Source organism: Pistacia vera, unplaced genomic scaffold (assembly GCF_008641045.1).
Source record: "Pistacia vera cultivar Batoury unplaced genomic scaffold, PisVer_v2 Contig360, whole genome shotgun sequence".
Classification (NCBI taxonomy): Eukaryota; Viridiplantae; Streptophyta; class Magnoliopsida; order Sapindales; family Anacardiaceae; genus Pistacia; species Pistacia vera.
In genome coordinates this window covers 640,070-712,158 of record NW_022196180.1, presented here as the reverse complement: position 1 = coordinate 712,158, position 72,089 = coordinate 640,070, and the positions used below count along the sequence as shown (strand labels likewise).

Below are 72,089 nucleotides of genomic sequence, written 5' to 3'. Positions count from 1 at the left end.
AGTTTGCAATGCCGCTTAGCTACATAGTAATATTTGCCGAGAGCGAAACGAATCATTGTCCTCATATTTAACGAGGTTTCAGAACAAGCAGGCAAAATTCTTTGAGCCCGCAAAGAATCCATTCGAACTCTACTGATTGCAGGGATCAGACCTAACACAAAGCTGTGGAAAGAGCTCCGAGTGAAGATTATGTAGCCTGGCTAAATTCTACCAAATGGCCATGAAATACCAGCGAGCAGAGAGCTCTTTGGCAGTGCTAGCTAGAAGCTTAACGCAGGGGCCCCCGGCAGGAGACAAGATCCCCCCTCAGATAGCGTGGGGGTCAAGATCGCAACAACAGGGATCGCAATAGGTCCCAAAGAAACAGAGAATAGATAACTGACGATTGACATGCACTTTCCCGTGGTATGCAAAATACACCCCCCTCACTTAAGACATCGCCGACATCTATGAATTGTCCCGAGAGGTGAAGAGACTGCCCACTCCGGAAAGGATGAAGGGGGCTCCAAGCAGAAGAGATCAACAAAAATATTGTCGGTACCCCAGGGAGTTTACACAACACGAATGTGTTGTCGAGCCTTGAAGGACGCCATCGAAACCTGATAGGAAGAGTCCATCGAAGACCTGATAGGAAGAGGCCACCGAAAAGAATTTGTTAAGGGATGTCGGTACAAACGATAATTGTCAAGCCCTGAAGACGTCATCGAAACCCTAATAAGAACAGGCCACCTAAAGAATTTGTTAAGGCAAAACCGGCTCGCGAAAATCCTGCGAGCAAAGTAGCTACCCTAGGTAGGTTCAGTTCTAGCTCAACCAAACCCTAACAAAGTCTTCGTGATTATGATCTACGGAGGAGCCACATAGCGGGAGCTCGAGACAGGCTCACGAGCAATATGCTCGGGAAGCAGGACGGACTCGGTCCCCCGAATAATGAGCTGTAAGAGGAAGCCACCCAATTGGCCCAAACAAGAAATGAGGTAGTGGGTTCACAATTGATGATTGTGAAACATCCCCATGTCATAATCATGATGCGATGTTATCACGGCCAGGATCGGCAATACAAGAGTGTTAAGGGTTATGGTCGACAACGGGAGCACACAAACATCTTTTCTTAGAAGCCTTCCAAGGAATAGGATTCACAGAAAGGAACCTGCGAGTGTGCCTTTCACCGTTTTATGGGTTCACCTGGATAGTCTAGTTCCCGAAGTACTATTGACCTTCCCGTAACTCTGGGGACAAACCGAAGGTCAAAACAGTGATGGCCGAATTCTTAGTAGTAAACTGCCCGACCCACGTAAAACGTCATCCTTAGAAGGCCAATCTTGGATGATTTAAGTGCAGTCACTTTGATGCGCTACCAACGATGAAATTTTCAACTTTCGGGGAGTCACGACGAGGACTGCACCAAGGAACTTGAGAATGCTATGATCGGGCTATAACGCCACTAGAAATGTCGCACCCAAAGACAATAATCATCGCAGAAGCCGAACCCCGGACCGCTAGAGACACTATAGATCCTTGTATCCACAAAGAAAAGCTTGCATTGGAACTAACCAAAGAGCTGCTAGAAATAACTGTTAGCGAGAGAATCCAACTCGCGTGCTGAAATTCGGCAGCAGCTTAACCAGAGAAATGACTGATAATCTGATCGTGTTCCTAAAGGGGAACCTAGACGTATTCGTGTGGTGCATGCGATATGGTTAGGATCAGCCTCGAGGTGATGTGCCACAGGTTGAACTCGACCCACAGGCTCAGCCCATAAGGTAGAAAAGAAAGGCTTTGGATGCAAAGCGCTCTCAAGCGCTCAAAGATGAAGTCGACAAATCTTGGAATCAACTTCATCAGGGAAATCAAGTACCCAGACTGGTTCGCCAACCCAGTCCTAGTCAAGAAGTCGATGGAAATAGCGGACTTGCGTCACTTCACGGATCTGAACAAAGCTTACCCGAAAGATACTTTTCGCTACCAAGGATCGACTAGCTAGTAGATGGACAGCGGAAAACACACTACTTACTTTATGATGCATACTCGAGATATACCAGATCCCGATGAAGAACATACTTTTTTTACTGACCGTGGAATTTATTGTTATAAGGTTATGCCGTTTGGCCTCAAGAACACTAGGGCGACTTACCAACGCTTGGTGAATAGAATGTTTTGCCAACCAAATCGACCGTTCCATGGAAGTATACTCGATGACATGCTCGTTATCGAAGGTCGACGAAAGCCACATTGAGCACCTGAGGGAAATGTTCGACATCCTCATAAAGTACAAATGCAGCTCAATTTGTGGAAATGTGCTTTCAGGGTGAGCTTCGAAAATTCCTAGGCTTCCTTGTGAACCAACGGGTATAGAAGCTAACCGGAGAAGATTCAGCCCTGCTTGACATGAAAACCCGACTGGCATAAAACAAGTATAAGCCTGACTAAACGTGTAGCCGTACTCAGCAAGTTTGTTTCCTGAGCCACAAATAGGTGTTTACAATTATTTGAGACCTTGAAGGGGAAAATGGGTTTCAAATAGATAGAGGAGTGCGAAAGAGCCTTCCAGGATCTAAAGAAACACCTCGGATAGCCTCCCCTACTATCAACCCTATCCAGGTGAGTCGTTACTACTATATTTGTCGTTCAAAATCTGCTGTCAGCACGGCGTTGGTACTCGAATAGGGAGGAATACAATGGCCAGTGTACATGTGAGCAAGAGACTGCTCGACGAGGAGACGAGGTACCCGAAAATTGTAACGCCCCACTTGAGGACGCAGTTAAGATTCGCTGTATTGCTTAAATGTTCATTGTTTCAGCTTCGATTATGTTTATATATGTTATTTTAGGTTTGTTGGCCCTTGGTTGAATGGATGTACTGGCATATCTATCCGTAAAGCGACGGTGGCTTTTTTCCCATGAGATAGAGAGAGGATCAGATTGCCAGTTTCCTATTTGGGGAGATGCCCAAATTTGGTGGGAACTAATGGAAGAGACTCATGATTTGGCCCCGATGACTGGGAAGAATTTAAGAGACTTTGGAGGCCGAGTATCGAACAAAAGATCGAGTGCATGAGAAAATTCAAGAGTTTATTAATTTGAAACAGGGGACTGTTACGGTGAGGAATATTCAGTAAGATTTAACTCCCTTGCTCGCTTTGCACCCAGAATAGTGTACACTCCAGTGTAAGAAGGGACAAGTTTGTGCAAGGGTTGAGATCAGATATAGCCCGAGATGTGATGACAGGAGCCGAGCCTCCTCATACCTACATGAGGCTTTGACAAGGCTTTAAGGGCAGGATTTGTAAACCAACACATTGCAGAAAGGTATCTTCACGATATGTGGTGAACCCATCCCTACCTTACAGAGAGAGATGTTTGGGTACAACAGGAACAGAGAAGTAAGGGCAAGAGAAGTTTAAACTCAGAAGAATAGAAAATTGGCAGAACAGCGGCCTAGGTCAGAAGGGTTTCCCCCTTGTGTTAAATGGGAAGGGATCATTCGGGGAGTGTTTGAGAGATAGGAATATGTGTTACAGGTGCCGACAGCCAGGGCATCTAGAGGGATTGTAAAGCCCTCTCCCACCTGCAACTCAGACTTCGAGAGGTACTAATGCCAGGTTTTTATAGCGGCACAGGTGAAGTTGAGGCCAGTCCATCAGCCGTAACTGGTCAGTTTGTTATTCCATGCTGTTTCTTTATATGCTTTAGTTGATTCTGGGGCTACCCATTCTTTTATATCGCATGGGATGATAGAGAGATTAGGTTTGAAACCTACTAGAGTGAGTCAACCCATCAGATAGGTTACCTGATGAGTGAGTGTGTTGACTCAAGGAAATGTTGTTAGAAGATTCTGTAGTGATCCATGGCTGAGAGTTACAGTTGAGTTAATAGTCTTTGATATGCCCGATTTTGATGTGATTTTGGGCATGGATTTCCTAGGGAGGTATGGAGTAGAGATCGATATCGAAGAAGAAAGCGAGATTTAATCTCGATATGTGGTGTAAATTTAGTTTTGGAGAGGGCTATCAGTTGAGTAGGTTGATTAGTAGTGTGAAGGCTAGAAAGATTTTGAGGAAGGGTGTTTTGGATATTTTGCCCATGTAGTGCAAAGTGGTGATGTTCCACAGTCAATATTCAGAGGGTGCCGATAGTTTGAGAGTTCTTAGATTTTTTTCTGGAAGATTTACCAGGTTTGCCACCGGAAAGAGAGGTTAAGTTTAGTATCGAACTAGCACAAGAACAACACCAATATCTGAAGCCCTTATCGAATGGCCCCACAAGTTTCAGGAATTGAAGAAGTAACTCCAAGAGCTTTTAGATAAAGGTTTTATCTGACCGAGTCATTCTCCCTGGGAGCTCCAATTCTATTGGTAAAGAAGAAAGACGGGTCACTATGATGTGCATTGATTATAGAGAGTTGAATAAAGTGACAGTGAAGAACAAGTACCCGCTATCTCGGATCGATATTGTTTGATCGTTGAAGGAACATCGGTTTTCTCCAAAATGATTTGAGGTCAGGGTACATCATGCAGAGTGCGAGAAGGATATAGTTAAGACGGTTTTCCATACAAGGTATGGGCATTACGAGTTTGTAGGTGATGCCGTTTGGCTTAACTAATGCCCTGGTTATTTTTATGGATTTGATGAACGGGTATTCCATGATTATTTGGATCAGTTTATAGTGTTTTCATAGACGACATCCTGGTTTATTTGAAGTCAAGAGAAGAGCATGAGAACACTTGAGAATTGTGTTACAATGGTTGAGAGAAAGACAGTTGTATGCTAAGTTTACCAAGTGTGAGTTTTGGCTCGATCAATATATATTTGGGTCATGTGTCTTAAGGAGGGATTTCCATAGATCCGAGTAAAGTGCAGCAATCCTTGAGTAGAGGTCAAGGAGTAAAAAGAGGTCAGAAGTTTCTTAGGCCTAGCATTTACTACAGACGATTTGTTGAAGGGTTCGCCCAGTTGGCTAAACCATTAACAGCTCTTACTAAACTAAGACTCCTTTTGTATGGTCAAAAGCCTGTGAGGAATGTTTCCAAAAGTTAAAGAAAGGTTAACGATAGCTCCTGTTTTAGGTTTACCTCGGGAAGGTGTAGATTTTGTTATTTATATAGATGCCTCTTTGCAAGGACTTAGCACTGTGTTAATGCATTAGGTAGGGTGATAGCTTATGCCTCTCGATAATGAAAAGTATGAGACGAGATACCCTACGCATGACATAGAGTTGGCAGCCGTGTTCTTCGCATTAAAGATTTGGAGGCATTACCTCTATGGTGCAAAGAGTAATATCTACACTGACCATAAGTTTAATATTTCTTCACTCAGAAGAGCTGAATATGAGACAGAGAATTGGTTAGAGCTGGTTAAGGTTATGAGTAGATCAAGTATCAACCGGGAGAGCCAATGTAGTACCGATACCTTAAGTAGAAAAGTTTATTATCCCAGTTCACGAAGCAGAAAGAACTAATAGAAGAGTGTGCAGAAACAGATTAAAGTGCTTCCGGGAAGGATTGCCATTTTAAGATTCAGTCTATGTTACTGGAGGAAGTGAAAGAAAAGCAAGTGGCCGATGAGTGTGTCAGAGAACAATTCAGCAAGTGCTGGGGGCAAGCCATCAGAGTTCTGTGTGAGGGATGGTGTCCTCTATTTCAGAATCATTTTGGTTTCCTCCGAGCAATGGTTAAGACAGAGAATTCTTATGAGGCTTATGACACACCGTACACGCTCATCCTGGAGCAACTAAAATGTACTAAACGTAAAGAAAGGCTACTGGTGGTCAGGTATAAAGAGAGTATGGCAAAGTTTGTAGCGAAATGTCTGACTTGTCAGCGGTGAAAGCAGAACACCAGCACCATCGGGGTTGCTTCAGCCACTTAGTATTCCAAATGGAAATGGGAAGCATTTCGATGGATTTCATCACAGGTCTCTCTAGATTCAGAGAGGTTATAATGCTATATGGGTGATTATGGATAGGTTAACAAACACCCATTTCCTTCTAGTAAAGGAAAGCACCACTATAGATCAGTTGGCTCAGATCTATTAAGGACATAGTCGGTTGCATGGTTTGCCCAAGACAAAAGTGTCGATAGAGACTCTAGATTTGTTTTAGCTTTCTGGACTTTTGCAGAGGAATTGGGTACTCGATTGGCATTTAGCATTGCCTATATCCTCAGACGATGGCCAAACCGAGAGAACAAATCAAGTGGTGGAGGATATGTTAGATTTTTTGTTTATGATTATAGTGTATCCTGGCATGAAATGTTACCCTTGGTGGAGTTTGCCTACAATAATAGTTCAGTCTACAATTAGAATGGCACTACAGGCTTTGTATGGTAGACGTGGGGTCTCCACTACTTGGATGAGGTAGGTGAAAAAGAGACAAGTTAAGTACCGCTTTTGGGCCAGAGGTGACTCAGAAACTGATAGAAGATGTAAATTGATCAGAAACGAATGAAGCAAGCCCAAGATCGACAAAGAGTTATGTCGATTTGAAAAGAAAGAAGTGGAATTCCAAGTGGGTGATAAAGTGTTTCTAAGAGTTCCCCTTACAAGCGAGTGTTGCATTTCGGGAACAAAGGGAAGTGCACCGAGATTCATAGGTCCATTTGAGATTCGCAACGAGTGGGAAGTTTGCCTACCGAGTGGCACTATCGCCTAATATGGACAAGGTGCATGATGTTTTCCATGTCTCGATGCTACGTAAGTATGTACGTGACCCCTCCCATATCCTAAGTGTTGAGAACATTGAGTTAGCAAGAACCTAGTATATGAGAAACGTCCATTACGATTCTAGATCGAAGGATGAAGAACTTCGGAACAAGAGTATCCCGTTAGTGAAGGTTCTTTGGAGAAATCACAAGGTAGAAGAGGCCACATGAAGTAAACAAGACATGTAGAATCGCTTCCCAGAGTGTTTATGTGAATTTGGGACGAAATTCTTTTAAGAGGGGAGAATTGTAACGTCCCACTTGAGGTACGCAGTAAGATTTGATGTATTGCTTAAATGTTCATGTTTCAGCTTGGATTACGTTTATATGTTGTTATTTTAGGTTTGTTGACCAACCATAAAATTATTAAAAAAAAAAAATTTGTGTGTCATAATTATACACTAATTTTTAAAATTGTTTATAAAATTTTAAAAAATTGATATATTTACGAAGATATTATTGAAAAAATTTATAAAGAAAATGTTGTGTGTGGTTTTTCCGCCAAGCTCGGGCCAACTCGAGGATATAGCTCGACCCAACATAAGTTAATCGCGAACAATTCGAAAAATCGTTCAATCAATCCTCAGATTACTTCAGATCACAGATATTGCGGGAATGATTGGATCAACAGTTATTACAGCACCCAATTGTGATGATATCAGAATTATGATTCGAATCAATTGTAATCCCCTTAATTTCATTTCTTCCTTTGTACAAATCAAGTATATAAACCCCCTCAGACAATGAGGAGGGGGTCACGAATTTCAGATAAGAATTGCATTATAAGCTCTCACAGTAAATACAAAAACATAGTGGACGTAGGCTATTAACCTCGCCGAACCACTTTAAAAATCTATTTGTTTTTAGTTCATTTCATTCATATTCATCGCTAATTATCACTAATCACGCATACATCGGTTCTGATCTCGACAAGGTCAATCAGATCTTGCTAGTTGATGCAGAATTCTGTACCAATATTTTGGCGCTAGAAGGAGGGCCTCTGCCAATATTTCAAAGATTTCGACAACCGCAATTTACCTGTTCCAAGACCAAAATAGTGTACACCAGATCAAAAACTACCATAAAAAATCACGAGAATGTGGAAACCACCCACCAGGAGGTGCAACAGGAGAACGTTGGACGCCGACCACCTGTGTCGCCAGCTCAGCACACCGCGAACAACCAAGGGGCAGGGATGTCAAACCATGAGAACGGCTGGTAGCGTGCCGAATGCTCCAAATTAATAACCTTACTAACCTAACTACTAAATTGCATATAGGGTAAGCAAGGGTCGATCTCACAGGGAATGATTCGATTAATTCCTATATTCTAACCAAAAACCACAACGAAAACAACAAAAAAATAAAATAAAATAAAATCCGAAACAGCAAACATGACAATGGTAATGAAAGGGGTTGTAGACAATGCAATCTAAAGTGAAACGAATAAATCTCCAATGGTAGAAAATATCATATTAAAAACAACCAGTTCTTGGTTCAAGATCCACCTAAATACACATTGGACATGAACTAACCGTAACATTATTCTATCTCGTTATTCTAGAATTATTGACCCTAGAAAACAACAAGCTCTATTACCGAATTTTCCCTTAATTGTCACTACTAAAGTAAGTTCTTCAATTAGATCCTAACCCTTGAACAAACTAGAATAAGCTCTCTAAGTTTAATTCAATGACAGCCTTAAGAATTAGGAAAATAGATCAATCCAAGCAACAATCACGCAAGATCGGATCATTAAACTTCGGTTATGTTATTCAAGGTGATAGACTGAAAACTTGTCCGTAATCATCTATCATCATGTGTTACTCATTGAATAGAAAGAGGACAATTACGTATCACAATTCCTAATTCTAACAGATAAAATTCCAATTAAACAATTTAGCAGGCCATTACTAAATCACCCAAACAAGAATCATAAACAATTAAAACAAAATAACATAAACAATTCCAACAAGAACGAGATTAAGAACAATGTTACTGAAGTTAAGTTACACCAATGACATGAATTCAAGCTTCAAAATCCCCTTGAACTGAAGAAGAAAGATCAGCCACACATATTGACGTAGAAAGTAAAAAAACTAAAAACAAAACTCCACTGCTGTTCTCTCCCCTGTTTAACCTAACAACTCCTAAATAAATAATGTGTTTTTTCCTTAATTCTACCCCATGAAAAACGAAAATTACTTTCCTAGACCTTTCCTAAACGATAGACTTCCAAAACTGTCAAAATCTTATCAGATATGGAAAATAGAATTCGTAATCCATATTGCACCAGGATTCTCACAATGTAAAAGAACTTTTCTGGGCTTGGTCACTTCATAAACGTTGTAGTCCTGGATGTGTAGATGAATTTGGGCTTTTGAATTACCTGCTTTCGATATCTGAAGCTCCAGTTAGGCCCATTCGAAGACTCAATACTCAGCCAGGAAATCCTTCCACGAATAGTATTCCAGGTCCGGTTTTGCAACAACTAATGAGGGCCCAAACGAACTCGGATTCTCACCCATAATACCTTCCTGGAAGGCTTGATTCGTCTACTTTACTTTTCTTGAAGAACACTTTTGCAATCGAGAAATCTGACTCCATGAAAAACCTAAAAAACACAGCACTAGTCAGAATAACAAAAAATCTGGAATTTCCTAATCTTTCCTCAATTATTTCATAAAGTCTATCCGAATATGCCAAACTTACAAAATAAACTCTAATAAACTCAACTAGGCATAAAACATAACAAAAAACATAATATGAAAGGAATAAAAAATATATAAATTACACTCTTATCAACGGCCAACTGATGGAGATGATCAGGACAATGGTTGCACAGGCAGTGCAACAGAATGTAGCTGAGCTGAGGAACCAACAACTAGTTGCCCAGAACCTCGACTAGTCGCGTTTCGCCAATGCCACCCCAACAGGTATGAATTTTGCAGGTCGACAGTCCATTTCGTCGCCGCCAAAGGGCGATCAATACCTCTAACCTCACAGGCAACACTCCACACAAGAGCGTGAGTCCCGTGGGTAAACAAACCTCGAGAGCCGACCGAGGAAGTAGCCGTTGAGGGAAAGCAAAGGCTACAGATACCATCGAGAAGCTCGAACAGTATCCCCAGCATCAGCGTGCCAGTTTTAACCCAAGGCAAGATCGATCTTCATAGGCTCGTAAAACGAGTCACGTGCGTCCATCTGGCAATGATCGACATTCTGTTTATGGCCAACATCGCGAGCAACACACTGATGAGCATGATAGCACCTATCAACCCAGCCATCATGACTCGACCTCACGCATCAACATGCACGCCGAAGGAGTTTTGCAAGCAACAGACTTACGAACTCATTTGCTCGAGGTAAAGCTTAACAGAGCCATCCAGGGCAACCAAAATGAAGGCTTAGATCACATGTTGAGGATGTTCAACAATCTAAGAGCTCATTAGAACAACCTGGCGGAGAAAGTAGTAAGTTCCCCCTTTACGAAGGAAGTTCGCCAAGCCCCGCTCCCACAAGGGTTCAAGGCATCGGAAAGCAAGTTCGACGGGAGAGGGGACTCTAGAGACTACCTCAACAACTTCAATGACCTGGTGAAGCTACACCAGGTCAGTGACTTAGCGAAATGTCGATGCTTCACAGTCACATTAGTCGGAGATGCCAAGAGGTGGTACAAAAGGCTTAAGGCAAACTCCATCAACTCTTGGTAACAATTCTCCTCATTGTGCTTACAACAATTTCAGGCGAGGAGACAGTTTGCAATGCCGCTTAGCTACATGAGTAATATTTGCCGAGAGCGAAACGAATCATTGTCCTCATATTTAACGAGGTTTCAGAACAAGCAGGCAAAATTCGTTGAGCCCGCAAAGAATCCATTCGAACTCTACTGATTGCAGGGATCAGACCTAACACAAAGCTGTGGAAAGAGCTCCAGAGTGAAGATTATGTGAGCCTGGCTAAATTCTACCAAATGGCCATGAAATACCAGCGAGCAGAGAGCTCGTTGGCAGTGCTAGCTAGAAGCTTAACGCAGGGGCCCCCGGACAGGAGACAAGATCACCCCTCAGATAAGCGTGGGGGTCAAGATCGCAACAACAGGGATCGCAATAGGTCCCAAAAGAAACAGAGAATAGATAACTGCAGTGACATGCAACATTTCCCGTGGTATGCAAAATACACCCCCCTCACTTAAGACATCGCCGACATCTATGAAGTGTCCCGAGAGGTGAAGAGACTGCCCACTCCGGAAAGGATGAAGGGGGCTCCAAGCAGAAGAGATCAACAAAAATATTGTCGGTACCACAGGGATGTTGAGCACAACACGAATGGTTGTCGAGCCTTGAAGGACGCCATCGAAGACCTGATAGGAAGAGTCCATCGAAGACCTGATAGGAAGAGGCCACCGAAAAGAATTTGTTAAGGGATGTCGGGTACAATACGAATAATTGTCAAGCCCTGAAAGACGTCATCGAAACCCTAATAAGAACAGGCCACCTAAAAGAATTTGTTAAGGCAAAACCGGCTCGCGAAAATCCTGGCGAGCAAAGTAGCTAGGCCCTAGGATAGGTTCAAGTTCTAGCTCAACCAAACCCTAACAAAGTCTTCGTGATTATGATCTACGGAGGAGCCGACATAGCGGGGAGCTCGAGACAGGCTCACGAGCAATATGCTCGGGAAGCGAGGACGGACTCGGTCCCCCGAATAATGAGCTGTAAGAGGAAGCCACCCAAGTGGCCCAAACAAGAAAATGAGGTAGTGGGGTTCACAATTGATGAGTGTGAAACATCCCCATGTCATAATCATGATGCGATTGTAATCACAGCCAGGATCGGCAATACAAGAGTGTTAAGGGTTATGGTCGACAACGGGAGCACGACAAACATCATTTTCTTAGAAGCCTTCCAAGGAATAGGATTCACAGAAAGGAACCTGCGAGTGTGCCTTTCACCGTTTTATGGGTTCACCTGGGATAGTCTAGTTCCCGAAGGTACTATTGACCTTCCCGTAACTCTGGGGACAGAACCGAAGGTCAAAACAGTGATGGCCGAATTCTTAGTAGTAAACTGCCCGACCACGTACAACGTCATCCTTAGAAGGCCAATCTTGGATGATTTAAGTGCAGTCACTTTGATGCGCTACCAAGCGATGAGATTTTCAACTTTCGGGGGAGTCACGACGAGGAGCTGCACCAAGGAATCTTGAGAATGCTATGATCGGGCTATAAACGCCACATAGAAATGGTCGCACCCAAAGACAATAATCATCGCAGAATCCAAGCCGAACCCCGGACCGCTAGAGGACACTATAGATCCTTGTATCCACAAAGAAAAGCTTGCATTGGAACTAACCAAAGAGCTGCTAGAAATAACTGTTAGCGAGGAAGATCCAACTCGCGTGCTGAAAATCGGCAGCAGCTTAACCAGAGAAATGACTGATAATCTGATCGGGTTCCTAAAGGGGAACCTAGACGTATTCGTGTGGGTGCATGCAGATATGGTTAGGATCAGCCTCGAGGTGATGTGCCACAGGTTGAATCTCGACCCACAGGCTCAGCCCATAAGGTAGAAAAGAAAGGCTGTGGATGCAAAGCGCTCTCAAGCGCTCAAAGATGAAGTCGACAAATTCTTGGAAATCAACTTCATCAGGGAAATCAAGTACCCAGACTGGTTCGCCAACCCAGTCCTAGTCAAGAAGTCGAATGGAAAATAGCGGACTTGCGTCGACTTCACGGATCTGAACAAAGCTTACCCGAAAGATAGCTTTTCGCTACCAAGGATCGACTAGCTAGTAGATGTGACAGCGGAAAACACACTACTTAGCTTTATGGATGCATACTCGAGATATAACCAGATCCCGATGAAGAACATACTTTTTTTATTACTGACCGTGGAATTTATTGTTATAAGGTTATGCCGTTTGGCCTCAAGAACACTAGGGCGACTTACCAACGCTTGGTGAATAAGATGTTTGCCAACCAAATCGACCGTTCCATGGAAGTATACATCGATGACATGCTCGTTAAATCGAAGGTCGACGAAAGCCACATTGAGCACCTGAGGGAAATGTTCGACATCCTCATAAAGTATCAAATGCAGCTCAATTTGTGGAAATGTGCTTTCAGGGTGAGCTTCGGAAAATTCCTAGGCTTCCTTGTGAACCAACGGGGTATAGAAGCTAACCCGGAGAAGATTCAGGCCCTGCTTGACATGAAAAACCCGACTGGCATAAAACAAGTATAAAGCCTGACTAAACGTGTAGCCGTACTCAGCAAGTTTGTTTCCTGAGCCACAAATAGGTGTTTACAATTATTTGAGACCTTGAAGGGGAAAATGGGTTTCAAATAGATAGAGGAGTGCGAAAGAGCCTTCCAGGATCTAAAGAAACACCTCGGATAGCCTCCCCTACTATCAAAGCCTATCCAAGGTGAGTCGTTACTACTATATTTGTCGGTATCAAAATCTGCTGTCAGCACGGCGTTGGTACTCGAATAGGGAGGAATACAATGGCCAGTGTACTATGTGAGCAAGAGACTGCTCGACGAGGAGACGAGGTACCCGAAAATTGTAACGCCCCACTTGAGGGACGCAGTTAAGATTCGCTGTATTGCTTAAATGTTCATTGTTTCAGCTTCGATTATGTTTATATATTGTTATTTTAGGTTTGTTGGCCCTTGGTTGAATGGATGTACTGGCATATCTGATCCGTAAAGCGGACGGTGGCATTGTTTCCCATGAATGATAGAGAGAGGATCAGATATGCCAGTTTCCTATTTTGGGGAGATGCCCAAATTTGGTGGGAACTAATGGAAGAGACTCATGATTTGGCCCCGATGACTTGGGAAGAATTTAAGAGACTATTTGAGGCCGAGTATCGAACAAAAGATCGAGTGCATGAGAAAATTCAAGAGTTTATTAATTTGAAACAGGGGACTGGTACGGTGAAGGAATATTCAGTAAGATTTAACTCCCTTGCTCGCTTTGCACCCAGAATAGTGTACACTCCAGTGTTAAGAAGGGACAAGTTTGTGCAAGGGTTGAGATCAGATATAGCCCGAGATGTGATGACAGGAGCCGAGCCTCCTCATACCTACAATGAGGCTTTGACAAGGGCTTTAAGGGCAGAGATTTATGTAAACCAACACATTGCAGAAAGGTTATCTTCACCGATATGTGGTGAACCATCCACTACCTTACAGAGAGAGAGTGTTTGGGTACAACAAGGAACAGAGAAGTAAGGGCCAAGAAGAAGTTTCAACCTCAGAAGAATAGAAAAGATTGGCAGAACAAGCGGCCTAGGTCAGAAGGGTTTCCCCCTTGTGTTAAATGTGGAAGGGATCATTCGGGGGAGTGTTTGAGAGATAGGAATATGTGTTACAGGTGCCGACAGCCAGGGCATCTGAAGAGGGATTGTAAAGCTCCTCTCCCACCTGCAACTCAGACTTCGAGAGGTACTAATGCCAGGGTTTTTATAGCGGCACAGGGTGAAGTTGAGGCCAGTCCATCAGCCGTAACTGGTCAGTTGTTATTCCATGCTGTTTCTTTATATGCTTTAGTTGATTCTGGGGCTACCCATTCTTTTATATCGCATGGGATGATAGAGAGATTAGGTTTGAAACCTACTAGAGTGAGTCAACCCATCAAGATAGAGTTACCTGATGGAGTGAGTGTGTTGACTCAGGAAATGTTGTTAGAAGAGTCTGTAGTGATCCATGGCTGAGAGTTAGCAGTTGAGTTAATAGTCTTTGATATGCCCGATTTTGATGTGATTTTGGGCATGGATTTCCTAGGGAGGTATGGAGTAGAGATCGATTATCGGAAGAAGAAAGCGAGATTTAATCTCGATAGTGGTGATAAATTTAGTTTTGGAGAGGGCTATCAGTTGAGTATGTTGATTAGTAGTGTGAAGGCTAGAAAGATGTTGAGGAAGGGGTGTTTTGGATATATTGCCCATGTAGTGCAAAGTGGTGATGTTCCACAGTCAGATATTCAGAGGGTGCCGATAGTTTGAGAGTTCTTAGATGTGTTTCTGGAAGATTTACCAGGTTTGCCACCGGAAAGAGAGGTTAAGTTTAGTATCGAACTAGCACAAAGAACAACACCAATATCTGAAGCCCATTATCGAATGGCCCCAGCAGAGTTTCAGGAATTGAAGAAGTAACTCCAAGAGCTTTTAGATAAAGGTTTTATCTGACCGAGTCATTCTCCCTGGGGAGCTCCAATTCTATTTGTAAAGAAGAAAGACGGGTCACTATGGATGTGCATTGATTATAGAGAGTTGAATAAAGTGACAGTGAAGAACAAGTACCCGCTATCTCGGATCGATGATTTGTTTGATCAGTTGAAGGGAACATCGGTTTTCTCCAAAATTGATTTGAGGTCAGGGTATCATCAGGTCAGAGTGGCCGAGAAGGATATAGTTAAGACGGTTTTCCATACAAGGTATGGGCATTACGAGTTTGTAGTGATGCCGTTTGGCTTAACTAATGCCCTGGTTATTTTTATGGATTTGATGAACCGGGTATTCCATGAGTATTTGGATCAGTTTATAGTGGTTTTCATAGACGACATCCTGGTTTATTTGAAGTCAAGAGAAGAGCATGAGGAACACTTGAGAATTGTGTTACAATGGTTGAGAGAAAGACAGTTGTATGCTAAGTTTACCAAGTGTGAGTTTTGGCTCGATCAAGTAATATATTTGGGTCATAAGGTGTCTAAGGAGGGGATTTCCATAGATCCGAGTAAAGTGCAGGCAATCCTTGAGTGGTAGAGGTCAAGGATAGTAAAAGAGGTCAGAAGTTTCTTAGGCCTAGCAGGTTACTACAGACGATTTGTTGAAGGGTTCGCCCAGTTGGCTAAACCATTAACAGCTCTTACTAAACATAAGACTCCTTTTGTATGGTCAGAAGCCTGTGAGGAATGTTTCCAAAAGTTAAAGAAGAGGTTAACGATAGCTCCTGTGTTAGTGTTACCTCGGGAAGGTGTAGATTTTGATATTTATATAGATGCCTCTTTGCAAGGACTTAGCACTGTGTTAATGCAATTAGGTAGGGTGATAGCTTATGCCTCTCGATAATTGAAAGAGTATGAGACGAGATACCCTACGCATGACATAGAGTTGGCAGCCGTGGTCTTCGCATTAAAGATTTGGAGGCATTACCTCTATGGTGCAAAGAGTAATATCTACACTGACCATAACAGTTTAAAGTATTTCTTCACTCAGAAGGAGCTGAATATGAGACAGAGAATATGGTTAGAGCTGGTTAAGGATTATGAATGTGAGATCAAGTATCAACCGGGGAGAGCCAATGTAGTAGCCGATACCTTAAGTAGAAAAGTTTATTTATCCCAGTTCACGAAGCAGAAAGAACTAATAGAAGAGTTGTGCAGAGAACAGATTAAAGTGCTTCCGGGAAGGATTGCCAGTTTAGAGATTCAGTCTATGTTACTGGAGGAAGTGAAAGAAAAGCAAGTGGCCGATGAGTGGTGTCAGAGAACAATTCAGCAAGTGCTTGGGGGCAAGACATCAGAGTTCTGTGTGAGGGATGGTGTCCTCTATTTCAGGAATCAGTTGTGTATTCCTCCGAGCAATGAGTTAAGACAGAGAATTCTTATGGAGGCTTATGACACACCGTACACGGCTCATCCTGGAGCAACTAAAATGTACTAAGACGTAAAGAAAGGCTACTGGTGGTCAGGTATAAAGAGAGATATTGCAAAGTTTGTAGCGAAATGTCTGACTTGTCAGCAGGTGAAAGCAGAACACCAGCGACCATCGGGGTTGCTTCAGCCACTTAGTATTCCAGAATGGAAATGGGAGAGCATTTCGATGGATTTCATCACAGGTCTCTCTAGAGTTCAGAGAGGTTATAATGCTATATGGGTGATTATGGATAGGTTAACCAAATCAACCCATTTCCTTCTAGTAAAGGAAAGCACCACTATAGATCAGTTGGCTCAGATCTATATTAAGGACATAGTCAGGTTGCATGGTGTGCCCAAGACAAAAGTGTCAGATAGAGACTCTAGATTTGTTTTAGCTTTCTGGACGAGTTTGCAGAGGAATTTGGGTACTCGATTGGCATTTAGCATTGCCTATATCCTCAGACGGATGGCCAAACCGAGAGAACAAATCAAGTGGTGGAGGATATGTTAAGAGTTTGTTGTATGGATTATAGTGTATCCTGGCATGAAATGTTACCCTTGGTGGAGTTTGCCTACAATAATAGTTATCAGTCTACAATTAGAATGGCACCTTACGAGGCTTTGTATGGTAGACGGTGTAGGTCTCCACTACATTGGGATGAGGTAGGTGAAAAAGACAAGTTAAGTACCGCTTTTGGGCCAGAGGTGACTCAGAAACTGATAGAAGATGTAAGATTGATCAGAAACAGAATGAAGCAAGCCCAAGATCGACAGAAGAGTTATGTCGATTTGAAAAGAAAAGAAGTGGAATTCCAAGTGGGTGATAAAGTGTTTCTAAGAGTTTCCCCTTACAAGCGAGTGTTGCATTTCGGGAACAAAGGGAAGTTAGCACCGAGATTCATAGGTCCATTTGAGATTCTGCAACGAGTGGGAAAGGTTGCCTACCGAGTGGCACTATCGCCTAATATGGACAAGGTGCATGATGTTTTCCATGTCTCGATGCTACGTAAGTATGTACGTGACCCCTCCCATATCCTAAGTGTTGAGAACATTGAGTTAGCAGAGAACCTAGTATATGAGGAACGTCCAGTACAGATTCTAGATCGAAGGATGAAAGAACTTCGGAACAAGAGTATCCCGTTAGTGAAGGTTCTTTGGAGAAATCACAAGGTAGAAGAGGCCACATGGGAAGTAGAACAAGACATGTAGAATCGCTTCCCAGAGTTGTTTATGTGAATTTTGGGGACGAAATTCTTTTAAGAGGGGGAGAATTGTAACGTCCCACTTGAGGTACGCAGTTAAGATTTGATGTATTGCTTAAATGTTCATTGTTTCAGCTTGGATTACGTTTATATGTTGTTATTTTAGGTTTGTTGACCCTTGGTTGAATGGATGTATTGGTTTGATTGAGTAATTGCCTTGAAATTAGAGGAATTTTGGGGTTGCAGGCTTCGCCGAGGCGAAGAAGAATCTTCGCCGCGGTGAAGAGGTGTTAAGCCCACGGTGTAGTTGCTGTAATTCTTCGCCGGGGCGACGGAAAGTTCTTTGTTGCGGCGAAGAGTCGGTTGAGTTTGATATTGAGTTTTAGATATTTTCTTTCCTAGGGGCAATTTGACCATTCTACCCCTAATTAGTAGGAAAAGTGGGGAGTAAATTGTAAGGAAATTTCATGGAGAATACGTTAGTATGGGGGTGTGATTGTAAGGAATCAAAGGATATGGATGAAATTTTCAAGAAAGAGTAAGGGCACTATAGGAATCCTTGTGTATAAGTTGAGCTAAAAAGGGGTTCAGTGTAGAGAACCCTTCATTTCATCCATTTCCACCACCTCTTCCATTCTCTATTTTCTCTCAAATTTCCTTCAATCTTCCAAGGATTTCAAAGGACTTTTTTGGGTAGTTTTTAGTAGAGTTTTAATCTAAAGCATCCTAAGGTAAGGATTCTTGCTTTAGATGAGAGTTTTATTATGTTTTGGTTAAAGTCTTATGTTGTGGTTGTTATTTGAAGTTGTAGAGAGAAATCAAGCTCCCAAAGGAAAGGAGAAGTGTTAAAGAAGCTATTTCTCCACAAGGTAAGTAAATTCAACCAAGTTGAGATTTGAATAAGTTTTTGAGTAGAAATTGAGTAGAGATATATGCATGTATGAGTATGTATTATGCTTGTTGAAAAACTTGAGTTGAGATGAGATTCTATTTTGTGGTGGTTGGATATACTTCATGTATGAGGAGTGTTTGAATGTGTATTGAGAAGTAGAAATTGAGTTGAAGTTTGGGAGATGTTGTGTAAACCTATTTGGAAGTGTTTTCCTTGATAGGGTTTATGGTTGTTTGAGGGAGTTTTCTCCCAATTAGGATGGCTAGAGAATGTAGTAGAGTAGTAATTATAGTGGAGATTTTGTATGCACATGAATTGTTTGATGAAATGCCTAAGAGAAATGTGAGCATGAATTGTGAACTTAATTCTTGTAACATTACATATTGGCATTTCCTAAGTGCATCAATGAGCATAAACCACCCATGTGCATTAGTTGTGCATTGAGTAATAGCTTGAGAGAGAGTAGAGATTTTTGAGTATAAGTTACACTATGAGTGTTAGTTTGAGAAAGAGTAGAGAATGTTGAGAATAAGCTTCTCTATTAGTAAAGAGAAAGAGAAATTGAGCACTAGAGAACAAAGAGAAAGTAGTGCTAATCAAGAGAATAGAGTAGGTTGTGCGATAAGGAACCTGTGAGTAAGGGTAGAGTATTCCCACATGTACGTCGCATTGAGAGAGCGGCATGAGTATAAGAGAGAGAAGTGGTGTAGCCCATGAGAGTGCAAGCGGATGAGGGCTATACCCGAGAGTACCCGAGAGAGAGTTTATACACTCACATGGCCAAAGGTTCCAAATCCATGCATAACCGAGTCCAATCGGCTAGAATGAGTATAAGTCACGTAGAGTGGGAGTGAGTCCCAGCCGTACCTCCAGTCAAATAAGGTCGTGACTTACTAAAGAGAGTTAGTAGAAAAGAGTTATGAGAAAGAGAAAACAGAGAGAGTAAATGAGATTTGTAGGGAAAGAATTAGAGAGAGCTAGGGGGATTTATGAGTAGAGGATTTACTTACTAAGCATTGTTTTGTGCTCACCCCGTTGTTGCCTATGTTTTTGCAGGATCTAGGTGAGGACACAGTCGAATGGACATCATCAAGCGAAGAGAATTGGCTACACTGTCCATCCTGTTTGATGTTTTTGTACATGATACTACTTTTTGTACAAAGAGTATATATGTTTAATAAAAGAAAAATTTTGGCTTAACTTTTATGCTATTTTACATGTATTTTTAATATGCATTTTGTAAAAGAATATCAGTAGAATGGAGACGTTACAGAGATGGAGAAGCTCGCCTACGCCCTTGTTATTGCTGCCAAGAAGCTGCGACCCTATTTTCATGCACACTTCATCCATGTGCTGACGAACTTCCCCTTAAAGAGGATAATGTAGAAGCCCGAAGCATCGGGTAGACTGATCTAGTGGACGATGGAGATGAGTCAACACGATATCAAGTATATACCGAAGACATCGATCAAAGGTTAGGCCGTGGCAAATTTAATATCTGAGTTCTCCTATCAACCAGAGGCCAAGTCAAACCCACTAGAGGCAGATACCTTAGGAGAGATCAAGCAACAGAAACCAAAAAGTGATGACTTATGACTATGGACTATGTATATAGATGGCTCCTCGAATGAAAAAGGAGCATGAGCGGGCCTCTTGCTCGAAAGTCTAGGGGGAGACCCAAACAGAGCCGTAGCCTTCAATAACAAAGTTGAATTTAAGGCATTACTCGCAGGTATCCGTCTCGCCAGGGAAATAGGGGTGGAGTCCATCAAGAACTATAGTGACTCACAGCTCGTGGTCTATCAAATTACTAGGGAATACCAGGCAAAGGAAGATAAGATGGCATCCTACCTCCAGCTAGTAGGGATCGAGCTCAGATAGCTTAGATCCTTTACCATCCACCAGATCCCAAAGGAGAAAAACTCGTAGGCAGATGCATTAGCTCTCCTAACCTCTGCAATTAACAATGAGAAGGCTGATTCAATCCCTGTTAAATTCCTCTCGAAACCAAGCATCGCTGCTCTACAAGATCTAGTGTTAACCACAAGTCAAAGGTATAGCTGGATGGATGCAATCACCACCTACTTGAAGGACGACACACTGCCAGAGGACATAACCAAAGTTAGAGCACTCCACACAAAGGCAGCTTAGTACACGCTCATCAACGAAAGACTATACAAGCATGGATTCAATGTACCGTTGCTACGATGTATTGACTACGAGGATGCAAATTATGTTCTGAGAGAAATACACGAGGGAATTTGCAGAAACCACGTCAGGGGTAGATCTTTAGCTTACAAAGTGCTCAGCCAAGGATATTACTGGCCAACGGTTTATGATGATACAACAGACTATGTCCACATATATGATAGATGTCAGAGATTTACCAATATTTCATGAACTCCACCACAAGAATTGACCACTCTGACAAGCCCATGGCCATTCGCGATCTGGGGCATCGACCTTATCAGCCTCTTGCCTTAGGGAAAATGAGATGTTAAATTCGTCGTAGTTGTCGTGGATTATTTCATCAAGTGGACGAAAGCTGAACCACTGGTAACAATAACGTCGAGCAGGCTGAAGGATTTTGTTTATAAGAACATAATTTGTCGGTTTCGGATTCTCAACACAATAATTACCGACAATAGGAAACAGTTTGACAGCGAAGATTTCAAGACCTTCTGCAAGCGGCTTGGCATCAAGAAGAGTTTCGCTATCATCTATCGGCCTTAAGCTAATAGACAAATAGAGGTTGTGAACAAAGTAATCAAGCATACCATAAAGAAGAAGCTCGATGACCTTAAAGGGAGGTAGGCTGACAAGCTGCCAGAAGCTTTATAATCCTACAAAACGATTGCCAAGAGCTCGACAGGCGAAACCCATTTTCTTTATCTTATGGATGTGAGGCGATGGTCCCGATTGAAATAGGAATTAGTTCCTTCCAAAGAGAAGTCTTTGACGAAGAAGCAAACGAAGACCTTCTTCGCTTGAGGCTAAACCTGATCGAAGAACATCAGGCCAAATCTCAGTTAAGGCTCGCCTCGTACCAACAGCAAGCCAAGCAATACTTCAATACCAAGGTCAAAAATAGGGATTTTGAAGTGGGCGATCTGGTCCTTAAAAAGGTTGTCTAAGGTACTCAAAACCCGAACTTGGGGGCACTTGGGCCCAAATGGAAGAGTCCCTTCAGGATATTCAAAAAACTCGCATCAGGATCCTTTCACCTGAAACGCCTCAGCGGCAAAGCAATAGTGCGAGCTTGGAACACCGAGCACTTACGAAGGTATTACCAATAAGTAACTCGGGTTTCACTTGTTCTTATGTTCTGCATTCACGTTTGTTGTAAGGTCATTCACGGCCAAAATACTTGATCAATAAACGAGGTATTATTCATTATTTTCTTTGATTCATTGTTAACATCTTAAGATCGTTAGCATTTTACTAAATCGTGACCTAAGCGATGATATTCTAAAAAGAAAACTCAGAGTCAAGAGTCCAGGAAAGGCAGCTTATCTCAAACAAGTCACGCCAAAATCCAACTCTTTGAGGGTGAAACATCCCTAAATCAATGAAGTTAAACTTGAAATTAATTTTTTCAAGGAAAAACATGTCGAAGGAAATCGGCCTAAAGTCCGCGCCCAAAAAACTTGAAAAGGGTGATAAAGTCCAAAATCGAAGTTGAACGATGCATAAGATTTCCTGTACGAATCCAAAAAAGCTTATTAAGGAGCGAGATATGCGTAACTTTAAGCAAATTCGGGTTTTAGTGTTACAAGTCCTACTAGGACGACAAATCAACTTCATAGAAGTATAATAAATATAGCTCGACATGGAAACGATAAAACTTTCTTTCATTGATTGAGTTTAATTACAAAGGCAATAACAAAAAAAAATGACTCTTTAGGTGGTTGGGGGAGCAGGAGCTTCGTCCTTGACTTGTCCAGAAAGGTCATTGCCAAGAGGAAGAGATTGCTCGACAATAGGAGGAACGGTGACTTCCTCTCCAAGGGCAGGAACCTCAGTTGATGGAATCATGGTCAAGGGAGTTGGATCCTCGACTTAGAGCTGGGCTCGACCTCCCTCTTGGTCCTCGCCCTCTTTCTCGAACTCATCCAAGTAATCATAGGTCTTCTCCCGAGCTTTGACCCTCATCCTTTCGACTGCCTTCTAATAAGCTTGGGGAAAGAAAGAGAAGTTGATTGAAGGATGGGCTTCCACAATTTTCAGACAAGGAAGACAGATGTTTCCTAGGCCTGAGTAGTAATGCCCTCGTCCAGCTTGTCAATCCGAAGCTTGAGTTGTCTAGCCTTAGCTTCAGCCTCCTAGCAACCTGCCACCTCCTAGGCAAGGTCGAGCAAAGACTGTTTAGACTTGGCCTCCTAGCTCGCGGCAGCCTTCTGAGCTAAGGATAGCTTAGAGTTTAATTTGTTATTGGCACCCTGCTACCGTGCCAAGGTCTCTATGACCTCTACTGCCTAGGCTTCTACCTTAGCCCGAGCAGTCTTGCTTGCATTTAGCTTGTCAAGGAATTCCATTTCCTTGACCTGGAAGGTCGCAACTTCCCCCTTGAGCTGCTCGAGCTCAGCACACCTTGCCTCATTCTCCTTCTCTGCAAGCTAGGCCCCAGCCAGAGCGTCCTCCTTCACTGCCTTCGCAGCCTACCATCCTCGATGATTCTCTTCTAAAGTGTCGTTGCATTCCTCGTACAGAAGTCTGCTCGCCATGGCAACCTGAAAAAAGAAGATGATGAGTCAACAAGAGGCAAGAATAGCATGCAAAAGAAAAGGGGGTGCAAACTACCTATAACTTTGCCGCGTAGCTGTAAGTTAAGGCCAACGTCTAGAAGAAAGACGAGTCCCTGATGACCACGAATGTTCTCGGAGTGATGCAATCCCTGGCCACCGCGGCCCCAACACCAATATGGTCGGGGAGTTGATCACCTGTCGACCACAACTTGGGCCGCTTCTTCTATTTTCTTATTCTCAGGCTGGGCTGAGCCAGGTTTACTCCCCCTAGCAGCATCTACCTTGCCTGTAAGAGCGCATTTCTTCTTGGCCAAGCCTTTGGCTGCTTCTTTTTTAAGGTTGTCAGTTTGCATGGTGACCTCTTTGCCCGAGCCAATTTGCTACTCGGCCACCCTTTGTTTGCCTGAGCCCTCCTGAGGCTCGATTACTTTCTTCTCCCCCAAGCCATCATGTCACTCGGGTGCTTTATTTTTTCTCAAGCCTCCAGTTGGCTTGGACGTTTTCTCCGCTGGCCCTTTTTGGGGCTTCGTATCGCTTTTCTCGCCAACCGCCTTAGTGGCAGTCGCAGGCTTCTTTGCACTTGTGCCTTACCCAAGCTCGCCACTAGCACGCTTTGAGTTGGAAATGCCAGCGAGTTGCTTATCTCCGAAGCAGCCCGAGCCTTCATGGTGGCCATAGAGGCAGCCGATTTCTTCTTCAGTCCTTTTGGTTTTTCGGCCAATATTTCTACAAGGGAAAAGGCAAACGAATGAGCAATATATTTGCGTGGGAAAGCAAACGTGAGCAAGTAACAACTTAACCTTTTCTCTAAAAGTGCTAGAAATTTGGCCTCGTCCCAACAAAAGTTGTATGCTTTCAGGTGACGAAGCGTAAGAAGCTCGTTAACGTTACGCTGATTGTTTGGAAGATCGCTAAAACATTGTAGCCTCTGTAAGCTCACAGCTGGAAGATAATTTTGCTCGACGTTAACTGCAAAAACAAAATAGGTTAATCAGTTAGAACATACAGCTCGAGAATAATCCTCGCATGTACACGAGAAGCCCGAGCCTTACTCGCTTCCTTAGTGAACACACGGGTCTCCTGGGCTTCGTATAAAAAGAACTGTGAATCCCAGTATGGAACTTTCTTTGGGATGTTGACCAGCCCATTGAAACGTACTCTCCTCGCTTTGAAAAGGTAGTATGTCTGGTCTTGCCCTTTTTTGAGCCTGTACAAGTGGATGAGCTTTTCGGCGGATGGTTCGTCCAAGTCAGTGATCATGTACGCGATGTATATCGCGATAATGATCATGTAAGAATTGGTCGTCAGTTGAAGAGGAATAATTTCGAATCGTCTTAACACGTTATCGATGAAGTAGTGCGAGGGAATGGATACCCTGCACCTAAGGAGAGTCTCTGAGATTGCTATCCATCCATGTAGGGGGTTCTTCCAAGAATATGGAACCATCAAGTTAAGCTGCGGTACATAAACTGCTCTTATGCGTTCAAGATCCCAGAGGGTGATCAAGCATTGTGGTTCTTTTTGCATCCTATGGGCTAGAGATGGCGGGGAGTGAGCCAACTGAATTGAAGCATGATCGGACGAGCCCGCAGCGTCGGGGTCTGAGCTTAGAGCGACAAATTCTTCAGAGACCGCAGGGGACACATCTTCAAGAGCTATCGAGCCTATCGACGAATCAAATATTTGGTCTACAATATGACTACTGGAGGAAGACATGACTGTAGCTCGCTTCTAGGTACCTAAAAAAGAAGCGAACATGTGTCAAAGCTCAAACAAATTGGCGACCATTCCACACTCACTTCTATTTTAGGCACTCGAGATAGCTCGCCTAATACAACGAAGGTATGCAACCTACTTGGGATACCTGCGGCCACTGCGTTAAACCCCTTTAAAACTTGAGACCGCTAGAGACGCAACCAAAAACCCTACTAAAACCTTAAAACATCCAATGTGGCCACTACAGTAGCCACCCTTTGACGCAAAAATCAGAAAAATAGAAGAAAATAGGGGAAAGAGCCTTACCGGAATAAGGAAAGTGTTGGGAACTCATGAGAAAGACCACCACAACGACGTAAGAACAACGACAAAAGAGAACTAGAGTTAGAATAACTTTCAGAGTGACAATTCTGAGGCTTTTCACCACCTTTTATAGTGGTTTGCATGGGAGACAAAGAGGCGGGGTTCAATCATGGTTGTCAACTTAGAGTTGATCCTAACCCTTCATTTATCGAGTAATCTCAGCCCGTAGAGACATGGCTATGTGTCGACCATCCGTGAGGAGTGACGAACCGAAAGATTGCTATAATGATAATCGTCGCCGCACGTCACCTCAACTTCACACTTGAACAGTTGTCGTCGCCCACGTACAACAAAACGTAACTGACAAAGGCTGCCGCATTTAATGCGGCACAACCACATAGAAATTACCTTTATGCCCTGACTGTTCATATTCTGAGTTTTGACAAGTACCATGAGGAATAAAGATCCAAGTGTGAGGAAAGTCGGCCAAGCACAAGGTCGTGTTGGAGTAGGTGCCCTAAAGCCAATCAATTATTGTGGAATTGACTCTTTGTAATAATGTTTATTAATCAATAAAGGCAATTTTCTTCTATATTATGTATATCATAATTGTGTGCATTGATATATGTCTTTAGGATGGTGACGAGGGTATCAAGTGTTTCAAATCTTGATAGTGAGAACCCTATGATCACATTGTTAGTGTATGCCCTAGGAACCAATCGTGTCATCGATTTCAATGCATTATGTTTTGTATATAAATGTTAATGTATATATTTTGTATATACATTTTATCTTATCAATAGAAGAAATTGTTCTTATTTCACATGTGGTTTATTGCTTCATTTATATATATGTATCACATGTGAAATGTCTGAATGATACAAATCTTTAGAAGATCAAAATCATCAAAGTATTCCCTACATAGATAATATTAATTGGGCAATAATATTACATAATAGGCATGTTGAATGCCTCTGTAAAATATCATGTGATGGTATTAGTGTGGATGATTATAAAATTTATATCACTAGGGCATTAGCATGGATAAACAGTTAGTGAACTGTTTATCGAATATGGTCATTTATGATGAATCACATGGACATTTAAAATGTAGTCAATGATTTATCATAAGGTCGTACTAGTGCATTATTAATCCTTAGACCTGAGATATCACGGTTGGATTCTGCATAAACGCATATGGTTCATATGGTGTATAAACATGAGGCTAATCATGTCATGTGTTAATAAGCCGATTGGCCGTGTGTTGTTTATGTGTGAGGACAAGTGATAGTCAAGATGGGATCCGTTGACTTGGTATAGATTGATATCAAGTTTCTAGACAAATGTTAAGATACATTAGAAAAGAGAAATCTTCGGCCGGGGTATATAAAATGTTACTTGAAAGGTTGTTTCATGGTGACACGTTCCATATGTATTGATTGTCAATTTGATATAAAATTAAGATAAGGATTTTGACATACCATGAATCCATTCTTAATTGGGATTAGACAACAGAAGGATTTGATTATACAGCGCGTATGATTATAAAAGGGTTCGTTGGAGTATATCTTCATTGTGACCTAAGGGTTATGGAGCATTGCTAGATGCCTACCATAATCAGTGAGAGTTTTGTTCATAAAGATTTATGACAAAACATATCGAAATAGATGATATTGGGCCTACGGCTAGGCCACAATGAAACTAAGAGGTCACACATATGAACTAAGGAGAATGGAGAATGGAGAAATAGCCAAAGAGAGTTAATTATCCAAGGTTGGCTAGCACCTACCAAGGGTAATAAAGTTATTTATATTATTATCATTGAATTAGATTCAATGAATGGTTATATTAGTTATTATGAATAATTTAAGAGTTAAATTGCTAATTGGAATTAAATGGAATTCCAATTCATAATTAATCATTTTCTTTATATTAAATTGGATTTAATAATGGGTTGTAATTGAAAACATATGAACAATTTAAGGGTTAAATTGTTGTGTAAACAATTTAAGAGTTAAATTGTTAATTGTGATTAAATGTTAATCCAGTGTTATTATTTAAAGAAGTTTTACAACTTCATAATAATTATGGAATTATTTACAACTCCAAAACAATTATGGAATTGTTTAAGGAAGTCCAAAACAATTATTGAATTGTTTACAATGCTACATATATAAAGAAAATAACATATCAATTTTAAGGTAGAGATCAAAATTTCTAAGAACCCTAAATGTCTCTCTTGGCCTAATTCTTCTTTTACCTTAGTGTGGATACTCTTTTGTTTAATTTCTCTTGAAATTAAAAGTCTCCAAGGTTGCTAAGGACTTAAGGTAACAAGTTATACCTTACTTGTTTTCAATTTGATTGAAATTTTTTGCAAAATATGAATATACATGTTATAGTATCACATGCATCATTCTCCATGTGTTCCATCTTTCAAACATATGGTGGTCATCCTAGAAATGTCTGTAGCCTCAGTATTATTCTGACTACGGACATAGATAATACGGTAAGGCTATCACAGTGTTGAACGACCTTGTCGAAAGATAGTAACTGATCTCACTTGTCAAAGTTGTTTTCCGAAAACCTGATGCGACACATGGGTGCTTGTTGTAGGCGAGTTCACTGGACATACCCACCAGAGGATTCCATATAGATGGTAACCCTAGTGTCTATGGAATAAATCCTCTAACGAATGGTGGTGCATGTGATCCTTAGACTTGAGATCACCAGAGAGCCTTGTACACCGATTGGTGTAGTTAGACACTAGCCCAACGTAGTTTTACTCAAAGCTATCAATACCGTAGTGATTGGCTATATCAAGGAGTGTATCAAGACTATGGTGGATCGACAAAGGATTTATCACTCCCGGGTACGGGGGAAGTTATCTCACAACGCAATTCAGTGAATGGCAATGAAACTAAAGTTGTGGCCACAGTGGGATTGAGTTGTTGCTTAATCCAATTTATTATTCCGGTCATTGGTCCAGTAACTGAATGCAAAGATATCAAGGATAATTGAGGTTGACACTATTTCTGTACCTCAGCCTCGATGAGATAACAAATGATGAAAGGATTTGATTGCACAGTAACCATATCGCTGACAGGCTGCGATTTTGCTGAATTCGAATCTATCGGTTGGCCATGATGCCTTGCTAGGGGCAAATCTTGGTCTATGTGTAGTGAGACGGTTAATTGGAGTTAATTGTGATACTACTCACTGCCGATATGATAAGGAGCCTACAAGTCACACACTTAGAAGATAATTTAAGAATCGTTTTTGTGAATGGGGTATTTTCGTCTTTTAGGACGAAATAGTATTTTGGTAATCTCACAGTGCAATTAAATTTGCTGAGGTTGTTGCCTGTATTTTATATTAAAATTAAAAATTAGTGAGATTATATTTAAATATATGTGCGCATATATTTAAATGGATTATTATTGTTAATTAAATGTTAATATATTATTATATATATTAATTGATTTTAATTATAATAATCATTAATTAAAATTTAAAATACCAATTAAAGGGGTGTTTGGTTGCAAGGGTGAATTAGGGTTGGAGCCCATAACTATTCCTAAGTGGAATAGGGTTTTTAATTGTTGCATTATATAAGTGCAACTTAAAATTAAAAACATAATTCATTCATTCAATAAAAAAAACTCTAGCCACCCTTTTACTCTCACTCTCACGTTATCACTCTTTGAGTGCAAAAGAAAATTTTCTTTTTCTTTTGATTGTCTTTTGATTCTTGAAGCTGGCAATTGTTATAGCAAAACAATTGTTGGTTCTTCAGATTATCTTCGTGTGGATTTCCGTGAGTGCGATCCTACATTGGATCGACTAGGGAAGAAATACGGTGAACAGTGTCGATAAACAATATTCGGTGAATAGTATCAATGAACAGTAGCCGGTGAACAGTGTCGATGAACAGTGCTATGAACAATGTTTGTGAGCGAAGTCAGAGATATTCGGAAGAGTCTCCAAACGTGGGTATGAACTAAATTCTTGTATGGATTTGTTTTTATATATATTTTATTTTACATTTTAGTTTATGCATGAAAAACGTTATAATCTATACTTAGATCTTGGTTCGTGTAAGTGATCTTTTTCGTTTTAATATTACGATTTTTTTTCCGTTGCGCGAACCTGATCACTTACTAACAAGTCGATCATGGAGGCCCAGTCGAACACGCACTCGGAGACTCACTGTTGACGCCGAGCTTGGCATCAAATCGAGCAATAGTCTTCGAAGCCTGAAACGAGCAGCGAACACTAGGGGGCAGATGTTGTGTGTGGTTTTTCCGCCAAGCTCGGGTCAACTCGAGGATATAGATCGACCCAGAATGTGCTCGACAACTATGATTGATCGACCTAGCATAAGCTCATCAAGCTGTAGCTCGAACTAGCCTGAGCTAGTCGCGAACAATTTGAAGAATCATTCAATCAATCCCCAGATTAGTTCAGATCCCAAATATTGCGAGAATGACTGGATCAACAATTATCACTGCGCAATCATAGCGCCCAATCGCGAGGATATCAGAATTGTGATACGAATCAATTGTAATCCCCTTAATTTCGTTTCTTTCTTTGTACAAATCTTGTATATAAACCCCTTCAGACAATAAAGAGGGGGTCACGAATTTCAGATAAGAATTGCATTGTAAGCTCTCACAGCAAATACAAAAACACAGTGGACGTAAGTTGTTAACCTCGCCAAACCACTTTAAAAATCTCTTTGTTTTTAGTTCATTTCATTCGTATTCATCGCTGATTATCACTAATCACGCACACATCGGTTCTGATCCTAGCAAGATCGATTGAATCTCGTTGGTTAGTGCAGAGTTCTGTACCAACATAACGTGTTATTCCCTAGTCAACTCGATAAAATTACAATGTGTGTGAATGGTTATCTCAAATCTAAATTCAACAAATAATAAAAAAATGGTTATTATCGTTAAAATCATGTCGCAAAGAAAAGAAACAAAAAATTAAGATTATATGTTTGGATTCTAAAATCTTTTCCAAAAAAAATTATTAAGAAGGCATTACTTAAAATTATAATCTTACATAAATAAACAATTTCCTCCTTTATTTTGGGTTTAATTTTTCTCAGAAATCCAATTAATTTTGAAATTAAATATACTTAATTTAATTTATTGCCTAAAAAAAGAAAAAAAAAATTGGAAGTGCAAGACCCAACACACCCACCAAATTGAATTGGCTTGATCATCTAAGAGCCCACAACCCACATGTTATTTTTCACTACTATTACAAAATGAAAATTAGAACTAATGGATAAGGCTGTTAGACGAGCCGAGCGGCTTGCGAGTCGGCTCGACTCAGCTCATCTAAAGCTCGTTTATGACTCTGCTCATGATTAGCCGAGTCAACTCGACTCGAGCTCGCTATATAAAAAAAGCCGAGTTCGAACGTGGGGAGGCTCGGCTCGTAGGCTCACGAACCTGATGTGACTCGGCTAAGCAAGGTTCCATTTGTTATATTTTATAAACTGTGGGGACTAAAGTGTTATCTTTATTCTTTAGTTTTAAAAATTTATAAAAATGACATTTAACCCCCCAATTTAATTAGTTCTAAAACAAAAAATTAAACCCCCAAATTAGATTTCCCAAATCAAAAAACCCTAACCCCTAAATTTGTTCTTGCAAATATTCATAATCAAAAATCAAAATCAAAATAAGTTTGTGTTGAAGATGAAGACGAAGAAGATGGAGATGGAAGCAGTGTAAATCGTGATGTTCTACAAGATGAAGATGATGGAGATAAAGACGAAGAAAATGATGAAGATGAAGATGATGAAGATAAAGATATGCAGATGATGAAGATGAAGTTGAGTCAATTGAGTCGACTCGAACTCGATCGAACTCGATTGAGCTCGAGTTCGAGTCCCTTTTCTCTGACTCGACAGGCTCGAGCTCAATAAGTCGAAAACTCGACTCAGCTCGGCTCGTTTACAACCCTACTAATGGACAACTTCTTTCAACGAAACAAATTTACGTGTAATAAACCACCATTAGGTGGCTCAACAGTCAATTAGAACTCTTGGATATATTATTCAAGAGGTTCTAAGTTCGATCCACCTAGATTGTTAATAGGGGTGGTCATTGAGGGGATTTACCTAGTTGTCAACTTCAAGGCCATGAGAGATCACTGAGGGGATTTACCCGTTTCCTGGCTGTTAACTTCATGGCTCCGAGGGATTAGTTAAGGTGCGTGCTGGTCATTGAGGGGATTTACCTGACTGTCAACTTCAGAGCCACGAGAGAGCACTAAGGGGATTTACCCGTTCCGTGGCTGTCAACTTCAGGGTCCCAAGGGATTAGTTGAGATACGCGCAAATTGGCCTAAGCACCCTCAATCACCAAAAAAAAGAAAAAATTATGTGCAATAGATGAATATACAGACCATTAACGAAGCGTCCCAAGAGATTAATTAGGGTGCGCAGAAACTAGTCTGATCACCTCCGATCACAAAAAAAAAAAAATAAAATAAAATAAAATAAAATAAATAAAATTACGTGTAATAGATGAATATACACATTCATTATAATATTGAAATAGAGGTGCGTGCTGGTCATTTAGGAACTTCATGGCCCCGAAGGATTAGTTGAGGTGCGTGCTAGTCATTGAGGGGATTTACCTGGCTGCCAACTTTAGAGCCATAAGGAATCACTAAGGCCCCCGAAAGATTAGTTGAGGTACGCAGAAACTAATCCAAACACCTCCGATCACAAAAAAAAAAATAAAAAAAAATAAAAAATTACGTGTAATAGATGAATATGCACATTCATTATAATATTGAAATAGATAGTTTAGAAGACATTTAGAATACGCTCCTTCTTTTTTCGATTTTTACTTCCAAATTCATGATTTCTTTTTATCTTTAAAAATTATTCTTTAAATAAAAAAAACTCTTTCAAATAGTACCTTATATTTTTTTTTCAATTTTCAGATAATAAAATAAAAGGCATTTAAAATTTGAAAAATAAACATGTTTGATTAAAATTTTAAATATTAAATATATTTACTTGATTTTTTTAAAAATTCAGATCACTCTTAAAAATTATTATAAAATTTAATTATATATTTTTAAATTAATTTCAAATGACAAATTAAATCAATTTAAAACTTTTAATAATCTGGTAATTAAATTGTGTTTTAACCAAAAAAAATAATAATAATAAAGAGAAAATTACGACAAATGCAAGCAACAAGAATTCTATTAAAATAAAATAAAAAAACAAAAACAGTTTCAGCTCACACACAAAAACAGACTATTTCTCTCCCTCTCTCTTTCTGTCTTCTTCCTTCTGCATTTCAATGGCGTTTTCTCTACAGTGCTTACTCCCTGCAATCCCTACAATTCACTTCAATTTTTCATCTTCTTCTTCTTATTCTTCAATCACTTCGACTTCTCTCTTCGTCACACCAATTCGGTCTCCGTACAATGACCGGAAATTGCGCCGCGAATTCCGGTGCACTGCAATGGTCCAGCAGGCCGTGCAGGGCGCTCCCGCCACCTACGCCAAGGAAATGGAACGACTCTCAGCTAAAGAATCGCTTCTCCTTGCTGTCAGTTTTCTATTTCCTCCTCTCTTTTCTTATTAAAACGCGGCCGTTTTTTAGTTTCAGTTCTTGAATTGTATTCTAGGTGAACTCTAAATACACTCACTGTTAAATTTTTAAAGATTTGATTTTTTTTTTAATTTAAATTGATTAATGCTTTTTGAATAGAAAATTAATGAAAAAAAAAAAAAAAAGATTTTTGATTGAAAGTTGATGTAGAAATTCATTTCTAAAAGTATAATAATGTGCCGTTCTGAGTAAATTATGGGTGTGTAGATAGTAGATTATTTCTTATGGTTACAAGTAACGTTACCGGGATATTTGCTCCGCTAAGATAGTAAATTTCAGAATTTGTGATATATGGGAACTGCTTTTGTACTGGCCGGTATTACTGGATTATTTTCTTGGTTACAACAAGCTCTGTTTTGGCTACTGTGTAAGAAGATTTCAGCTAATGTTAACATTTTTTTAGTTTTCAATATATTAACTTTTATATTCTTTGTTTATTAAAAACATTGTTACATGAAATCGAAATATAGCTACATGGAACCTAAAAATCAGCCCGGTAATGTTACCGAGCGCAGTATCATACTTTGACCCCTTTTATAATGTGTAGGAGAGGGCGAAATGATTATCTATGTTGTGTTGGAAATCTGAAAGGTGAAACTAATTACTCGTTGAATTTAGTTTAGGGATTCCGGGGGTTTTGAGGCCTTAGTGACTGGGAAAACGACAAATATGCAACAGATTGATGTGAATGAGAGGATAACTAGTCTTGAGCGGCTGAATCCGTCGCCAAGGCCAACAACGTAGGTGCCTAAACAAAACTAAGTTATTTTGTATGTTCCTATTTCTGGGATGAGACTTTTATTTGTTCTTATAGCTTTCCAGGTCTCCCTTTCTTGAAGGTCGATGGAATATCGAGTGGTTTGGGTCTGGTAGCCCGGTAGTAGTTGCTGCTAGATCTATATTTGGGTGAGTAATTTTTGTCTGATGTACTATAACTTTTTCTATTGTGAATGTGCTTTATATTTAGAATTTGATTGAATTGATTCAGTCAGCTAACCCTGTCGTGATAATTGTGTTGTTGCAGGAGATTTCCTCCAACATTGGCAAATTTGTCAAAAATGGATATTATGATTAAGGACGGATATGGCAAAGTTACAGCTAACTTGAAACTGCTGAACTCGGTATTTTATAGCTCATTTTACATGTACTTGATGTAGATGACTGCACAAATGTACTTTGCATGTGAGAAACAACGCTATCATTTGTTAGATATGCATATGTGAGAATAGAAACTGAATTCCGCATAGAGCAGCTGTTCATGTGGATGATTACTCAAATGTGCTTTGCTTGTAAGAAATCTATCCGTTGGATATGTTGAATGAGCATGTGTGAGAATATGAAGTGAGTTGTACATTAGAACACAACAGATAAGTGAAATACTTATATACAAGGACTTGGTATATGGCTGGTGCATTGGTTTAAGCTTGTGGCCTCAAGATGGTGTCTGGCTGTGTATAGGGTCTTGATGCCAAGGATTCCAACTCCTTGAATCACCAACAAATTGTATGAGGTTGTTGGATATCATTTATATACAAGGACTTTATTTTTGATGATTGGCTTAAGAGTTTGGGCTCAAAAGAAAATAGGAGTAGTAAAGAATTTTCACACTAGTAGTTGGGCCATGACATTTTGGCTTAAGATTTTGAAGTCAAGTTGCTACACAATTCATGTCTGTAAGTCAAATTGATTAGGAAGTGAATGCTCCCACTTCAAATTTTTGTGTCAAGTTTGATACCATAATTTATGCCTGGCTTTACTTATACATTTGAAGCTTTAATCATATGTGTAATAAAATAAATTGTTAAAGATGCTTGCTTTATGTTTTAAATTCTGCTTACTTGCTCGGCTCAACTTAATACATTGTTCTTATACCATACTTTTGTGTGATGAGAGATGCCTTCTGGTGGAATGCAGATAGAGAGTAAAATTATTTTTTCCAGCAAGCTGTCTGTTGAGGGACCACTTAGAATGAAAGAAGAATATGTTGAAGGGATTTTTGAATCACCAAGAGTAATTGAAGAAGCATTACCAGAGCAGCTAAAAGGTGTATTTAATCAGGCAGTTAGCACAGTTCAGCAGCTTCCTGGAAGTATTAGAGATGTGGTGGACAGCGGGCTAAGAATTCCTCTTAGTAAGCATTTCATTGTCTTTAATTTTCATCCTTCTATATTGATATTGTAAAAATCTGCTGGGTTATTGATCCTTTGGATAAATACGTGCTGTGTAGTGCTTGATAGTTTGTAGTAATTTGGTAAGTATACTAATACCATCAGCAGGACTGACCACATTGAATAATAATCAACTCATGTTTGAGAAAGAGAACACATGTTGATCTTATCTTATCTTAGTATTCTGATCCCCTTATAACTTTCATGGATGCTAGATTATATTTCTGCTTACTAGCTTATAACACTTGTATTCAGTCATTTAGATATCGTACTTAGGCTGTCTTTGGGTAGCTGGATAGAATATGGATATTACTTCAAATTTTCTCTTAAGTGGTGTAATTGTGTTGATATTAAGATGTCTAGTAAGGCAACTATATTCCTTCCAACTTGATAAAAAAATAACCATAGATAGGTGAGATGCATGTATGCCAGATCATTGTAGACTGTACTCTTGTTTCTTTTACAAATCTAAATTAGGAATTCATCATCATGAATGGAATCATTCCCATGCTGATGCTATAGGAGCAATTTCTTAGATCAATGCTGTTGAAATAGTTCATTGTCATTTGTGACACTGGCTACCACCCTTTGCAATCACCTCATATTTGCTTGTCAAAGTTCAGTATAGAACAGACAATGAAGTTTTGGAATGACATCCTATTATGCTGTAGTTGCACTTATTTACTTATACATTTAAATTCAGTTTGACTGATGAATCTAGTCTAAGTCTATTCTTTTACTCCTTCAGGTGGATCTTTCCAGAGGCTGTTCATGATTTCTTATCTTGATGAAGAGATACTTGTAAGTTTGGCAGTTTATTCTCTTATTTTCATGGATGTCACGATAGAATAACTTTTATACGCTTCATAGCCTTCAAAATATTATCTGGAGGATGTCACTTTTGACGTAAATAGTGACATAGACTTATAACATACATTATTTTCAAGATTTGAACTCTATCTTGTGCAACTGAAAGCCAAAAACTGATATATGACCAGAGGCCTGTTTGATTTCAGGTTCATTTGGGACATCACCTAGATTTGAAATCACCATATAAAATTTTCGTCCTATTTGCATCTCATTTTGAGTTTTCAACCCATCCATTGCCATCTATTGTTAATCAGGTTTACCCTTGCTATCTCCATTAGTCTCCCATGCTTTTCAAGTTAACTGTAATATACCTTCACATTGATCCCGGTGGTGCTTTTTCTCACATAGTGGTGTAGAAAAGCTCTTTCAATCTCTTATACATTTTGATGGGAGTATTGCGAATATACAGTATACCTACCACCATCATGCTAAATTTTTCATCCTTGTTATAGTTACCTCGTCTCCAAATAATTTGTTCACCAGACTTAATTTTTTATTCTCTACCGAAGAGCTATACCAGCCAATTGTCTGAAAACTCGAAGTAGAATGAGGTCCTAATGCTGGGACTGTTATTTTTTTGTTTTACCGTTATAACGGATGGCATCACTTTTCTGCTTGACCACTTTATCATTAATTTTTTATTTTTTTTTTAAATTTGAATAAACTAGTCATTATTACAAAAAGGAAATCTTGGTAATTTAATAGAAAATTGCAATTGTCAAGGTAACAAATTTGTGACTGACGAAAGTTTCTTTTTACCCTTGAATAGTATCCTTTCATAAATTTGGGTGCCTTTCTTTTCTTTAACTGCAGTACATCAAAGCCTTAGATACCCGTAAATGATATTATTGAAGAGGCAAGTCTTCATTACGTCTGATTTTGGAACGTGATTATTAAACTTCTTTCTAAGGGTGGTAGATGTGTTTTATGTATAACCCTTATGATTACTGATATCAAATTAAGTGTCTAGTATGAAGAATTATCAGCTGGCACTGAGACTGTAGTCTGTTCAATAGCCTAAAGCTTTTCATTTTTGATGCAGATAATAAGAGATACTGCCGGAATACCAGAAGTTCTTACAAGGCTGGATGGTCCCGCATCTCCACTGACAGACCCAATCACCACTGAATACGAGAGCTAGGGATTCTCTCATCTGTTTGTAAACTCAATTACTTTTGTCAGAACTCGTATACAAATACAGTAATATATTGAATATTGAAACTTAAATTCTCAATGCATAATCTAGTTCATTTCATTTCAGCTCATCTCTCTTTATATATTGCTGTTCATTTTCGCTGTTGGCAATTGAAATTATTAGTGTTTAGAAGAACTGTTCATCGGTAAGTGATCTATGACAGTAACAGCTGACGGGGTTTGGTTTCGGTCAATCTCCGGGCAAGCAAGCGTGCAGGTAGCATAGGTAATGTTTTGACAATCCAATGCCTTTTGATCTTTGCAATTTGTGATTGTGACTTGCAAGTTTTACTTGTCAATAATCTAGAATCTGATATTATTGATTTATTTTAATTGGTATTTGATGGTCAGTGTGAACATTCTTGATCTAATTGCAACATGCTGCTTGACTAAATTGTCCTCTGCTTTTAAAAGTTCTCACATCACCATGAAAGTTACAGACTGGCTTGGAGATTTAGATTTTCTTTATGCACTGTATTTGGACCTTTCAATAAATATCCCCATTTCAACTTGATTTCTTGTTTCTTTCATTTATATATTTATTTATTCTATAGTCTAGGATTTTCGCTCCACACGATTCTTGACAGCCCCCTTGGCTTCAATTTCGCCCCTTCTTTTTTTTTTTTTTTTTAACTTGGCCTATTTGTTTTGGTCTAGAACCTTTTACAAATCTTTGTCGTAGTGACCCACTCACCAGTAAGCCTACAATATTGGAAGTAACGTTAGTCAAGTGACCGAGCTTGTGGTTAGCTTTCATATGGCGCCTTTTTTTTTTTTTTTTTTTTTTTACTAAACCTGATAATTGTCTCTTTGGGATATAACTAACCCAAGTGATCTAGCCACAAGAGGAGATGTTAGCCTTCACATGATTACTCTGTCGTCCAAAGATTGTAGGGTTTGATGGGTTTTTGTTTTCAACTCATAGGATTTTCAGATTATTAAAAACAATTAGGTCGAATTGACACGATTAAAATGAACACGACATAAAATACAAATTGGTCTAATGACCAATACGATATAAGATGAATATGAGACGAAGTACAAGTTAGTCTTAAGACAAGAGATAAGCCTAAAAATAAAAGAGTATGATACGAAATACGAATACGAACGAGTCTTTTGATATGATAATATTCATCCAAGAAAAAAAAATGTAATTAATAGTCAAAATTTGTTGAATAACTCAAAATACGAATGAGCATTGTAAATTCCAATCTTTATCTAGAACAAATAAATATTTTGTTTTATTATTATTATTATTATTACAGAAAATAAATATATGATCTCAATCTGATGTAGGGTTTTTTAAAAATCATCTGTCATCCTGATGAAATTTTAATTTTTGTAATAGGGGATTTAGTCGGTTCTTCTTACCGTCCAGTTAATTAATTAATATTAATATTACAATTTGCAATTTAAGTTTACCAAAAATGTTGACTCTGCTTATGCTTAAAAGTCAATTATTTTTGTTAACCCTTATCCCTAATCTTGGTATTTCGTAATTGAGAAGCTCAATTTTGCAACTGTAAATAATTTTATATTTTTATTATTTAATTTATTTATCAATTATTGCTATTTTTAATTTACCTATCACCATCAAACATGTCATTCCAACCATATCTTCTCTATTTCCAGTACTTAAATAACATATTTTATCTAGACAATTATTCATTATTAATTATATTATCGAGAGATGACCGATAATAGTTATTTTCACATGACTCGTAACAGTATAAGTCTAATATTGTATATATGAATGAAATATCATATATATATATATATAACCTTTTGATTTATAATATATTTATAAATTATCTGTTCCATATTATAAAATATGATTGTACGACTCATATGATAACTTATTTAAATTGAATTTAACTAAGGTTACTGATAAAAAATTACTAAATTAAACTAATTTTATGTTCTTTATCTTAATTAAGAGCCCAAATAAAATTTAAGTATTCCTTATTTATTATCTCAACTTGCCATTTTTTATTTATTAAATGAAACAAATATTTTGAGAAGCCAATCGATATAAGTTTACCCTATTAAACATGATTAGTGGGAGACGACTATAGCTTTAATTAAAATTTATTATCTGGTTATTAAATTAAGTCTTGCAAGAAAAGCAATGCACTAATTTATTATTTAATCTATTAATTAATTATTTTCATTATTTTTTAATTTGCACGTTCTTGTTTGGTTTGCCAAACTATATATTTTTTTCTCAGAAATTATGACAATTAAGGATTCACTGCCACATTCTCAACACAAAGAACACAATTAATTTAATTTAAATTAATTAAATTCACTAATCAGACAGAAATTAAGATCAAACAGATAAAATTAATTAATTAGTTAAACACATTCATCTGAAAATTAAACCAAAAATTTTAAAAAAAGAAAAAAATTATGCAAATTGAGTTTCTTCAAAGGCATGCAGAGGCATCAATGGAAATTCTCCAAGTTCATGCATAAACCCTTCAAAATCTGAGAATCCATTCAAATATCCGCCATTGTTGCTCCACATAACTCCTTCTTCTACTTCTTCTTCTTCTTCTTCTTTAACTCCATGAAACCCTGAAGAACAACCACTTCTCGCCATTTTCTTCCCCTCCTGCAACTGATTTTCATGAACGCTCCTCGAATTGTTATTATTCGTTCTTGGATTTTCTTGATCTTTTCTTGGAGCTCTTTGTTTCTTCATCTTGTTGCAAGACTTTTTCTTTTGTTGAAGATCGTGAGCCGGCTTTCCGGTGAGTCTCTGCACGAGCTCCCGGAAATTTTCTACGTCCGTTTTGATGATTTCCGGGGCGAATATGTGAATTATTCGGATTTTCGGCTTTGGTTTCGATATCGCCTGGGAATCTCTGTGCATGGAGAGAGGAGGCGGTGCTGAGTGTGAGATGTTGAAAGGCTGGTTTTGGTTCCTGAAGATGCTGGTTTCTGCCATGGGAAATGAAGGGTGAAAGTGTTTTTGGAAAGTGTTTTTGGAAAGTATTTTCGGAAAGTGTTTTCTGGAAGTGTTTTCTTTTCTGAGAGAGAAGAAGAAGGAGGAGGAGGAGAAGGGAGTTGTGGTGTGTTGTTGTCTTTGTTTTTGTTTTCAGGAAGAGAAAGACGGTAGAGAGGAGACTTAAATATAGCCAAGACTGAAAGGGAAAAATAGTAGTTTAATCAGTTTAAGATCATATTACACTTACTCCCTTACGGTTTTATTAAATAACATTTTGCCCCCTTAAGGTCTCTAAAAAAATAATTCACCCTCTATCGTCGTAGTTCTTTTAGGGTTTCCATCATCATCATCGATGAATTAAACACTAAACCCTAATTGGAACATCTACAATAGAGAATAAATTGTCTTTTCAGATACCTGAATTGGATAAATTGTCAGTTTTGTAAAACCTTAGGGGAGAAAAAGGAGAGGTTTTGAGAGGAAATTTGGACAAGAGCAAATAATTAGAAAGATATTATAGAAATATTAAATAAATGAATCCTTGTATGACAAAAGGCAAGAGTAAATAAAGTAATAGAAAGGGTGGTTCCTCGATTCCCAAATTGGATTATTAGATTATATAACATAATGTTTGTTTGTGTTTTAGTCATACTGTATGTACATCTTGAATTCACATTATCTTTTCTCATCTTCCTTCTTGAAATGACCATAATACCCTTTTTGTTAATATTTGCAACTAACCATGCCCTCCAAATTCATATATTAATAATTGAATTTATGGAGAATATATATTTTGAAAACACGATATCCAATGTTAGAGAAGGCTTTGATATCTTTTATCAGGCATTGGTTAGATTTTAATTTAGATGAAATAATAGTCTGATATTAGAAACTTAATAATATTGAGTATACCAAAAATATAAGTTTTCGTCTACACGCGCACATTTATTTATACAACACAAAATTTTCGGTTAAAATAAAATGGTTTTGATCATTCTACATATTACATTGAGGTTTATAGTCTATACTCCGTATACACTCGTTTATTCTACTTAATACAAGTAAAACATCAATAGTAAAATCGTTAAGCAAATTCATTACAAGCGTAGGATGAGTAATTAGTTATAGCTTGTCTTCTTATTTTAAATGATTGTGATTATATGAAAGTGTTTCAAGCTAACAGAGCGTAATTTGATGATTTACAGGTGTAAATATATTTATACAATGTAAAATTTTTTGTTAAAAGTGAATGGTTTTGATTATTTTGCAGATTAAAACGGGAGCCAGTAGTCCGTATACACTCTTTCCTTTCACATATTACTTGTAAAACATTGAGATTAAAATTACTAAACAAATTCATTAGAGGCTTAAAGATAAGTGATTAGTTATCACTAACCTCTTAATTACAAGTGATTATACGAGATTTAATTGAAAGTGTTTTGAGAAAACAAAAAGGGCATTTTGGTCATTAAAAAGAATACCCATTTTAAGGCTATATGTGATTCATTCCGCTACTGCTTGTCTAAAAACTAGCAGGTAGGAATCCGGGCAGTTGGAATTGGAATTTCGTAACGGGAAATCAAACGTCATGGCATGCATAAACCCGTTTCCCATTTATAAGATGAAATTACCTAAAAGGACAATCAATTTCTATTTTCAATTTGTTAGCTGTCTTTATATTTTTGTTTAATTTATACTAATCTTATATGAACAACAATTTATATATATATATCCCTTTAATTTCTAAAAAAGCAAAACTTTATATAACATAATGTCTGCTTGTGTTTTAGTCATACTGTATGTACATCTTGAAATGACCATAATACCCTTTTTGTTAATATTTGAAACTAACCATGCCCTCCAAATTCATATATTAATAATTGGTTTTATGGACAACATATATTTTAAGAACACGATATCAAACGTTAGAGAAGGTTTTGATCTCTTTTATAAAGCATCTGTTAAATTTTAGTTTAGATGAAATAACAGTCCGATATTAGAAACCTAATAATCTTGAGTACACCTAAAATATAAGTTTTCAATTTTCATTTGCAAACATACATATATTTATACAACATTAAATTTCTTGTTAAAAAATAATGATTTTGATCATTCTACACAAGAAAGTGAGGTTTATTGTCCGTATACACTCGCTTATTGATTCTACCTAATACGAGTAAAATATCAACAGTAAAATCATTAAACAAATTCGTTTGAAGCTTAAGATGAGTAATTAGTTATAACTTGCCTTCTTAATTCAAGTGATTCTGATTATACCAAAGCGTTTTAAGCTAACAAAACGAAATTTGATGATTTACAAGAGTAAATACATTTTTCGTTGAAAGTGAATTGTTTTGATTATTTCACATATTACTTGTAAAACATTGAGATTAAAATTATTAAACAAATTCATTAAAGGCTTAAAGATAAGTGATTAGTTGTCACTAGTCTCTTAATTAAAAAGTAATTTAATTGTAAGTGTTTTGAGAAAACAAAAAGGGTATTTTGGTCATTAAAAAGAATACCCATGTCAGGCTATACGTGATTCCACTACTCCTTGTATAGAAATAGTAGGTAGTAATCCGCGTAGTTGGTAACAGAAAATCAAATGTCATGGCATGCATAAACCCGTTTCCCATTGAAAAGATGAAATTACCTAAAAGGACAATCAATTTCTATTTTTAATTTGTTAGCTGTCTCTATATTTATGTTTAATTTATACTAATATCCCTTTAATTCCTAAAAAAAGCAAAACTTTAAATCAGGATTTTCATTTATTGACGACGATTAATACTAACATCTAAGATCTTAATGTTAAAAGACAAAATCCTGCAATCTCCGATAGAAAAAAACCTTTAACTGAAATTTTGCATCAATTAATAAAAATCTTTGGAACTCACTTTGCCAACTCGATTATGAAATTAATACTCTCGTTGAACTCTACAAACTTCAAAAGGTGAATAAATAATGGTCTTGGATTATACCAATGTTTATGAATAGATTTAAACCCTAAACCTCAAACTCTAAATCATAATTCTAACCGTTGCAACTACTATGAATTATACTTTAAAGTAAAAGACAAATATGGTTTCTGAATATCAAACAAAAGAGTACTCAACTTTTTTGTTTTATTTTTGTATTTTTGTGAGTTTACTTTGTCAACTCAAGCAAGCTGTAGTACAATTTCTTCAAAATTAAATTAATTAATTAATAAAGATAAAAAAAAAAAAAGATATTGATAGTACGGATTATATTTTGTATATATATTATGGTATCTCACTGGCTTCATTTAATTATACAATTAATTAAGGTTTAATTAATTCATGATTTGTCTCTTTGCTTTCATCTTGTAGTTATTAAGAAACTTCTATTGCCACCCACATTAATTATGTAATTAGAGTTAATTAAACCTCATCATTTCTATTTAAGTTCTTGTTCTTATGGGTTATGTTCAAATATAATTCAAGAAAATAAGACAAAATCGGGATTTTATATCAATTTCCCTTTATATATTTATTCTCAGATGTAAACGTTCGTATTTTTTAAAATTTGAATTTAAATAAAAAATGTTTTGTATGAATAATATATCTATAAAATCAAATAGTGTCAAAAAAATCCTCGTAAATATTATCATTTTGTATGATATTATTGTAACTCTAATTATATCGTATTAATATGAAAATAATTATGATATTAAACTCTTATAAATTTCGTTCAAAATATCATATATATTAAATGGTATGTAAATAGTTATAATGACTTCTTAAAACATATTAATAAAATTATCGAACTGATATTATAAAGAACAAATGTCAGTTAAAAGTTAGAGCTAGCCGGCAAGGTTGCAGACAAGAAAACAAAACATGTACAGTACAGTACTGAAAATATGAGATCAAAAAAGCTGGAGAGAATCATAACCGTCAGATGTGCACGTGAACTGAGCGTGATATTGGATCACTGATTCAGGGATTTGGTCGTAATTTTACGTCATTAGAAAAACCGAATCACAACGACACGAACCTCGTGCCGTCTTGGGCCGGCCCATAATTCCGCTTCAAAAAAAAAAAAAAAAAAAAATTTAATAAAATACCACGACGTCTACACTTGCCACGTGGCAAACCGTGCGTGCGCGCACTGCACACCCCGGCGCAGAGTTGAGTTAGAGTCGAGTCTCCTTAGCGGGAACCAACTAATTTTGGTGGGGTCAGTTCGTTGACGTGGTTCCAAGTTTGGGGCAGTTGGGGTGCACGACTCAGTAGTAGCATATCTTAGCTGGAACCTATCGTGTTTTGCTAACGCGCGCAACATTTGAACGCCTCCATTTTTAGTGGTTGGTACCTTTTGTAGTTTGATTTGAAATCAAGAAAGTGCACAAATTTTGAAAAGTAGTCAAATACTTTTCAAGGTTTGATAAAATATAATAATAAAGGCTCCTTTGGTTCACATATCTAGTTTTCTTAAAGTTTTCCTAAAAAAACGTTACCTTTATTTCATCTATTTTCAAAATAGTTTTCAAAATTATTTAATTTCCTTTAATCCCCTTAAATTTATTAATTTAACTAAATAATTTTTAATTTTTTTTAAATTAACAAAAATACCCTAATAATTTAAATTTACCAGATTTTAACCACCATTGCCAGAAGCAGGTCGAAATCTGGTTTAATGGCGCACTACCAACTGAATCTGGCTGATAGTGCACTAACTGTCAACAGCTAGATCTTTGATATTAACAGTCGTCAACGACAACCAAGATATGGTCATCGTTGACCATCAACGACAGTCATATCTTTGGTAGTTATTGATGATCAAATGCAGCCAGATCTAGCCGTCAATGGCTAAATCTAGCCGCAGATCTGGCATTTTTCGGCCAGATCCATGGTAGATCTGACCGGAAAAGGTCATATCGGCCAGATCCATGGTAGATCTAACCGGAAAAGGTCATATGGCACACGACCAGCAAGATTGAGCCGGTCATGCGCCGATAAGGCAACTCCAGCTACCCTCCGACGATGGTGGCCGGCTGTCCGTATTTATGAGTGGATTGAGGTATTTTTGTTAACTTTTAATATTTTATTATAAGGGTGTTTAGTAAATAAATAAACATAAGGGTATTTACGTTAATTTTTAAAATTCTACATCATAATACCCACCTATGTTAACTTTTTTCAAAAGATTATTCTAAAAACTACCCAATAATGAACCAAACTAACCAATAATTTAATTAATTTAAATTATAAAATTTGGTATAAAAACTCCTTAAATTTGACGACTTATGCAAAAGAATAATGCTATATTTACACCATTTTTTTACACTATTTTCATTACACCATGATGTGGCATATGTCACAACCATACAAATTTTTAATTATTTTGAATTTTTAATATTATAATAGAATTTGTGTAGTTATGACATATGCCACATCATGATGTAATGAAAATGGTGTAAAAAAGTTGTGTAAATGTAGCATTACTCTATGCAAAAAAGAAATAATAAAGAAAAATGCCCGTTTCACTTGTGATCTGAAAATAATTTTTGAAAACTAAAATACGATTTGAATATTTGAGTTGTACCTTAATATTTTAAATATTTATAAATGTGTTTATTGTAATATTAAAAAAATTCAAATTAAAGACTATAAAAATTGAGAAAATGATTTTGAATAATTTTATGATTTTATACGAGCTTCTAGGATTGTATCCGTAAGGTTCATTGTATCCCTTCTTTTCAGGAACAAAAAATTATATTTAAATTCTATATCAAAATAAGTCCTCAATAATGCATTATTTTTGTGAATGGAAAAAATAGAATAACATAGAAGGTAATAGTGCCGTCCTTTAAAACACATTAATATAAAGATATTAAATTATGATAAATGTACTTTATTATGTGTACAATAAGAAACAGAAGCACTTTTGAGAGTTTTGTATATATATATTTTCATATATATTCAGATTGCGAGAGGCTCCAAATTTTCATTTCTGATGTGGACATTTTAGGATGTGTTTGGTTTCATATTTTTACTCATATTCCCAATCTTATTCTCTAAATATTGTTTAGCGCATTATTTGAGAAATATTACTATATATTTTTTAATTACTTTTAGACCCCTTAAGTTTATTAATTTCATTAAATATCTCTAGAAAAAAGTTTAAAAATTAACAAAAATACCTCCACCGACCCATACTTGTCAGATTCTAGCAACCACTATCGGTGGTAGCCGAAATCTGTCACGACGGCCTATACCACGACCGAAACTTATAGCGAGCAAACGAGATCCATTTGCATGCTAACCAATTGCAGGATTGTGAGAGAAAATTTGTGAGATTGAGTTATAAGTGTAATATTATCCGATTAAGGTTAATGCTAAAAAAGGCTCGTAACCTTTCAAAATAATGCATTAGATAGCAACATTGTATTGATTCTGCCTATCATATATAGAAAAAAGTTTGTTGTTGATAATTTATGGCATTTGTGAAGAATTGAGCAAACCCAATATCCAAAAACAATCTTGATGTGCATGGTTTAAAAAATTGGAGTATTGTTATTAATTTCCGAGTTGACGAAGGCATTGTGTTTGTAATTTCCAAGTTGACAATTTTTGCTGAACCCACCGCGAGGCCCATAAAAAACCAGGCCTTGTCCAGCCTAACAATAAGCTGTACAACTTAGAAAGAAAAACCAGGGCCAAAAATCCTCTCACCAGCCCAGTCCACATAAGTCCGAAGACAGCAGCAGCCCAAAATTCTCCCTGCCCAACTCGCAGCCGGGCCCTTTATCATGTGGAAGCCCGAATGTGTAATCCAGGCTCTTCCTTTGCAGCAGCCCACAAGATCGCCTACTGCATTCAGCCCAAACAGAACCCCAATCCACTCCCNATATTCAGATTGCCAGAGGCTCCAAATTTTCATTTCTGATGCGGCATTTTAGGGTACGTTTGGTTTCATATTTCTACTCATATTCCTAATTCTATTTTCCAAATATTGTTTGGCACATTATTTGAGAATATTACTATATTTTTTAATTACTTTTAAACTCCTTAAGTTTATTAATTTTATTAAATACTTCTAGAAAAAAAAGTTTAAAAATTAACAAAAACACTCCCATCAACCCATACTTGCCAAATTCTGACAACCACCGTCGGTGGTAGCCGAAATCTATCACAACGGCCTACACCAAGACCGAAACTTATAGCGAGCAGACGAGACCCATTTGCAAGCTAACCAATTGCAGGATTGTGAGAGAAAGTTTGTGAGATTGAGTTGTAAATGTAGTATTGTCCGATTAAGGTTAATGCTAAAAAAGGCTTGTAACCTTTCAAATTAATGAAATAGATAGCAACATTGTATTGATTCTACCTATTATACATGGAAAAAAGTTTGTTGTTGACAATTTATGCCATTTGTGAATAATTGAGCAAACCCAATATCCAAAAACAATCTTGGTGTGCATAGTTTAAAAAATTGAAGTATTGTAACTAATTTCCAAGTTGATGAAGGCATTGTGTTTGTAATTTCCAAGTTGACAATTTTTGCTGAACCAACCGCACGGCCCATAAAAAACCAAAGAATAAGCTGCACAACTTAGAAAGAAAAACCAGGGCCAAAAATCCTCTCACCAGCCCAGTCCGCATAAGTCTGAAGACAGCAGCAGCCCAAAATTCTCCCTGCCCAACTCGCAGCCGGGCCCTTTATCATGTGGAAGCCCGAATATGTAATCAAGGCTCTTCCTTAGCAGCAGCCCACAAGCTCGCCTCCTGCATTCAGCCCAAACAGAACCCAATCCACCCCCTTATAAACCCAGTCCACCATCTTGTAAACCTTAACGATGAAACTCCAGGCCCAAACCCCATTAACTAAAAAAGCCCACCCAGCAAAAAAACCCAACTGTTCCTTCTTGAACCCAAACCAAGCACAAACACCATAACCACCCAGCTAGACAATTTTTTTGGCATGGCACGGCACAAAAATTTCATGCCATGCCATGGTCCGTGGGCTATGTGGGTCATGCCATGAGTTTAGGATTTGGCATGTGGACTAGGAGTGTTCAAAAGAACCAGTTGGAACCAGAACCGGCGGGTACCCTGGGTTTGGTTCCGGTTCCTACCCAAAACCAATCGTCAACGGGTAGGTTCCGGTTTCAAATTTTTGGAACCGTTACTGTGCGGTTCCGATTCCGGTTCCTATAGTTAGGAACCAGAACTGGAACCAGGAACCAGGAACCAGGAACCGAAGCTAATATAAAATAAAATTAAAGATTAGGGGGGTTAATAAAAACTTTTATAAAAAAAAGTAATGTGAATACATTTATATTTATATTTTATAACATTTAAAGTAAGTTGGTTTGAGTTTTGAGAATCTACCTTTATAAAGTAATGGAGTTTGTAATTTTGAATTTATAATTTGCAATTTTATTTTTGTTAACAAGTGCCAAGTGGGGGGGTATTTGTAAGTTTTTAACGGTTTTTTTGCTATTTTTAAAACTTTTGGGTGGTCATATAATTTTATAGGGTATCTAGAACCGGAACCGGAACCGTTGTTATAGGTTCTGGTTCTGGGTACCTAGGAACCGGAATCGTCGGTTCCGATTCTGATTCTAAATTTCAAGGAACCGTCGGTTCCGGTTCTGATTCCTTCAAAATATGTAGCGTACCCGGAACCGAACACCCCTAATGTGGACTGGCACTGCACAACCCATAAATTAAAAAAAAAAAAATTTTGAATTTTTTGAGAAAAGTTTATGCGGTAGTCGGGTCGGCCCACGAAAGCAGGGTACCCAAACAACCATCCAAGCAGACGTCCCCACATTAAAAAATTTCTCCCATCACTATATCGAAAACCATAAGCTTAATCGAATCGAAATCAACCCCATCTGCTTCATCTTCTTCTTCCCGTTTACAATATGCATGTTTTTAATGGTTTCTTCTTTATATTCGGTTTCGTTCCCTCCACAGTTGTCTTAGATCTTCTGTTCTCTCAACTAGGTATTCGCTTGTTTTGGACCTAGATACCTCATATCCCATAATTTGTAATTGCAATCTTTGAAGGTGGAGACTTGGAGAATGGAGATGCGATATTTATATGAAAATTATGACAGTGGTTATTGATTCTTGTAGCTCCTCTTCTTTTCGTAGGGATTTCACACGGTTGGTTCGTGAATGGAATACCTAAGACTTGCTCCTTGTTGTGAAGTGAACTCTCTTTTTATAACCAGCTAGGATAGATCAAAGAATAGATTAGATCTAACCATCTCTTTATGGTAGCTCCTCTTGCTAGGGGAATGTAGGCTGGTCGTAGATCTACTGCTTTCTAGATGTTTCGATCATACTTGTTATTATTGATTAAAAAGAAAATTAACAAAGATGTAGCATGTTTGTACTGGATAAGCACAAGTAATTTTTTTATTTTTCGATTCCAATTTCCTTTTGTTTTTTTATTTGTATACTAATTTTTTTTTCCTAGTTTTGGGCTCTGCCATATAGAACTGGACAAATACAATGGGGAATTAAAAAATGTTGTGGTCTGAATTGGTCAACAGCACAGCAATCCTCTGATCCTTAGTTTGACATCTTAAAGTAACCTTTGAAGGTGGTTGCTGTATTCCCAGCAATCTTTTAGTGTATTTTTAACTTGTTCATGGATTTTCCTTTTAATATGTGACTATCTTTTTAAATTTTGTCATTTAATTTGTAATCGAATGAGCAAAGCATCATGTTGGGAACTTCGGATTGTTATTGAATTATTTTGGGATAGTAAGTAAATTGTTATTAAAAATTTGAATGCAGCTGAATTTATAAAAATTAAAAAATCTGGATTTTTTTGCATTGCTGACGTCATTATGCTCTGTATGATGATATCACGGTTGGACCGGTCAACCCGGGACCTGGGCAGCAAAGCGGGTTGTCCAATGGGTCAGGTTTTAAATAAGTGTTATACACCCCCAACAACAAACCTCTATTTTAAAACCCGGACCAATTGGTCTTATGTCCGATCCGGGCCAATATAAAACCTGGTTATAATAAAAAAACTATGTTCACCTGCCATTGAACCGGATGAACAGTGCCACCCGCCCGGTAAATCGGTTCACTGTTTCAAATGAAAAAAAAAAAACCCTAACTCTATACTTTTTAAGTTTTTCTATGCAAAACAGCAAAGGCAATCACACACAACTACTCTCTAAATTGCAGCCACTCTGAGCCCTCTCAGAAATCGCAACCCGATCTCAATCAGCTCCACTCTCTCAAGTTTGAAATCGCAACCACTGTGTCAATCTCAATCGACGAAGACACCTCCCTTATTCGACGACAACGACGATGACATCTCCCTCCCTCGCTGGAAATCGACGACGACAACACCTCCCTCACTGGAAATCGATGACAACGACACCTCCCTTGCTCTACGATGACAACGCCTCTCTCCCTCGCTGGAAATCGACGACGACGACACCTCCCTTGCTTGAAATCGACGACAACGACACATTTCTCCCTCGCTTAAGCTTTGTAAAGGTATTTCCATCGTAAAAAATGCTTAGTGTGATTTGGGAATCGACGACAACTCCCTTTTTCTAGATTCTGCATGTTTCGACAGAGTTGAGTTTTGTTATTTTAAAATGCCTGGAAGTTTTGTTAGTTGTATTTGTTTTGAGAAGGGAAATAAGAGTCGGTTAATTAAATAATGGAAAGCTTGCTTGTTGGGTGAAATTTTTGGGCGTTGGTCTGCACTCTGGTGTGGTCGTCATTAATTCTGCTTGTGGGTGAAATTTTTGTTGGGCGTGAGTGGAAAGAATGGGTGAGAGACAAATGTTTGACTTTTCATTAATTCTGAAGTTGACTCCCTTTGTTGGCAGAATTGTTATAATAAAGAAAGTTCCACTACAACAAAAATGGCCTACGATAACACCGGACAGTAGCATTTTTCCTTAAATTGTTATTGTAGACTGTCTATGGTAACACTTGATGTTAAAATATTATGATAACATTTTTTATATGTAACATTTTAACTTTTTGTAATACATTTTATATCCATGGTAACTCTTTTTAGTAAAATGTTATAATATAGGAATTACAGTAGCATTTTAAAAATGTTACAATAGACCTAATAATATACTATCTTTTTTATAATGTTACCATATAATAAAAATACAGTAACATTTTATAAGTGCTACATAAACCCAATTATTTACGGGGAAACAAAATATTATTTCCTGTCAACATGAAATGAGGTTGATTTTGTCTCATTTTTTTGTTTAGGGGTCAAATTGACATTATTTGGGGTTTACTTTGTGACTTTTCATTCGTATAGGGCCCAAAAAGTCAATAAAAAATGTTGGAAGGTAAAAATAAAACTTATTCGCTGAAAAATGTGGGAAAGGTAAAAACCTGAAACTTATTCGCTAACTCATCTCATTCTCTTCTTCGTTCGTTCTCTTCTCACTGACTGCGCAGACTTCTTCATTCTTGAACTTGAATCTTCGTTCTTCGATCTCTTTAGTCTTTTCTTCGATCCTCATTCATCTTCGACCGATTGATCATCGTGGACCTTCGTTGTTTGACTTCGATCCTCTTTGAATCTTTCATCTTCGACCAATCGATCATCGTCAACATTCGTTCATCTTTGATTTCAGCGACTGTAACAGGTAAGTTTTTGTAGAGTACATAATTTCCCATTCACGTTTTCATTATTTTTCAAAATAACCTATATACTCTGTCTTTGTGGGTGATTTTAAGAATTAAAATCAGTTTGCTGCTTGGTTGAAACTTGAAATTGATAAAGCCAACAACTTCTTGCAGAACATTTTCATTTTAATAATGAGTTCAAGAGAAAAAAATACTATGCTTAACTTTTTGTTATACGTATTAAGATCAGGAATTTTTACATGTTACTAGTTTTTAACCAATTTCTCTCTCATTAAACAGAGGTTGTATGGTTTTGCCATATGCTTATCATAAGGTTTATTCTGTACACTACTGGTGAGTACTTCGTTTAAATTATCACAATTTTTTTTGTGGCTTTTAATGTTATTATTCTTTTTCACTGTTATCTTTCTTCATATCACAGTCAATGCTTGTTTTCTTTAATCCAATCAAGTTCGGGATCACATTCACAGTTGGGAATTTACTTTCACTTGGGAGGTTTGTATTTTATTTTTTTATATGTTGGGGTGTGGTAATTTATTTAATAGTTAGAAATATAGTTCAGCAGTATTGTGGTTTTTTGGATTTTTAGCTTATATTCTCCATGGTGGTTTAACGAACTGAATATTGAAGTCTTGTATCAGTGTATGTGTAGGCGTGAACGTGTAAGTTTATGGTGATTAGGAGTAGAGTGTGTACAGAAGTGGCTGAGATTTTTATACTTTTTTCATCGTTTACATTGTAGATGGCTGTTCAAAATCTTTTGATTTTGTCATTGATGAAGTGGCCAATTCCCACTGTACTATCCCTACCTCCAAAACCCCAGGCTTAAAAAACAAAACAAAGCAAAACACCTAGATAGTTATATTATTTGGTTGAGATATCATCTAACCATCTCCACTTTGCGTTTTCAAAATATTTATAATTAGATAAAGGAAAAAGGAAAACAGAAAGATCTCTTGATTTCTGCATCATTGCAGTTTAAATTTTTCCATGATCTCCTTTGTGAATGTTGGAACTGAGAATCATATTGCTGCTACCTTATTGTGGCTTGGGTTGATTAAAAAACATTCGGTAGTTTGAAATTTTAATACATGCATTTTTCTTTAGAAGCAATAACCTTAGGTGATGCATTTAATGTGATCTTTCTTCGATTTCATTGAGCAGGTTCATAACAAACTATTGACACTTATAGCAATCATTTTAGAGGTGCATTAATTTGGTATGTTGAACCACTTACATACTCTTCCATTATGAATATATCTTCTATTTAATCTCACTCACACCACATTGGAATTTGAACCTTCAAGGATTAAAATGATTATGTTTCATTTGCTTGGGCATTTGGACATAGTTTGGTTACGAGCTGCCTTGACCTATATATAAATATACATCCAAGTTATGTGTTTTACAGATTACCATTATATATTGTTGTATTGTTTCTTTTTGCGATTGAAGTTGATTTTAGAGTTACAACTTTTTCATTGCAGAAGGATTATGATAATTCATTGTTTTATGTCATGAATAGAAATGTTTCTTTTTTTGTTAATACTGTAGGCTTGTGATACTGCAGAACATTTTGGTTTTTCTCATTCTGAAACACACAGAAAATGGTGCCCAACAGAACCAACAAGAGGTTGCCTAAATTCTTCAAGGTCTTCATCCCAAGGCTCAGCTCTGCCAGTTTGGTACTTTCATCTTCCTTTCTGCTCTTATGATCTGTGTTTTTCCTTTTTTTTTCTTTAATTTCTATTTGAAGTTCTTTTGGTTGGCACGATGAAATCCTCTCTCTGCATTTCCTGGTCGATTAATGGGAGAAACTTTGAGAGAGAGGGTGAAAGCTTAAACCTTTCTCAGAGCTTGCTTTTGAGAGAGCTTCATGTACTGTTGTTTTTAGCAAACAAACAGAATATATTTGGTTTTCCATATCCATGTGAGTCCTTTACATAAGTTTCGTTTCTTTTTCTCTTTGTTGTGATTTTCTGGAAAATTATTTGGGTTTGAAGCTAGTTTGATGTTTGTTCATTTTGGGCAGAATTTGTTTGGTTCATAAAAATAGTATATATAACTCATTTAATGTTCTTTTATGATTTGGGATTCATTAAATTTTCATTCTACAACATTATTTGATGTTAATTAATTGTTTCATTTACATATATGCACAAATTAGTATGTGAAAGAGTAAAATTACTGAAGAAACAGATTTTAACAGTTTTCAATCGTCTTTACATGTTATGATTGAAATTTAATGATGCAATTGATTTCTTCTGTAGAAAATCCCGGATGCTTGGGTACAACACTTGAATGCATTACCAAAGAATGTTGTTCTTCAGAATCAAATCAGAAAAATTTGGCATATGCTGACAATAGGGTATATTTTGCAAATGGTTGGCAACAGTTTGTGAAAGACAATTCTAGTGTTTGGAGATTTTTTAGGTTTTCAATACAATGGTGACAATGGATTTAATGTTAAAATATTTGGGAAATCTGGCTGTGAGAAGAATGAAACTGGTCCTTATGTGGGCATTGATATAGAGGAGGAGGAAGAAGTGGAGGAACACGGAATTACTGATGTAGGTACTGATTTTGATGATGATCATGGTAGTGACAGTGAATATAATGTTGAAGAAGAGGAGGAGGAGAAGGAAGAAGAAGCATCAGAAGGAACAACTATATTGAAGCAGAGAGACAAAAGGATTTGTGAAAATGATGGTAAACATCAAGTATTTTTTTTTTTTTTTTTTTTGTCATTTCAAAATAATTCTATGTGCATGTGTGAATGCCGTAGAGATATTTAATAGGATTTGTGCGAGATAAATGAAACCCATTGTTAATTTGATTTAAGAGAAGGATCCAAGAAAAGTGCCTGTGTCGAGGCAAAAACGTCTCAAGAACTTGACAATGTCTTGACCAGAGAGGAAGTGAGAAAATATGTTTATCTTCAAAATCCCTACTTTTTATCAAAGCTAAAACAAACTAGAAAAGTGCCGGTGGTTTTTAGTTTGTTTTAGCTTTGACACAAAGTAGGGATTTCGAGGATGAACATATTTTCTCACTTCCTCTCTGGTCAAGGCATTGTCAAGTTCTTGAGACGTTCTTGCCTTGACACTGGCACTTTTCTTGGATCCTTCTTCTGAATCAAATTAACAATGGGTTTCATTTATCTCGCACAAATCCTATTACATATCTCTAGGGCATTCACACATGCACATAAAATTATTTTGAAATGAAAAAAAAATATTTGATGTTTACCATCATTTTCACAAATCGTTTTGCCTCTTTGCTTCAATATAGTTGTTCCTTCTGGTGCTCCTTCTTCGGTTTCCTCCTCTTCAACATTATGTTCATCCCTGAAGTGTTCGTATAACTGGGTACAAGAACCAACAAAATTGTAGTCTGACATGGGGTATGATCATGGTGCATGGTGGCATGTCTTCGCATGATCAAGTTTCTTGCTAAAACTCGTCGTTTCTTTGCACCCGTACTTTGTGTGTTGACATTTTATTTTGATGGATTCTAAAACTTTATCAATTGCTCGACAACAGTTATATCCAATAGGCAAAAAACAGGAGGGACATTCGTTCATAATTTTGGTGCAGCAGGAAGAGCAAGCTATATGTCCATTTTCACACTGACATGCCACAAGCATGGAAAAAGACGTCAGATTGTTATATTTGGACAAGGAATTGCTAGTGCAGGGAAGATTATCAAAAAGATTTCAGAACATAAATATATGTAAATGCTCAAGCATGCATGTCCATTATACATACCTAATAATTTACATGCACTCTTATAACAGTATAGGATATGATAAGAGCATGTAACACAGTTTCTTCACAAAATTTGTATATTTCACATTATAAAGAGAGCTTCCAGTATACCAATATCCTCTAGTAAGAGAAAATTTCATGCAACATAGAAGACAAGTACCCAGACTTTACTCCTTGACACATATACACACATGTATTTATGCATATATGTATGTATGAATGTATACTAAACACAAATGATATTTGCAGAGCATAAAAAGAAATGACAATGAATTAGTCAACTAATCACCTGGAAGCGTTTCATCAAAGCTACACGGCGTCAACTGGCCGTTGTTTGGAGGGTTCGAGCTTATTCCTTCTATTTCTTGTCGAGGAAATCTTTGGGTGCGTTTGGTTTAGTATTTTGGATAGGATTTTAGGGGTAGTATTGGGTTATTGGATATGGGAGTATTACGAGGTAAATTTTAAAAATTTATAAAAAAGCCCTTAGGTTTACTAATTTAACTAAAGACCCTAACATGTAAAATGACAAAAACACCCCCACCACTGCAGTGTCAGATTCCGGCCACCACCGCCGGAATCTGACCGGAAAATTTCGTTACGGCACAGACTTGTCGGATCTGTGTCGTACACATCGTTATGGCCTTTTCCGCTAGACCTGGTAGATCTGGCCGGAAAAGGCCAGATCTATGGTTTGTTTGGCCGTCGACGGCCGGAAAGGCCAAACGACGGCCACTTTGGCCGTCGTTTTCGGTCGACGACGGCCAAGATTTGCCTCGTTGTCGGTCGACGACGGCCAAGATTTGGCCGTCGTTGTCGGTCGACGACGGCCAGATTTGGCGTCGTTGACCGTCAACGACGGCCATTTCTTTGGCCGTCGCTGACGGCCAGATCTGGCCTTTTCGCCAGATCCGTGGTGGATCTGGCCGGAAAAGGCCACAGCGGTGAATCCGGCCATTTCTGGTCGGAAGTTTGCCGTTGTACAGATTCGGCTATCACCGACGGTGGTTGCCGGAATCTGACAAGTTGGGTTGATGGGGGTGTTTTTGTTAATTTTAAACTTTTTTTTCAGGTATTTAGTGAAATTAATAACCTTATGGGGTTAATGTAATTAAAAAAAATAGGTATATATTTGAGAATATTGTACCAAACGCGATTTGAAAAATAGATCCAGAATAGGGATAAAAATATTAAACCAAACGCATACTTTGATGTTGTAAATTAACGTTATGAAAAGGGTACAGTTGGGGCAATTCACCATTACTTGTAATCTCTCTCAAGTTAAATTCTGATAAGTCTTAATTATCAAAATTTAATCTAGTTTTAATAATAAAGATTCATCGGTCTCTTTTCTTTAAAACTTTAATAGTCTGATAAGTTTGTCCTTTGTTCGCCGTTAGAATATAAATTTAATAGTAAATTGGATTTTAAAAGTATTGGTGGAAAAAGTAATTAAACCTTATATGGTGGGAAAAAGTCGTTTACTCTAAAAATAAAAAACCCGAAAAACGAAAAGAAGAGGCCTGATTCGTCGAGCTTTCTTTCCGGCACAGATTTCAAGCACAAAGAAGAGTGTTATGCGAGAGAGGAGAGAAAGAAAGAGAAGTGGTGAATCAACAAGATTAGAGGAGAGAATTTGAAAGCAAGAGATGTGAAACCAGACATGATGCAGGACCCACCACCGCAACAGCAACAGCAGTAGCAGCGCTACTTCCGTCGCTCTTTCCAAAGGACTCCACTTCTTCTTCTTCTTCGACAATTACTGCGACGCAACGGTAACAGCCTCAACACAGCAGCGGCAACTTCGATAGCACAACACAACAACCACCACAGCCAGGGGCGCCTCCAACTCAGAAGACAGGACTCAGCTCGGCTTGGCGCATCACCTCACTCCACCGCTTGATTATCTTCCTCCTAACTCTGTTTGTCACACTCACTCCGCTTCCTTCCTCTCCGAAGGCTTCTCTCAGCTTCTAACCGACAAGATTTATGTACAGTTTAGTTTTTATTTTCTGGTTTTGAATGTAATGCACAGTAGATGAAAAAATAAAAAATTGAAGTTTTAGTTGTTTATTGTTTTGATGGATTGACATTAGATGCTGATGTGTATGCTGTTGAAATTTTGGAGGCTTGAATTTTTTAATTTTGTGGAAACTGAGTTTATTATCTGATTGTGATATAATGAAACAAGTGGCTTAGTTAATGCTGTTCTTGGCCTATGGAGATTGTAGATTATTGTTTGGATGGAATTTGACATTTGACACTTAATTGTTTGACAACCAAGTTGGTATTTGATTTTGAATGCTTGAAATGTGTGGCTTAGTTAATGCAGTTTATGACATGGATGACTGGTCCGGAAGAAGAATTTTGAAATGGTTAAATGATATTGTGTTTGAACGTACTAAGATCATGTGTAGTTTTTGGGATTAATTTTTGATTTTTTTTTTGTTGAAGGTCATATGCAGTGAGGCAGTCTGCAGCAGTTGCTTATGGTGCACTCTGTGTGGTGGTTTCAATCCCTATAGGATCAAATGGTCGGCAGAACCATGTTATGCTTGGCAGTATGGTGGATCGGTTCATTGGTTGGGCTTTGCCATTGCTTAGCAATGTCAGTGCTGGAGAGGACCACGATTGGCTTTGGAAGGATTACGTGAGTTTCTTATTATTGGGATGTTGGTGGGATTGAGAGATATGCTTTACCAATCCTCAAAGCATGTCAAGAACTTCTTGAGGATGAGAGAACCTCCTTGAGTTTATTACACCGACTCTTGGGTGTTTTAACTTTGATTTCGTTGAAGTTTTCTAGATTCTTCCAACCTCATTTTCTGGACATTGTTGATCTACTTCTTGGATGGGCATTGGTACCAGACCTTGCTGAATCAGATAGGTGTGTTATTATGGATAGTTTCTTGCAATTTCAAAAGCACTGGGTGGGTAGTTTGCAATTTTCGCTTGGACTTCTGTCTAAGTTCTTGGATGACATGGATGTGCTGCTTCAGGATGGGAGTCATGGGACCCCACAACAATTTCGACGATTGCTTGCTCTGCTTTCTTGCTTTTCAACGGTACTGCAGTCCACTGCTTCTGGGTTGCTCGAAATGAATCTACTCGAACAAATTAGTGAACCAATTAGCAAAATGCTTCCTTCGGTTGTTGGGATATTTATCAATGGTTGGATGGAAGTTTGGTTGGTCAAAATGGATTGGGGATTCATGGAAGTGCTTGACTCTCTTGGCAGAAATATTACGCAAAAGGTTTTCCACCTTTTATCCACTTGCGGTTGATGTTTTGTTTGAAAGTTTGCAACCTCTTGGAGCTGGGAAGATTACCTCCTTTCAAGTTCATGGGGTTTTGAAAACTAATCTTCAGCTATTATCTCTGCAGAAGTTTGGTCTTCTTCCATCATCTGTGCAAAAATTACTTCAATTTGCTGCACCTATATCTCAGCTGCGTTTGCATCCAAATCACTTAATAACAGGGAGTTCTGCTGCTACTTATATTTTCTTGCTTCAACATGGCAATAATGAAGTTGTTCAACAGGCAGTAAGCTCATCGATTGAAGAGCTGTAATTGTTGAAGGGTATGCTTGGAAAAACTTCTGGTCATGGAGATGAGGTTGATAGTGCCACAAATTTTAAATCCTATTCAAAACTTGAGTTGTTTGCATTTATTAAATTTGATTTGAAAGTTCTGTTAACCTGTGTTTTCGTTGGTGGGGGTATCGGTTTGATTGGTCAACCAGATGTTGCTGCCATATATCTAAAACGGCCAGAAAAATTGGTGTCCTTTATTATAGAGGAACTAGATCCTTTTGAATCAGCTATTCAGGAATCTGTGGAATTGCAAATCAGTGTTATCAAAACATTGGAAAAGCTAACTGCAGTTGAATTCTTGAGCAATATTTCCTTATTATACCAGAGTACTGATAACGCTTCAGTGGATGGTGCTTCCAAGAAGGTCCTAAATGGTAGCGGTTTCAGGGATAGGTTTTCAGCTGCGATTGTTGATCATATGAAGAAGAACAAAGAGCTCATGGTGAAAGCTCTCAATTTTTCTTCTCCCCTTGGAGTTAAAGTAGCAGCCCTTGAATGGGTTAAAAAATTTTCTGAGAATCTTGTTTCTATTAATGAGAAACCAAATCTGAACACTTATTTCTATGAAGCATTTGGATATGTTAGTATTTCTGGGAATATGGTTTTCTCAGTCTTGGAAGCTGCATCTGACAAGGAACCAAAAGTGAGGTCACATGTTGCATCAGTCTTGGAGCTACTTCTGCAAGCAAGACTCATACATCCCATGTATTTTTCCTCCATAGCTGAAGTGCTCCTGGAAAGAGTTGGTGATCCTGATATTGACATAAGGAGTGCATTTGTTAGGCTGTTTTCCCATGTCTTGCCAACAATGATGTACACTTGTGGTCTAAATGATTCTGGAGTATGTGGCACATGTAGGCCTGGTTTTCTTACATTAAGCAATGGTTCCAACTTGCACTGGAAGCAAGTATTTGCCTTGAAGCCACTAAACTGGCAACTTCACTCACAACAACTTGTTTCCGTTTTGAGCTACATTTCGCAAAGATGGAAAGTGCCTCTTTCTTCTTGGATCCAGCGGCTCATTCATAGCTGTAAGAGTTCAAAAGACTACACTTCGGGTCAACATGAGGAAACAGGAAACATTGGTGTCAATGACATATGGTTGGATATAAAAGTGGGTGAGGGTATTCTGGAAAGAATTTTCTCAGTTAATAACCTGGCTGGTGCTTGGTGGGCTATACAGGATGCGGCCAGATATTGTATTGCTACACGCCTTAGGACTAATCTGGGTGGGCCAACCCAAACTTTTGCAGCATTAGAGCGAATGCATTTGGACATTGCACATGTGCTACAACTTGATACTGAACAAATTGATGGAAACTTAAGTATAATAGGTTCTTCTGGTACTCATTTGTTAACAATGAGATTGCTTTTAGATTTTGTTGAGGCCCTCAAGAAAGATGTGTATAATGCCTATGAGGGATCTGCTGTTTTACCACCCGCTACTCGCCAAAGTTCATTGTTTTTTCGAGCAAACAAGAAAGTCTGTGAGGAGTGGTTTTCTTGCATGTGTGAACCGATGATGAATGCCGGATTGGCACTACAGTGTCATGATGCAACAATTCAGTATTGTACTTTGCGTCTGCAGGAGCTTAGAAATCTTGTGGCTTCAGCTTTGAAGGACAAGCCTAGGGCACAGGTAACTGAGAATCTTCATAATCTCCGGAGTAGATATTCTGGAGACATCTTGCAGGTTATACGCACATGGCATTGGCTTTGTGTAAGTCTCATGAATCAGAGGCTTTATTTGGCCTACAAAAGTGGGTTTCAATGACTTTCTCATCCTTGCTTGTGGATGAACACCAGTCTCTAAATCACAGTGGAGCAGTTGGGCCCTTTTCATGGATCACTGGGCTCATATATCAGGCCGAGGGCCAGTATGAAAAGGCTGCTGTTCACTTTGCTCACTTGTTACAGACTGAGGAGTCACTCAGTTCTATGGGTTCTGATGGTGTACAATTTGCTATTGTACGTATAATTGAGAGTTACACTGCTGTATCTGATTGGAAATATCCAGAATTCTGGCTATTAGAGTTGCAAACACTTCGTGCCAAGCATGCTGGGAAGAGTTATTCTGGTGCTTTAACAACAGCGGGCAATGAAATCGACGCAATTCATGCCTTGGCCCATTTTGTTGAGGGTGATTTTCAGGCATCTTGGACATGCCTGGATCTGACACCGAAAAGTAGCAGCGAACTCACTCTTGATCCCAAACTAGCCTTGCAAAGGGGTGATCAAATGCTTTTACAGGCATTGCTTCTTCTATCTGAGGGGAAGGTAGACAAGGTGCCACATGAATTGCAGAAGGCTAAGACAATGCTGGATGAAATATTGTCTGTTCTGCCACTTGATGGATTATCAGAGGCAGCAGTGCATGCCACCCGGTTGCACTGCATCTTTGCATTCGAAGAAGGCCAGAAGTTTATAGGGAATCATGCGAAATCCAAACAACACCAGTCAATTTTAAGTTCATATGTCCTCTCAATGAAGACTGTAATTAATAGTGTTCATCAAGATTGTAGTCCGTGGTTAAAGGTTCTCCGTGTTTATCAAACTATTTTACCATCCTCATTGGTTACTTTGAACCTCTGTATGAATTTGTCAAGTTTGGCTCGTAAACAAAAAAACACACTGTTGGCAAATCGTCTAAACAACTATCTCAGAGATCAGTTATTTAGTTGCTCTGAGGAGAGATACCATGAGTTCTTGATCTCAAATTTGCAATATGAGGAAATCCTGCTACTGCATTCTCAAAATAAGTATGAAGATGCTTTTGTGAAACTCTGGTCCTTTGTGTGCCCTTTGATGCTTTCTTCTGTACCAGTAGTTTCTGGTTCTAGTGATAGTTATTTAAAAGCCAAAGCATGCTTGAAACTCTCAAATTGGCTGAGACGGGATTATCCTGACTTGAGTTTAGAAAATATTGTTCTGAAAATGTGTGCAGATTTTAATATGGCAGACATCTCTTCGTTTGCCGGAGGTGGAACCTCCTCTGTTGATGAGAAGCTAAGCTCTAAACCAAGTGTAGGGGTTATTATTGAGGAAATGGTGGGTACTGCTACTAAATTGTCTACGCATCTTTGTTCCACCATGGGCAAGTCATGGATTTCATATGCGTCTTGGTGTTTCAGTCAGGCAAGAAACGCTCTTTTGGCCCCACATGAATCTGTACTCCATTCGTGTTCTTTTTCTCCTTTACTTTCAGCTGAAATTCCACCAGAAAGATTCAAATTGACTGAAGGTGAGATTGTGAGAGTGGAATCTGCAATTGTGCAGCTTTTTCAGGATAAGGGTGTTGAGAAAGGCTTAAAAGATGAAGGGGATGTTTGGAATGTTTGTCCTGATTCTGTAGAACATTTGAGAAATGAGAACCTTGTCAAGGCTTTGAGGCAGCAAGTAGTTGATATAATTGAAGCTGCGGCTGGGCTGCATAGTGAAGAGAACTCTAATGGTGAATGCCTTTCCACCACTGTAGCTTCACAGTTGCAGCTTTGCTTTCTACGCGCAGATGTTGACCTAGAAGAAACTCATTTATTATCTGCAGTTGATAGCTTGGTTGATGTTTGGTGGTCTCTGAGGAGGAGAAGAGTTTCTCTCTTTGGGCATGCAGCACATGGCTTTATAAAATACCTATCATATTCATCTACAAAGCTTTGCAATGATCAGTTGTATGGTGCTGATAGTGATTCATTGAAACAAAAAACTGGAAGCTATGTATTAAGGGCTACATTATATGTCCTACATATTCTTCTCAATTATGGAGTGGAGTTAAAAGATACACTTGAACCTGGTCTTTCTATGGTTCCTTTGTTGGCATGGCAGGTGAAAAGCTTTTTCTTAGATTTTTTACCTGAGATGATAGGTGAAATTATGATTAAAATCTTTTTGTAGGAAGTGACACCTCAATTGTTTGCCCGGTTGAGTACACATCCAGAGCAAGTGGTCCGGAAGCAATTTGAGGGCTTACTGATTATGTTGGCCAAGCTTTCTCCTTGGTCTATAGTGTACCCAACGCTAGTTGATGTAAATGCTTACGAAGAGAAGCCATCTCAGGAACTTCAGCATGTACTTGGTTGTTTGGTAATGAAATTTCTTTCATTAGTTTGGTTGACACTGTTGTGCTTACTACTTGGTGACATTTATGGTATAAACTACATTTAACTCATCACTTTGGTGATTGAGCACATTATGTTTTAGATAGTCATCATGATGTTTACTGCTTTCCATCGCTTTGACTGTTATGGTTGACATTAACAAGAGTACCTTCTATATGAAGTTTTGATGTGGTATGTTTGTTGCCTATTATTACAGAATACAAATTTTTCAAAAATGTTTATTTACATTGTCTAATGTTCTTTCATGGTACTCTATTGATCAATTATTAAAACTTTCTATGCGCAAATCCACATCTGGTATGCACGTGGATTCCCTCATGCTTCTGAGTTCTTAACTTATTCCTAGATCACCATAGCCTTAATAGTAGGATTCTTGTGAGTTAAAGTTAGATTGAGATTTGGTCAGGCTTGATAATTCATTGACTTTGCAAAATTTGATCGATAACATTTTGAGTGCCTTGTGACTTTTTCAATTTGATTACCAATTGATAATGCCTGCCTAGATATTATGCATAAATCATTCCTGATTTATAAAGGCGAATGAGGTAGCAGCCTTTCAGTATATATAAATTGCATGGCTCTTGTGATTTTGATCTTGCTTTTCTTCTTTTAGTGCATTTAACCCCTGCTGCTTGATTATCCTAAATTAGTTTTTAGATTATAATTTGCTCACTTTAAGTGGGATACGAAATGATTAGATCATAATTGTTTTACATGCAGACTGAGCTTTACCCAAGATTGATTCAGGATGTTCAACTCATGATAAATGAGCTTGGAAATGTAACTGTTCTTTGGGAGGAACTGTGGCTCAGCACACTTCAAGACCTTCATGGAGGTAACGAACTAGGCTGCTTCTTTTCTTGATGCCATTTTATTTGATTATGCATTTTATGAGATATTAATCTTATAAAAAAGAAGCGGATTTTGTTTTTCACTTCAATAAATTTTATATGGATTTAAACATCAGTGGTGAATGTGCAAACCTCAATTTAAAATGAAAATTGTGGCATTAGTATGGGACCTTGAGGATATCTATGTAGGACATATGCATTGGTTGTCATTGTTACGCAGCCTATTGTTACTTTGCTATGTGAAATTATGCAGGTTGTGATTTTTTCTAATTCCTTAACTGTGAGCATGCAAGAATATGGAGTTCCATGTTTTTTTCTTTTTCTTTTTTTCACTTATATCTACTTTGTGTGCATAGCACATGGCATACTGATGACATCTTCCCAAATTTTTTTCGCTGATGTGATGAGGCGCATAAATGTGCTGAAAGAGGAAGTTGCACGGATTGCAGAGAATGCCACACTCAGCCAAAGTGAGAAGAGGAAGATAAATGCAGCTAAATACTCAGCCATGATGTCTCCCATTGTTATGGCATTGGAACGCCGTTTATCTTCAACTTCTCGGAAACCTGAAACTCCTCATGAAATATGGTTCCATGAGGTGTATGGGGAACAACTGAAATCAGCCATCTTAAATTTTAAGACTCCTCCAGCATCTGCAACTGCTCTAGGAGATGTTTGGCTGCCGTTTGATAGCATTGCTGCATCTTTGGCATCTCGTCAGAGAAAGTCATCAGTTTCTTTAAGCAAAGTTGCACCACAACTAGCTCTATTATCGTCTTCTGATGTTCCAATGCCTGGTCTTGAGAAGCAAGTCACAGCATCTGAAACTGACGGAGGTCTTGCTGCAACTCTCCAGGGAAATGTTACGATCGCCTCTTTCTCTGAGGATCTGACTATCTTATCAACTAAGACAAAGCCTAAGAAACTTGTTATACTTGGTTCAGATGGAAAGAAGTATACTTATCTATTGAAAGGCCGGGAAGATCTCCGCCTTGATGCTAGAATCATGCAATTGCTGCAAGCTGTAAATAGTTTTCTTCATTCAACTCCAGCAACTCGTAGTCAGTCACTTGGCATTCGCTATTATTCTGTGACTCCAATCAGTGGTCGGGCGGGTCTTATCCAGTGGGTTGACAATGTAATAAGTATATATAGTGTCTTTAAGTCATGGCAAAGCCGTGTTCAGCTTGCCCAACCTTTAACAGTGGCTGCTGGCAACACAAAAAATTATGTTCCTCCACCCATTCCCAGGCCAAGCGATATGTTCTATGGGAAGATCATACCAGCGCTCAAAGAGAAAGGCATTAGGAGAGTAATTTCAAGAAGAGATTGGCCTCATGATGTAAAGCGTAAAGTTCTTCTTGATCTGATGAAGGAAGTTCCTCGACAGCTTCTTCATCAAGAACTTTGGTGTGCTAGTGAAGGGTTCAAAGCCTTCAGCTCAAAATGGAAAGGTACTCTTAAGATCTTAAGTTTTCTTGTTACTGATCTTCAATGCATTAACTAATGTACTGATCTCAACCCACCTAAATCTTAACCCCAACTTCTTGGATCATTGAATTCTTTTCACCTTTCAAGTTCAATTAAAGCCCCTCCTCTTTATTCTATGCAATCATGCCTTTTGTCTCTATCTTGACCCATGTTTTCTTTTTGGACTTCTCATTCCTTGGTGTCTTATATCCACTTGCTGCTTCTTCACATTGACCCAGTTATTTGTTTCCAATACACTTGCCAGATCATTTTAAAATTGGTAGCACCTCAAACTTCTCATGATTGCATTCCTTCAGTTTATTTTCTTTTGTGTTTCCTTCTATCATACTCCCTTTCCCGATACCATCAGTTATCGTTCTTCGCCTCTTTTATTTTAGCTGAACTCATCTTTAGTATATGCTTATTGATTATCCTGTATTCAGGAGAGCAAATTGTTAAGCTGTGTAAAGTGGTAACTTAATATGGTACCATTGCCAAGTTGACTATAATTAGTTTAAGTATACGGAAATTCTTAGGAGATGCTTGAAATAAGTACAACTTATATGGTTTCCCTGTCCTTTTTCTTGGATAACAAATACTTATTCCTCCTCAATTGTGGTTCTGCTCTTTATTTTCCCTAATAAATGCACAAGCACAAACATAACACATAGTTTGATATGCAAGGTGTATGATATCTTGAATTATACCTGAGACGTAGACACAAAATGTACTGGTTAGCATGTATTCACTTATTAGTCCATGATGTTGTATTTTAAAGTGTGTAGCTGAATAATCATCAAATACTTGACAGTTAGGATTCTGCAATCTTAATAATTTATTACTTATGTTGGGATGATGTTCTTATTATGTTAATGGTATAGTATAAATTTGGAAATTTAATATGAATCATTGCTTTCTACATTTTTAGGTATGCTGGAAGTGTTGCAGCTATGAGTATGGTGGGCCACATTCTGGGTCTGGGGGATAGACACTTGGATAACATTCTTGTGGATTTCTCTAGTGGAGAAATAGTACATATTGACTACAATGTGTGTTTTGATAAAGGCCAAAGACTAAAAGTTCCAGAAATTGTTCCCTTCCGTCTTACCCAGACAATTGAAGCCGCTTTAGGGTTGACTGGAATAGAGGGTACTTTCAGAGCAAACTGCGAAGCAGTGATTAGTGTTCTGAGAAAAAACAAAGATATATTCTTGATGTTACTTGAGGTTTTTGTGTGGGATCCACTTATAGAGTGGACGCGAGGAGATTTTCATGATGATGCTGCAATTGGCGGTGAAGAAAGAAAGGGCATGGAGTTAGCAGTGAGCTTGAGTTTATTTGCATCTAGAGTGCAAGAAATCCGTGTTCCCTTGCAGGTATATGGTCATTGTTGAAGCTTGCTTGTATATATACCTTACTTTTAAAGATGATAATATGTGGTCTTTGGGTATTGCCTAAACTTTGAAACACCTGTATCTTCTATTGTTGTGTTAGCCAACGCTGTGTTTGCTTAACTAGTAAATTTCTTTGTGATAGATTGTTTTGTATTATTTCATATTTCTTGTGCTGTCTAGAAGGTCTAAAGTCTTCCATCAAAGTGGGATGTCGGCTGGTCTGTTGTTGCAATCTTTGCACACGATAACTCAGCTAGATATTTCATTGTCATAGTTCTATTTGGAAATTATATGGAGCATACTAATAATCTTTGATGTCTGCTATATTTTGTACTGTTATCAGGAGCATCATGATCTTTTATTGGCTTGTAAACCCCGCGTTATTATTCCGATGCCTTAAGGTATGAAATTTACCTTTTCAAATAATTTTCTTTTTTGAATGGAAGGGTAAAATGGTCAATTTACATGTGTTTTGAGATATGACCATTATAAAGTGTAAGGGGTGATGTCATTGAAGAGTAATGAGGGTAGAATGGTCATAAAGTTGATTGATATGGTTAAATGGCGTAAACGGTAACCAAGGGTATAATGGTCTTTTCATACAAATCTATATGANTAGTTCTATTTGGAAATTATATGGAGCATACTGATAATCTTTGATGTCTGCTATATTTTGTACTGTTATCAGGAACATCATGATCTTTTATTGGCTGCTGTACCTGCTGTTGAATCTGCTCTTGAGGTATTAAGAGTTACTGCCAGCAATTATTAGGCTGTATATAAGTTTTGAGTTTGTTATATACTGGGAGTTTCATTGACTCAAAAGTTTTTTTTCCAGAGGTTTGCTGATGTTCTAAATCAATATGAGCTTACCTCTGCACTTTTTTATCGGGCTGACCAAGAGAGATCTAACCTTATTGTGCGTGAGACGTCTGCAAAGACAATTGTGGCTGAAGCAACTTGTAATTCAGAGAAAGTCCGTGCATCATTTGAATTTCAGGCTCGGGAATTTGCCCAAGCAAAGGCTCTAATAGCTGAGAAAGCTCAAGAAGCAACGACTTGGATGGAACAACACAGGAGGGTCCTTGATGCTTTACGAAGTAACCTAATCCCAGAAATAAATACCTGCATAAAGTTGAGTGGTCTGTCAGATGCTTTATCTCTTACATCCGCTGTTCTTGTTGCTGGGGTTCCATTCACTATAGTTCCTGAGCCTACTCAAGTACAGTGCCATGATATAGATAAGGAAGTTTCTCAGCTAATAGCTGAACTGGATCAGGGACTCTCATCTGCCTCAGTTGCTCTCCAAGCATATGCTTTAGCCTTGCAAAGAATCCTACCTCTAAATTATCTTACAACCAGTGCAGTGCATGGTTGGGCACAAGTTCTGCAATTGTCTGCTAATGCTCTTTCTGCTGATATCCTCACTGTTGCTAGAAGACAGGCTGCTGAACTCATTGTGAAAATACATGGAGATAATATTGTTTCTATCAAATGCAATCATGAACAACTTTGTCTTGAAGTGGAAAAGTATGGGTCGGAGATAGAAAAAGTTGAAAAAGAGTGTGCTGAGTTAGTTAACTCTATTGGCTCAGAAACTGAATCAAAAGCTAAGGATCGTTTTTTATCTGTTTTCATGAAGTATATGAAGTCTGCAGATCTTTTAAGGAAAGAATATGCTAATTCTTCATATCAATCTGGACAACTTAAATATGATGGGAGAAAAGATGCCAGGTTACAGGGGGCTCAGGAAGAGAACAAGGAAAGGGTATTATCTGTTCTGAATATAGCTGTAAGCAATCTGTATGAGGAGGTCAAGCGTAGGGTCCTTGAAATTTTTAGTGACACTGTTGGGGTAATGAGAGGAAGCAATAGGTTGAGATCTGATTTTGGAACTATTTTCTGTGAGTTTGAAGAGCAAGTAGAGAAGTGTATACTTGTAGCGGAGTTTGTGAATGAACTGTGGCAAATTATTGGCAAGGACATGTCTAATGATGATGCAGATGTAGATTATTCAAAATATCATCCTGAAAAAAATTGGGCCTCTATCTTCAAAACCAGTTTACTTTCCTGTAAGAACTTGGTTGGGCAAATGACTGAAGTTGTTCTACCAGATGTAATGAGATCTGCTATTTCATTCAATTCAGAAGTTATGGATGCATTCGGATCAATCTCACAAATCAGGGGGTCCATCGATACAGCACTTGAACAGCTCGTGGAGGTTGAATTAGAGAGAGCATCCTTGGTTGAACTGGAACAGAACTACTTTGTCAAGGTTGGTCTCATTACTGAGCAGAAATTGGCTCTTGAAGAAGCTGCTGTGAAGGGTAGGGATCATCTATCTTGGGAAGAGGCAGAGGAGCTTGCCTCACAAGAAGAAGCCTGTAGAGCAGAGCTGAACCAACTCCATCAAACTTGGAACCATAGGGATATGCGAAATTCCTCTCTCATGAAGCAAGAAGCTGATATTAGAAATGCCTTGGTTTCTTCAGAGCGCCATTTTCAATCTGTAATAGGTGCTGAAGAGTTTAGGGAGCCACATGTTTTGAGAAGCAAAGCACTATTGACCACACTTGTTAAGCCCTTTTCTGAGTTGGAATCAGTTGATAAAACATTAACCTCTTTCAGGTTTGTTGATTCTAAATCAGATGGGATTCCTAAATTAGCAGAGTTGATGAGTTCTGGGCGCTCAATATCTGAATGTATCTGGAATTTTGGCAGCCTTTTGAGCAGCCACTCTTTCTTTATTTGGAAAATGGGTATAGTGGATTCTTTTCTTGATTCATGCATACATGATGTGGCATCATCTGTTGATCAAAATTTAGGATTTGACCAGCTGTTCAATGTTGTGAAGAAAAAGCTTGAACTCCAACTTCAAGAACATGTTGGTCTATACTTGAAAGAGTGAACTGCTCCTAGTTTATTGGGTTCGTTAGATAGAGAAATTGAGGATTTGAAGAATTTGGCTGAGGAAACCAAGGAAATTACAGCTGAGGAAGTTAAAAAGGAAACTGAGGCTGTGAGACGGGTCCAACTAATGCTTGAGGAATATTGTAATGGACATGAAACAGCTAGAGCAGCAAGATCAGCAGCTTCTCTTATGAAAAGGCAGGTGAATGAGCTCAGGGAGGCTCTTCTCAAGACTAGCCTAGAGATTGTCCAAATGGAGTGGATGCATGATGATGTTTTGACACCCTCATATAATAGCAGGATAATATATCAGAGATTTTTTCCCAATGATGATAATATATATCCGATTGTTCTAAATCTCTGCAGACCAAAATTGTTGGAAACTATACAGTCTGCTGCGTCAAAAACAGCTAGATCGATTGAGTGCCTGCAAGCTTGTGAACGAACTTCTGTCACTGCAGAAGGGCAGCTTGAGAGAGCAATGGGATGGGCTTGTGGTGGGCCAAATTCCACTGGAAATTCTTCAACCAAGACTTCAGGAATTCCACATGAATTCCATGACCATCTGATGAGGCGTCGGCAACTACTATGGGAAGCTAGAGAAAAGGCATCAGATATTGTCAAATTATGCATGTCAATATTGGATTTCGAATTGTCAAGAGATGGTATTTTTCAGATTCCGGGAGAGGCTTATCCCTTGAGAGGTGGTGGCGATGGAAGGACATGGCAGCAGGCTTACTTGAATGCACTAACAAAACTGGAGGTTGCTCATCATTCATTCACATGTGAGTTTGCCATGATACAACAATACTTTAAAAATGCTTTGTATGGTTATATAGTGGTCAATGTATGGTCTTACTGCTCTTGTATTAGGTACCGAACAAGAGTGGAAGCTCGCAGAAAGCAGCATGGAAGCTGCTTCTAATGGCTTATACTCCGCTACAAATGAACTTTGCATTGCCTCTCTTAAAGCAAAGTCAGCTTCAGGTGGCATGTCCTTCATTAACTTGCAACCTTTACACTGGCATATTATCATGTCTTACTCAAACATAGGCACACACTTGTGTATTGCTTATACATACATAAGTGCTATTATTATACAATTTTATTTAGTGCAGGTGATTTACAAAACACTGTTCTTGCAATGACGGATTGTGCATATGAAGCCAGTGTTGCTCTATCTGCTTTTGGTCGTGTATCAAGGAGCCATACTGCTTTGACCTCCGAATCTGGTTCCATGCTTGAAGAAGTATGCTCTATATGTGGAAATTTTTTTCTTTTTGTTAAGAAACTGTATAGACTTTATATGTGGGAAAAAGCATTACATGGAGAGAACCTATCCAAAAATTAAAAAAATAGTAAAACCAGATGTGAACAAGAGTAAAAAGGCCTGGAAATATCAACCAAAATCTTAGGATCCGCACAAAAAATTCAGAACATACAGATCTTTTTTTTCTTTTTCTTATAATTTTAAGGATATTAGTTGGCTTGGAGGTAATTCTCAGTGGTTGATACCAGTTTTCTGAACTCAGATTATCTTTATCTTAACTCATTAGCCGGCCAGTAAGGATGATTCCTTTTTTGGAAATGATTGCTGTTGTAGTATTTTTTCGATGTATCAGCATGATTGATGTTTTTGTAAGTCTTTAGATAGCAATTTTCTTTGCCATCCCTGCATCTGGCCAAGTGCTGCTATAACTGCTGTGCTTTTCCTTTTTATCCTGGTTTTCCCTTTGGCTGTGGGATACTGATAGAACCTGACTTGCAAATCAACCAAATACCAACAATCTATCCAACAACTCACAACCAGCAATTACAATCAGTAAAGAAATACCCTATTGTATTAATATCCAAGCAGAGCATTACATCCAAAGAAGATACATCTAGAAGTCATGTCCTATCAACAACTCAATAAACAAATAACATTGAAATGAATGCAAAGTACACTAAGAAAAAGATAAACGAAAGATTGACTTCGAGGGTCAACCACCTTCCTTCTAACCTTAACTTTTCTATTATGAATATCCTCGTTTTCTCCCTCCCTCTTTTTATTCTCTCTTGACACCTTTTTGCTCCTAACCGAATTCCTCCTACATCCAATCCTATCAGGCCATCTGTCCTCCCCTAACAATTCCTAACCTTCTACATAACAAATGTTTAGCAAATATTCCTCTACTTCTTACTACTATCCTTCCTATGGTAGACCAACCCATTTAGTTGCTCATCATTACCCTCCCCAAGGAGAACCACCTTGTCATCAAGGTGGAAAGAAGGGAATTGGTAGTGAATAGTGTCAAAATCCTCCCATGTGTTTTCATAG

The 72,089-nt window shown here is 38.1% G+C and overlaps 3 protein-coding genes and 1 long non-coding RNA gene across 10 annotated transcripts; 3 read left to right on the top strand and 1 right to left on the bottom strand.

The window, feature by feature from the left end:
• The first annotated feature begins 32,451 nt into the window (after positions 1-32,451).
• Positions 32,452-37,152, top strand: LOC116140022 (probable plastid-lipid-associated protein 13, chloroplastic). 4 transcript variants are annotated; one of them, XM_031425652.1, is made up of 7 exons: positions 32,453-32,791; positions 33,473-33,594; positions 33,677-33,760; positions 33,879-33,975; positions 34,769-34,985; positions 35,771-35,823; positions 36,039-36,185. In XM_031425652.1, the coding sequence occupies exons 1-7, from the start codon at positions 32,540-32,542 to the stop codon at positions 36,168-36,170; spliced, it is 957 nt and encodes a 318-aa protein (XP_031281512.1). In that variant the 5' UTR covers positions 32,453-32,539; the 3' UTR covers positions 36,171-36,185. The 4 variants fall into 4 exon arrangements, with proteins under 4 accessions (XP_031281514.1, XP_031281512.1, XP_031281515.1 ...); XM_031425655.1 differs by lacking the exon at positions 36,039-36,185 and adding an exon at positions 36,924-36,985 and having other exon boundaries at positions 32,454-32,791; XM_031425653.1 differs by lacking the exon at positions 36,039-36,185 and adding an exon at positions 36,935-37,152 and having other exon boundaries at positions 32,455-32,791.
• A 2,283-nt stretch (positions 37,153-39,435) lies between these two features.
• Positions 39,436-40,171, bottom strand: LOC116139987 (VQ motif-containing protein 25-like). Its single transcript, XM_031425625.1, has one exon. The coding sequence runs from the start codon at positions 40,034-40,036 to the stop codon at positions 39,494-39,496; it is 543 nt and encodes a 180-aa protein (XP_031281485.1). The 5' UTR covers positions 40,037-40,171; the 3' UTR covers positions 39,436-39,493.
• Positions 40,172-51,417: 11,246 nt separating this feature from the next.
• Positions 51,418-55,572, top strand: LOC116139986. 4 transcript variants are annotated; one of them, XR_004129543.1, is made up of 6 exons: positions 51,418-51,668; positions 51,949-52,002; positions 52,091-52,164; positions 52,834-52,888; positions 53,240-53,354; positions 53,940-55,572. It is a non-coding gene; the product is annotated as an uncharacterized LOC116139986 (long non-coding RNA). The 4 variants fall into 4 exon arrangements; XR_004129544.1 differs by having other exon boundaries at positions 53,224-53,354; XR_004129542.1 differs by lacking the exon at positions 52,834-52,888.
• Positions 55,573-57,746: 2,174 nt separating this feature from the next.
• Positions 57,747-71,357, top strand: LOC116140007 (serine/threonine-protein kinase SMG1-like). The gene is given in 14 exon segments (XM_031425637.1): positions 57,747-57,787; positions 57,891-58,057; positions 58,060-58,103; positions 58,106-58,582; positions 58,584-60,726; positions 60,729-62,851; positions 62,921-63,109; positions 63,865-63,979; positions 64,352-65,448; positions 66,392-66,841; positions 67,548-67,601; positions 67,698-70,554; positions 70,643-70,756; positions 70,888-71,357. Coding segments are annotated over 12 exon segments (8,970 nt in total). The 3' UTR covers positions 69,768-70,554; positions 70,643-70,756; positions 70,888-71,357.
• Positions 71,358-72,089: the final 732 nt, after the last annotated feature.

Excerpts from the sequence above, each read along its gene's own strand:
- LOC116139987 (XM_031425625.1), bottom strand. The coding sequence starts at position 40,036 with ATGGCAGAAACCAGCATCTTCAGGAACCAAAACCAGCCTTTCAACATC.
- LOC116140022 (XM_031425652.1), top strand. The coding sequence starts at position 32,540 with ATGGCGTTTTCTCTACAGTGCTTACTCCCTGCAATCCCTACAATTCAC. Across the intron at positions 33,761-33,878 it reads GCTGCTAGATCTATATTTGG|GAGATTTCCTCCAACATTGG; the intron begins GTGAGTAATTTT and ends GTGTTGTTGCAG. Across the intron at positions 33,976-34,768 it reads ACTTGAAACTGCTGAACTCG|ATAGAGAGTAAAATTATTTT; the intron begins GTATTTTATAGC and ends GGTGGAATGCAG.